Below are 71,722 nucleotides of genomic sequence, written 5' to 3'. Positions count from 1 at the left end.
TGAGACACCCCAAAAGTTATACCAGAGAACTCCTAAGCCTGATAAACAATTTCAGCAAAGTGCCTGGGTATAAAATTACCTTAACAAATCAGTAGCCTTCCTCTACACAAAAGATAAAACAAGTTGAGAAAGAAATGTGGGAAATGACACATAATAGTCTCATAATAGTCCCAAATAAAATAAAAATACCTCAGTGTGACTTTTATCCAACAAGGGAAAGATCTGTGTGACAAGAACTTCATGTTTGTGAAGAAAGAAATTGACAAAGATCTCAGAAAATGGAAAGATCTCCCATGCTCATGGCTTGGCAGGATGAAGATAGTAAAAATGGCCATTTTTCCCAAAGTGACCTACAGATTCAATGCAATCCCCATCAAAATTCCAATCCAATTATTTATAGGGTGAGACAGAACAATTTGCAAATTCATTTGGAATAACAAGTAACCCAGGATAGCTAAAACTATCCTCAACAATAAAAGAACTTCCCTGGGAATCACCATCCCTGAACTCAAGCAGTATTACAGAGCATTAGTGATAAAAACTGTATGGTATTTGTACAGAGACAGGAAGATAGACCAGTGGAATATAATTGCAGACCCAGAAATGAACCCATACACCTATGGGCACTTGATTTTTGACAAAGGAGCCAAAACCATCCAATGGAAATAAATAGCATTTTCAGCAAATGGTGCTGGCTCCACTGGAGGTCAGCATATGGAAGAGGACAAATCATCCCCTTCTTATTGCCCTGGACAAAGCTTAAGTCCAGGTGGATCAAGGACCTCTACATCAAACCAGATACACTCAAACTAATAGAAGCTTCACTCTTTCCTTTAAAGGAGAAGAAGAATCCCTATTGAAGGAATAGGGAGGCAAAGTTTAGAACAGAGCCTGGAGGAATGGCCATTCAGAGTCTACCCCATGAGTGGCCTATACATATACAGCCTTCAAACTAGATAAGGTGGATGAAGCTAAGAGGTGCAGGCTGACAGGAACTGGATATAGATGTCTCCTGAGAGGCACAGCCAGATCATGTCAAATACAGTGGAGAATGCTAGCAGCAAACCATTGAACTGAGAAGTGGACCTCAGTTGGAGGAATTACAGAAAGACTGAAAGAGTTGAAGGGACTTACAACCCCATAAGAACAACCATGTCTGCCAAGCAGATTTCCCAGAGAATAAACCACTACCCAATCACTATACAGGGACTGTGCCATGGCTCCATCTGCATGTGTATCAGAGGATGGTCTTCCTGGGCAAAATTGGAATGAGCAGCCCTTGGTCCTGCCTAGGCTGGGAAAGTGGATGGAGGTGAAGGGAATATCTTTATAGAAGAGGGAGGGCGATGGTATTCGGACTTAATTCTGGAAAAGAAGGAAGGAATAACATTTGAATTCAAAATGAAAAATATCCAATTAAAATTCAACAACAACAAAATGGTGTTTAGAGCTTCAAATCAAAAAAGCCAGATTCAGGAAACAGAGGATTGTATGCCTATGGTTTTCTTTAAATGTGCTCAGAGCCTGGGTTTGTTCTGGGCCCAGGCTGGACCAAGCAGGTTCCTGCTGCTGACTGCTCCTCTATTCCTGTTTCCAGAGGCATCATGCAGATTAATATTGGGCCAGAGATGTGGGCAGAGCTGGGCAGAAGTGTCTTTCTGTCCTGTGGTTTCAGGATTATCTGCATTCCTGGGTGTTCAGCACTCTCCACCCCGGGATATTGGTGCAGGTTTCCCGATTGCTTTAATCTCCCTTATACCATGTTTATATGTCCTGGGAGATATTACAGAAAAATTAACGTTTATCCCATTAATTTGTTCAACACTCTCATCCACAGAGTATAATTTAGAGGTAACTACATATTTGACAGCAAGCATACACAGTGGGTAATATATGCATGATGAACTTGAAATTCACAGAGTTGGGAAAACAGTGAACAGTGACTGTGTAACTGCCTTTGAATCTCAGTCTGACTGGGAAGTGATTTAATGCCCAGTCCCCATGAGAATGTAGAGATCCATCCCTCCCTGATAGCTGTGGGACTTCAGATGTTGACACTAATGATCAATAAAGAAGGTTCTTAAGAGTGAAGAGTTTGAGATTACTCCTTTATTGACCAGAATACATCCAATTTACTTGATAGTAACCAGATGCAGGTAGTCAATATATACAGTCTATACCCTTATCAAAATAGAAAACCAAATGAACAAAACAACAACACATAAATAACAAAACTTCAAATGAATAGGAGGAAAACCAAATAACCAAAATAATCAAAACTCAACCAAACTTTAAATAGAGGAATTGCGCTAAGCATTCTTTAGCTGCTCCTTTTGCAGAATAAACTTATAGCCTGTGGCTTGCCTTGGAGACATAGTAGACAAGCAGTTACTGATGGTAATAATCTTATCAAGAAGAGTGGAAGTAGGTCTGTTTTGTTGGAGTGGGGATATTAAGGAAAAAGCCATCCAATATTGAGTATAAATGATATTACAGACTTTGTCTCAAAGTCTTTCCAATATTGTGAACTGATCTCCATGAAACTCTTCTGGATGACCCATCAGGACAAGTACAAATTTAAATGTGCATAGTCTTTCTGGATGACCAGCAGCTCTTGATTGATGTGCATCAGCACTTCTCTGAGTCCCTCCAAAAGTGCACACTTGCTGGAGAGAGGCGAAGTGAAAGTACGGCCTATTCACTCCGAAGAAGTTAAACTAAAGGAGGAAAGTGGAGTCCACAATTGCTATGGACATTACAGATGAGATACAATAGTGGTGTATTTGCTGTGCACACTTTGTTCTCCTCCTGTAGCTCTTCTCACCAAGGGAGATCTTGTCCTGGTCTGTGTCATGTTCGAGTTTCTGCTGGAGAATTTCAGACCTAGCAGAGCAATGGAAAAAAGGTTTAGTGAGTGGTTGTCAATTCAGCTCTCCCTCTACCATCAGCTCTATTCAGTTGTACAAACCAGCATGACCTATCAGCTGAGGTCAGTCCCTGCATCCCCAAGTGTCATAGAGTACCTGGGCCTGGATTTATATCTCAGCTTTTAAAACTGCTAGAATTTGGTGTTGGGGATTTGGCTCAGTGGTAGAGCACTTGCTTAGGAAGCGCAAGGTCCTGGGTTAGGTCCCCAGCCCCCCCCCAAAAAAAAAGAAAAAAAAACTGCTAGAATTTGAACTGTGGACTATGCACTGTACTGGAATTTAGAGAAAAATGAGCATATTTTGTCAATGGTCCAGGTATATTATATTGAATAATAACATTGTAGCTGGGTCTGAATCTGAGTTCAAGAATGGTATGAGCAACCTAGAATACCATGTGGATTCCTTCTGGAGAATATGCCCAGAATTGGGGTGAAAGTTCTGATTATGTTAGCACTGAAGGAACCTTCCTAGGTTCAATTTGTAACCACTGAATCTGCAAATACACAGAGAAGCCATCACACTTCAAATCGATGCTCACTGCACAGATCCTGTAATCACTGAGAATGTGCTCACAGCATACACAGGGAACAGTAAAGTTTATTGTGATGGAGATACATAACAGCACCCCTGTAAGACTATGGTTATTGTAATGCAATTTGTGAGACGACAGAAGAGAAAATGTCCTCAGGTCTTATCAGAGAGTTAACAGGAAGAAAGAAGTACAAAATACAAAGAAATCCTGAGGATTATACATATTGTATCATGGACAAAATTCACATAAACTGTACCAGAACAATACTCTGGGTAGTTCTTTAGGTGACTGATGGGGAAAACCTTGTCAGTGTCAGCCATCCAAAAAGGATAGTTATATAGGGACAGGAAATCCAATTGGCTTCTGCCAGTCTGTGTTCCTACCTGATCTCAAAAATATCAGAATGCTTCTACAATGTTCCTCCCAAGCCACTTTCCTGGGTGATCGGTTCTTTCTGCTTCAGAATGTCCTGCATTCTTTCCTCTAATCCTTCCTTATCCTGGTCATCAGATGAGTGTACTGTCAATGGAAGCATGCATGCTTGTGTGCACACACAAACACACACACAAACACACAGACACACTAATACAAACTCGCAAACACACAAGCCATTTGTGTTTACACAATATAAACATAGTACATTGCAGTGTTTACTTTCCCTTTTAATGCTTAATATAATGATTTCCCAGGATACTCTGGAGGCATAAAAACAAATGTTGAGTGGGATATGTACATATTGGTTATAGCCTATAGACAGCTCAGTCAGTGATGTGCTGCCCTCCAATAAGCTGACATAGAATCAGGGTTCTTTCCCTATCACCAATCTGGCTTAGGAAGTTCCCAAGGCTGAGTAGTGCAGTCTTGTTTCCCAGCAAAGGATTATATATTGGTGGTGGACTAGACTCCTGTTCTTGTTCACTGTTTCAGATTTTCCCCATAGTGTGCAGCTTCTTCTAATAGGAGCTGTCTTTACCATAGCCTGAGTGACCTCATGCCCAAAGCTATGCCCCCAGAATCATAGGAAATCTCCATAACCAGGATCCATATGAACAATTTTTCTACCTATAATGTGATTGTGTCACAGATATTTGGAGTAAATAAATAAATGCTTACATGGATTATCTCACACTGAGTCATAATCCATTGAAGGGCTCCAACCTCTCATACAGTTTCCCTCCTTGGACCACTACAACCAAGATGTGCTCTAGTTGCTCTAGTTGGACACCTATTCTTTTCTCTGGGATCTCTGGGTCAACTAAAACTTCTGTTCCACTTAAAGAACATGGCTTCTCACAGGCCTTTCTGATCGTCCACTAACAGACCCGTCCGAATTTCATCATTTCTCCTAACTCCATTGAGGCTGAAATTAACTGAGAGAAAATTATGTTGATTAACAGCACTTGCAGAATGCTACACAGATAACATAGGGGAGGGCTTTAGATTATCTGTGCACCTAAAGGGGCTCCTGAAACTGCCCTGTTCTTGCACCACAGCATAGCTATGGGACTTTTGCTGGATGACGATACAACTCCAAGCAACTCAAAATCTCAATGAATAAAATCCAAGCCAAACTCCCAGGGGAAGCTGTAGTGTGCCAAGGTAGCTGGAAAGAAATGGTAGCAGGCCATGTGGAAAGCAACCTTGGAGAAGACACAGTGAGTGACACAATCTTCCAGTGGGCTTTCACCATTCACAAAGAACAGAGAAGGACCATAAATCGATGGATTTTATAAAGCAGCCCCCCCTTACCTCCCTGTACTCCTTTCCTTTGATGTGCTCCAAAGGATTTCGATGCAGATCAGTCATTTTTCCCTAATCACTTGAAAATCTAAGTTTACAAGTGTTTTGGGTTTTTTTGCTGTACAGAGGTAGGTGGAGATTCCAAGTGATTGGGGTGCTATATTTGATATTCATGGATGCAACGTGAACTCTTAGATTCTTTTTCTCATGAAACATGGCAATAGAGACTCACCTGGCAATTATGAACAGGGAAACACACACACACACACACACACACACACACACACACACACACACACAAACAAACAAAAGAACCCATACTAGAAAAACTTGAAAGATCTTCCAGAATCAAAATGTGAATGCTTCACTGCTTCTTTAAAAGGGGAACAAGAATACCCTTGGCAGGGAATAGAGAGGCAAAGATTAAAACAGACACAGAAGGGACAACCATTCAGAGCCTGCCCCACATGTGGCCCATACATATACAGCCACCCAATTAGACAAGATGGATGAAGCAAAGAAGTGCAGACCGACAGGAGCCGGATGTAGATCGCTCCTGAGAGACACAGCCAGAATACAGCAAATACAGAGGCGAATGCCAGCAGCAAACCACTGAACTGAGAATAGGTCCCCCATTGAAGGAATCAGAGAAAGAACTGGAAGAGCTTGAAGGAGCTCGAGACCCCTTATGAACAACAATGCCAAGCAACCAGAGCTTCCAGGGACTAAGCCACTACCTAAAGACTATACATGGATTGACCCTGGACTCTGACCTCATAGGTAGCAATGAATATCCTAGTAAGATCACCAGTGGAAGGGGAAGCCCTTGGTCCTGCTAAGACTGAAGCCCCAGTGAACGTGATTGTTGGGGGGAGGGCGGCAATGGGGGGAGGATGGAGAGGGGAACACCTATAAAGAAGGGGAGGGAGAGGGATTAGGGGGATGTTTGCCCTGAAACTGGGAAAGGGAATAACACTGGAAATGTAAATGAGAAATACTCAAGTTAATAAAAAAAAAAAAACCTTCCAGAATTAAACCCACAACATGAGCATAAATATGCTGAGCTACAGCTGGTACACACACACACACACACACACACACACACACACATATATACACACTCACTCACACACACAGAGTCACATCTACACACACTCACTAACACACACACATATACACCCACTCACACACACACACTCACACACACATACACCCACTCACACACACACACAAACACACACATACTCTATCACACACACATACAGACACACACACAAACAAGCACAGACACACACACACACACACACACACACACACACACACACACACACACACATACACTAAAAATCACAAGTCGGCAGAAAACAATGAAGATGCCATGATGCTGGAGGAACAACATAGTATAGACTATTCAAAGCAGGTATTTTAAGAGAGAATCACTACTCAGCCATTTTTCCCGAGAGGAACAAAAAGGCCTAGATAGCACTCTTCTTGATGAGAATGGGGGTAGATAACTTTGTTCTTGAAGTCTCAAATCTCTCGTGCCAATTGTCAGGATTTGAGAACCCCTTTCCACATCCCTGCTTTTCCAAGCATCTACAGAGTGTAAGGTCAAGATATGAACTCTCCAGCAACACTCGAACAAATCAGGACTGACATGCTGCTCCTCAGGCTCTGTCAGGTACCCATGATTCAAGAAGCATGAAGAGATGGTCTCGATATACAGGGAAAATGGGGGAGAAAGAACAAATCCACCAAAAATGACAATGAGAACCATTTCTTTGGCATTTCCACCAGGCTCTCCTCCTTCTAAACTACTTGTTCCTGGAGTCTCACACGACCCCTGTAATGAAAATGGGCTCTGGGCTTTTGCTTCATCCCTCAAAGCCCTGTTCTAGTCTAAAGAGGGGCTCCCACATAGCACCCTCCACACATAATGACATGTAGTGCTGTGCTGTGTGATCAACCTATCTCCCTTAATAAACTGCAGATTCTCAAAGAGCAGGAGCATTTGCTTTCCAAACATGCTGTTTCCTGAAAAAGGGCTCTCTCCACAGAAAGCCTTGTAAATCATCACATAAATGAACACTTGGATGAGACCTAGGACAGGACATGGATCAGTCAATAGACAGTTACATTGGTCTGTCTATGTTTATGGTAAGACATGAGGACAGCCTGATCCTAAGGCCTAACCCTACCTGCTGTTGCTTGGCTCTGGGGTCACATATGTTCATTCCGGTCTCTTCACAGAACCTCTTTGCCTCCACTGAGGATGCTGGCAGTTCAGTCTGCTCCACCAGCAGTTCTCTCTTCTCATTCAGCAAAATCTGTATTTTGTTCTTCAATTGAGCTTGTTCACGCAGGAGCTGGGAGTGCCTGATGCTGAACCACAAACAAAAAATGGTAAATCCCAGCCAGCTTCTATTTGCCTCTCACTCTTGCAAGTACAATCATCCCTTCAAGGGTCCTCATCCCTAGACATCCCCAGAATAGAGCCACACTATACAAGTTAGCACCAATTAGAGGAGGTCAAATCCAGAGGACACATTCCACATGAATCAAAGTACTTCTGAAAATCCTGACACTAAGACAGTTTATATAAATCAAGAAAGACGAGATGGTCCATATGGGTGCTTATATGTTCATGGCATGCTAAAACCATCTTCACGTACTGGGGAAAGCCCCTCTGAGGAGTAGTTGAAGACCCAATAGCTATACAATCGTTCCATGTGTTTCTCATGGATCATACATCTTTAAATCTCCTGTCAGAGTCCTAGAGGTTCAGAGTTGATTGATATTCCCATCATGGTGCAAACCTTTTCTATCTAGAGGATCCTTAATGGGGAGAATAACAATTGGAGGGTCTTCTACACCCTTCACATGTAGGACAACTGAGTCCAAGAGCTACAAATCCGAGACCCTTGCCAGGAGGCAGGCTTCTGAATGTTAAGAGTCCGACACTATACAACCAGAGCTCGGATTTTGGTTCAAAGTCATACAGGACAGAAGCATTCCCTGCCTAGTGCTGGGCTCTCATCTCTGTCAGCGACTCACCAGTAGGAACTGTTCACTTGTATGAGCTCCTTGTACCTCTCCATGGCATCACTTATTGAGTTGGTCATCATTTGCATAGCCATCATTCTCATCTCATGTTCGGATTGAAGTATTGGCAATTCGACATCCAGCCTGGGTTAGTTCATGGCCAAAGGAACAAATAACGTTTTGAACTCACGATTTCAGAATTAGGTGAAATGTAAATAAAAAAATACAATAAAAAATTTCATATTCAAGGAATGGTGGAAGGGAAGAATGTGGCAACCTCAAAAACCAGACCAAAACCCAACAGTGAGACTCAATCCACAGAAAATATTTCCATGTAAATAAGCAAACATTTGTTTTGAAATAAGGACTCCTTGGAATCCTGGGAGATATGGTTCTGCAAAGACTCACTATATAGGAGTGGGCAGAGCCTGAGAGCTGCCTTTTGGGAATAACAACTGTCAAGACCACAGTGACCATTTCTAGGTCACAATAAACAATCCCTGGATAGTTAAAAAAAAAAAGGTCAAAGCGGTAAAACAAATTAGATGAAGTCAGACTGTTCTCTCGATTACTTAAACTCGGTATATACCACATACTTGCTCCTTTGAAGTAGTTGTACTGATTAAACTTATTATCCTGGGCACAGGACAACAGAGTCACGCTACCAATTGGAGGGAACTGACCTTTAAGAGCTGGCCAGGTGAGCATGATGGAATTGACTAGTTCAGGAAGAAGATTCCTCCAGTCTGTGCCACAGCTTTGGGCCCAAGAGAAAGTTGTGATGACATTTCTCTTGTATTGAAAGCAGGTATACTCAATCCTTGGTTTCTATCGTTACATGAATTCTCAGAGGGCATAACTAAGTTTGACAGGGAAGAGGATTTATAGCACCTCCTCCCCTCAGGAGAGTCCTGGGTGCCACCAAGGTATACAGAAGGAGCAAAGTGCTCTGTTGATCAATGTGGGCCTCCACGTACTCATCACTATCATGACCTGCAAACTGATGATCAAACAAATCCTCAGACCCCATCAAAGGTCCCAGACGTCCTGATCCTGAGTAAAACACCAACAAATACATCCACATATATACATACCAACCCATATCCAAACACATTTAGAATGCCAACTACATGCATGGAGGTGCCATAGAATCAGTGTATAATGAACAAATTCAGAGGAAAGAGTGATGACGTGCAGGCATTTCATTCACACACACAGTTGCAGCAAGTGTGACCAGGTCCTTCCAGCTGCTGACAGAACCAATGCCTCTCCAACCACCTCAGGCTAAACTACAAAAAGGTTAACCCTAAACACACACAGCACCTAGCTTATCTCACAAGCCAATGCATGCCAAATCTCCTTAAAATCCAGGATGAGAGGTGAAACTCTCTCGTGCTATGAGGAAATCTCGGGTTAGCAGAGAGAAAGCACAAGACAGTGAACAGGTTACTGGGCATAATGACTACCTGTGGTCCCAATCATCATAGATATAAAGGTCCAGGATTTGATAAAGTTCATCCCTCTCGAATTGACACTTCTGGATTTCAAATTTGAGTTCCTCCAGTTCCTTTAGACACTCCTCTTGCTTACTGATGACAGTTTGGGATGATGCCTTCCTACCAAAACCTGTAGATAGATAAACCCAAGTGAAGTTGCATATTTGATGGCCCATGGGCAGAAAAGATCATTCTGAATCCCAAAAGGAGGTTGAGAAAGGGGAAATGGTTGAGACTGGGTGAATCCCTGAAAGAGCAGAAAAGCTTTCTTGAAGGTGGATTCTTAAGCTATGTCCCCCTTTCCAACCTCTAATGCCATACACGTGCCACACTCACTATTACAGGACCCCTCACCCTGAACAGTATAACCTGACTGATACATAAACATCTGGGACATTGTTATCTGATATCAGATGTGGTGCAGTTAATCCTGGAGTTCATAATGCTTAGCACCATCAAGCTATAATAATGTGTGTTGCAGCCCAAAGTGTCTGAGAACTCAATTCATGACTAGGGGTGCATCCTTCCTTGTTCTCGCCATCAGACACTTATGTAACCTACAGTAATCTAGAGGATGAAGTGCTTCAACTCCCAACCATGGATGGTCACATTGTTAATCTCACAGTGCCTCCTCCTGCCCTTCATTGACATTCACATTTAAAAAGCTTCAAGAAAAGACACTGAAAGCTTACCACTTTATGGCTTTCTCTCAAATTAAATATTAGGAACTCCTGACTCTTGGTTTGTCTTTGAGAAATCCCAAGGTTCCTGCTTGTAAGGCCTATTCGTAGAAGGCACATCTCAAACCTACCTCCTGAGGATACTCCTCCCTCTGCCCAGGACTCACCAAGCCTTCCCCAGAATGATTTCCTCCTTCCTGTTTCACTAGAGAGGGGGTCATCTTCCTTCTCCCTTGGTGTGGTCTCTCCTTGATCTCCACTTTCCTTGCGAAATTGCCTGAGCAGCTGGCGAAACATGCCTGCTTGTGAGCCCAAAGGGAACTGAAGGAATATCCCAAAGGCAGTTGGTGTCACCACAACACTGGTGACATCACAGAAGATTCTAGGGATCTCTTAGATACAATAGATTATCCAGTGAAGGGCTTGCTGATGATGTTACTGGAAAGTTCTATGGCCTACCTACTAACCAGCTTTCCCCACACTTATGAATTTCTGTGGGGACTCTTTCCTCCAGTCTCTCATGTGTCACTGGGAATACCATTTGGCAACCTGTATTTCAAAGCTAGATATTTCTCTCTGTTTCATTAGAAGTCAACAATGCTTTTGCTGGGGAGAGTTGCTTACAACCCTGAATTGGAGAACAGATTTTCCTTAGCACCCAAATCTCTAGGGACCAAGGAGGAGGGAGATTTTTCTTAAAAGTAAATCTACTACTCGAGACAATGCATGTGACACCATTTCGATTCCTAAGCTTTTCCCTTTTTCTGAAGGCCAATATATTTCTTCTAGACCTCTGAGTGTATAAAACCTGGAAATATTTGCTTACTGTGCAGTCCTTGACAGCCGACATTGTTTCCATTTACATATCCATGTATTTCACAAAATCAATGGTCTATAATCCTATTTTTTGCAATAAAAACTCCTTTTCCTTGGGAACATAGGGATCAACTACAGGGCATATATAAAATAATAAATTTCTGTTCCTTTTATATATTATGTAGGACATCCTCCTTTTCTCAAATATAACAAGACAATTAAATTGGACATCATTGAGCAAATGTCAACTTGGACCTTGTGTTACTACATTGTAACTACATAGCCATCACTTGTCCAATATCATTCTTCCTGAATAGCCAAGTCTAGGCATGAGAATATTGGGGGCTGCACCATGATCTTTTCCTTCCAGCAAACATAAGAATCAGGAGGAGGGAAGGGAGTGGAATGGCCTGAGTTCAGGTTGAACTTCAATTTTAATGGGTCCATAAGTTCAGGAGGGAGTCCATTTGTCAGTGTGATATATGGATTCTGTCTTCTTATCCTAGGTGTTATAATTCCACCTGAATGTGTGCTATAATGCCACCCAACCCCACAGATGTAAGAGTAAAAATCATGTATGACCTTTCTGGGAAGAACTCTGCCTTTTCCTACCATCTGGAGTTATACAACATCACTATACAAAGCTCAGAAGAGAGGGGTGCAGATGTGCACCCCTTAGAAGTTGAGGATCTTTTCTTCTGATTAAGGCACTTGTTTTTCCTATGTAATTTTTCCCTTGCTCTTTTACTAATGGTGGCTGACTTCTTTCCTGGCCTGAGGTAAACTGGAGTCCAATCTTTTGGATTACCGAACCTTCTATTTTTGAGATGACAGGCCCACCAATGGTCCTACTGCGTACAGAAGGTATGAATAAGTCTCAGGGGCTGGAGTAAGTTAAAAACGTCTGTGACAACAAAGAACTGATTAAGAAAACAAGAGACCAGCTGCTCATCAAGCTCACAGTTGTAGGATAGTAAGAAAATGTGAATAGGGCATCAGGTGAAAAGATAAATTAATTAGGAGGTCATAGGCCTAGAAGGGTTATCCTTTGCTCTGAGTGGAGCTGCCATTCTTTCTGCCATTCCTCGCCCTCTGCCACAGGACCAGAGACTTCCCCAACCAACTGGCTGGCCTTGCTCAAAGACCTGGCAGGGCTTCTCCCTGTAGAATAGGACATGTAGAGTCCATGAGGACTCACCAAGAGGTCTCCTCCACACAGGTTCCTTGCTGTCAAAGGGAAATGTTCCTGCAGAATCCTGCCATGGCAGCAGGAATTTCAACCTGGCTGCTCTTGGTTCAGCTCACTGGATGCAGGCCTGAGGCCCAAGGGTATCTGGGGAAAGAAGCAGCAGGCACTACCTCACAGCTCTCTCGCAACTGCTAGGACTGTGATGGGATTTTTGTTTCTTTGTGTGTTTATCAGAAATACCTACAAAGCTGATTAAAGTTGTAACATGCCTTCATACCCAGCATGCAGAATGTTTTTAAATCATTGTTGTTCCTGTTTTATGTTTGGATTTTGTTTTTTCATCCCCTCAGGAAATTTCCCTGTGCTTAGAATGTTAAGCACATGGTCGGGAGGGATCGATTATTCAAGTTAGGCAAAGCTTTTGTTCTCACCATCCACTCCACAGATGATGCCATTACTTACTTTGAAATAAGAAAACAGTCATAGAGAAGTAAATTAACCTGTAAGCTATCACAGAAGAAACACATCATGATTGTGGAATGGCACCCCAGTATTTTGTATTTCCTAAGTTATTTTTATTTTAAACTTTTTTATTGGATTTTTTGGGTACAGTTCATTTTTTTTTAAAATCCTTAAAGGTATATTTTATTCCTCTCATCCCATTTACAAGGTGGAATTTCACCTGTGATTGTTAGTCCAGATAGTTTGGTCAATGGCTTAGATATCACCTTGGCCTAGTTTCCTTGGCATAAGCTGTGTTAGAAGCAGGCTCAAAGGTTCAGGACTCAACAAATAATGAATTCCACTACATCTGGATACCTAGCCTCACACCCAGGAAGGGACTGTATTTCCATTCACTATTTAAAAAAAAAGATGCAGTTCATTAACATGTAAAAAATTTCTCACGTAAATTAAAGTGTTTACCATAGTCATACAGTTCTTCAAATACCTGGCATTCATCTTTTTCCAAATCCTAAAATTTCTTTCTTATTCACATTTCTTTTTTTGATTATTTCTTAGTATTATTATCATTTTTTAAAATTTTAGTTTTTTAATAGATGTATATTTTTTATTCAAACGTTATTCCCTTTCCCCGCTTTTGGTCCATAAACCACCCTGCTGTGCCCTCTCCCATATGTATGGTTCCCCAATACACGCCACTTAGAAACCCCTTCCTGGACATTCCCCTGCACTGAGGGTCCCACCTTGTTAAGAACAAGGGCTTCCCCTTCCACAGGTTCCCCAACAAGACTATTCTCTCCTACATATGCAGTTGGACCCCTGGGTCAGTCCATGTGTAGTCTTTTGCTAGTGGTTTATTTGGTTGGCATTGCTGTTCTTATGGAGTTGCAAGCCCTTCAGCTCTTTGAATCCTTCCTCTAATTCCCATAAACGGCGTCCTGTTCTCAGTTCAGTAGTTTACTGCTAGCACTGACCTCTTTATTTAACATGCCCTGGATGTGTCTCTCAGGGGAGATGTATATCTGGTCCCTTTCAGTAAGCACTTTTTAGCTTCATCAATCTTACCTAGTTTTGGTGGCTGTATATATAGGGGCCACACGTGGGGCAGGCTCTGAATGGCTGTTCCTTCAGTCTCTGCTTTAGATTTGGCCTCCATATCCCCTCCTATGGATATTTTTGTTCCCCATTTTAAGAAGGAGTGGGAGCATCTGCACTTTGGTCATCCTTCTTCTTGAGTTTCCTGAGATCTGTAGATTGCATCCTGGATAATTCGAGGTTTTGGTCAATATCCACTTATCAATGAGTGCATACTGTCAACGACGGGTGCTGAGTACCTGGAAGAGAATGGGGGACAAGAGACACGAAGAAAGACTCCAAGACAAGTGTCTGATCAAGGTGACAATTTTATTTTTCCCCAAGGCTGAATTTGTACCATAAAATGGGTAACAGAGAGAGGGGGGAAGTAGAAACATTTACCCACGCCAAGGACACAATATTCCTGTGCTCAGGGAATCGGCTGATGTTGACGGGTTGACAGAAAGGTTACAGGTTTGTCATATCTATTAGTCAGCAGGATGTTGGTTTTTCAGAAAGGTTACAGGTCATGACATTGGGTATCTTAACATCACACGTTATCATATGATTATTCATCTTGACCACCACATTTGTATTAGTCTTCTACAGCTGGCTGGGGATTTTCCATGAACCCACTGATACTTAATGCTAACCATAGTAATAACATCAATAATGGAGGGCTTCAAGGCCATCGCTCCCAACAGCATACCAAGTGTGTTTTTCTGTGATTGGATTACCTCACTGTGGATGATATTTTCTAGTTCTTTCTATTTGCCTATGAATTGAACGTAGTCATTGTTTTTGATAGCTGAGTGGTACTCCATTGTGTAGATGTACCACATTTTTCGAATCCACACCTCATACATATCTCACACACAGCACATGCACTCTCCTGTCACGCACACACACACTCTTCACACACACCTCACACATCTCACACACACCACATGCACTCTCCTGTCACGCACACACACAGTCTTCATACACACCTCACACATATCTCACACACACCACATGCACTCTCCTGTCACGCACACACACACTCTTCATACACACCTCATACATATCTCACACACACCACATGCACTCTCCTGTCACGCACACACACACTCTTCATACACACCTCATACATATCTCACACACAACACATGCACTCTCCTGTCACGCACACACACAATCTTCATACACAGCTCACACATATCTCACACACACCACATGTACTCTCCTGTCACACACACACACAGTCTTCACACACACCTCATACATATCTGACACACACCACATGCACTCTCCTGTCACGCACACACACACTCTTCATACACACCTCATACACATCTCACACACACCACATGCACTCTCCTGTCACGCACACACACAATCTTCATACACACCTCATACATATCTCACACACACCACATGCACTCTCCTGTCACGCACACACACACTCTTCATACACACCTCACACATATCTCACACACAGCACATGCACTCTCCTGTCACGCACACACACAGTCTTCACACACACCTCATACATATCTCACACACACCACATGCACTCTCCTGTCACGCACACACACACTCTTCATACACACCTCATACACATCTCACACACACCACATGCACTCTCCTGTCACACACACACACACTCTTCATACACACCTCACACATATCTCACACACAGCACATGCACTCTCCTGTCACGCACACACACAGTCTTCACACACACCTCACACATCTCACACACACCACATGCACTCTCCTGTCACGCACACACACAGTCTTCACACACACCTCATACATATCTCACACACAGCACATGCACTCTCCTGTCACGCACACACACACTCTTCATACACACCTCATACACATCTCACACACACCACATGCACTCTCCTGTCACGCACACACACACTCTTCATACACACCTCACACATATCTCACACACAGCACATGCACTCTCCTGTCACGCACACACACAGTCTTCACACACACCTCACACATCTCACACACACCACATGCACTCTCCTGTCACGCACACACACAGTCTTCACACACACCTCATACATATCTCACACACAGCACATGCACTCTCCTGTCACGCACACACACACTCTTCATACACACCTCATACATATCTCACACACACCACATGCATTCTCCTGTCACGCACACACACACTCTTCACACACACCTCACACATCTCACACACACCACATGCACTCTCCTGTCACGCACACACACAGTCTCACACACACCTCACGTTCTCTCCTCACTCATTCTCACATGCTCTCCCCATGCTCTCTCCCTGGCTCTCACGTTTGTTCTCAGACTCGCTCTCTCATTAGCTCCCTCATTCACTATCACTTTCTCTCTCCACTCACTCTTCACGTGCTCTTCTCATGCTCTCTCATTTGCTCTCACATTTGTTCTTACATTCGCTCTGTCATTTACTCTCTCATTCACTCCCTCATGCTCTCTCTCATTTACTCTTCACATGTTCTGTAGCCTTTCTCTTGCCCCAGTTCTTTATTAATAATTCAAAAGGGGGTAGAAAAAAGACATTTTCTAATCATTGCCAAATCAAATGCAAAGAATGACTACATCCCACCAAGATCTAAGACTTACCACTGTTTCCCAAAGTCTCAGGCTTTCCCTATACCTAGGCCTGTGGGCAATATAATAATAATTGTAAACTTATCATGATTTAAACTTTAACTCTTTACTTTTATACTTCAGAGTCCAAATCTCTGAGGTCAGTTACTTGCATTTTCCTGTGACACTCTAATGATAAATGACATAGGCAAAGATGCCAGGCAGTGGCCAGAAAGAATCAAGGTAACCCATAGGACAGTAATTCCACTAGCTTTCTGTTCCTTGCACACAATGACTCTCATAAGAGTTCCAGTAGTTTGACTTAGTTTACTAGTATATTATTTTATATAATCTATACTTCCTTATCCAGTAACCAGTCTGAAATATTATGTAAAACTTATTTCCTAACGTCAATAGCTTTTTCCTTTCTTAGGGTCTCAATGCTGGTTCTAATTCTTTTTCTAATAATTTCTTCAAGCTTTCTTTGCCAGTCAAACCTTAATCTGGAACTACAATTTTGCAATTATTACATTTTTTCCAAGATGAGAATACACAGTATGCACCAGGGCAGTTAGGGTTGTGCTGTGCTATTCCCCTATGCATCAATTTCCAATTTTCTAAGGATCATAGCATCAAGGAACACCTAGTTTCACAGAATTCACCAGAGCAGAAGGAGAAAGAAGTAGGAAAGTCAGACATAATAGAATAATTGTGCACACCAAGGCCAACTGATAGGCAGTCACACATAAATGAAATCTATAAAGCCGTTGTCCAGGGCTAAGGTTTGGAGAAATCAAAACAACCAGTTTTTACAAAGAGATACTGCGGGCTAGTGAGATGTCTCCATCCCGGCCTACTGCAGACAGCCTCTTATTTCAGATGGTGGGTCCCGTGGAGGGATGTGTCTCCTGATACTCAGGTTTCCAGAACCCACCCTACTTTACAAGGAGCTGCTGCAGGCTTCTGAGATGTCTCCATCCCTGCCTACTGCTGGCAGTCCCTGTCATTGTATGTTGTCCCCAGCATTAGCCAGAGCAATAAGACAACAAGAGGAGGTCAAAGGGATACAGATTAGAAAGGAAGAAGTCAAAATATCAGTATTGCCAAAGATATGATAGTATACTTGAGACACCCCGAAAGTTAAACCAAAGAACTCCTAAGCCTGATGAACAACTTCAGCAAAGTGGTTGGGTATAAAATTAACTCAAACAAATCAGTACCCTTCTACTACACAAAAGATAAACATGCTGAGAAAGAAATTAGGGAAATGACACCTTTCATAATAGTCCCAAATAATATAAAAATACCTCAGTGTGACTTTCATCAAGCAAGTGAAAGATCTGTGTGACAAGAACGTCAAGTGTCTGAAGAAAGAAATTGACGAAGATCTCAGAAAATGGAAAGATCTCCCATGCTCATGGCTTGGCAGGATGAAGGGAGTAAAAATGGCCATTCTTCCAAAAGTGACCTACAGATTCAATGCAATCCCCATCAAAGTTCCAATCCAATTCTTCATAGGGTTAGACAGAACAATTTGCAAATTCAGTTGGAATAACAAAACTAAAGCTAAACCAAAGCTAAAACTATCCTCAACAATAAAAGGACTGTCCTGGTAATCATTATCCCTGAACTCAAGCTGTATTACGGAGCATTAGTGATAAAAACTGTATGGTATTGGTACAGAGTCAGGAAGATAGACCAGTGGAATAGAATTGCAGACGCAGAAATTAACCCGAACACATATGGTCACTTGATTTTTGACAAAGGATACAAAACCATCCAGTGGAGAAAAGATAGCATTTTCACCATTTCACTGGAGGTCAGCATATGGAAGAGGACAAATCATCCCCTTCTTATTGCCCTGGACAAAGCTTAAGCACAGGTGGATCAAGGACCTCTACATCAAACCAGATACACTCAAACTAATAGAAGCAAAAGTGGGGAAGAATCTTGAACACATGGACACTGGAAAATTTTCCTGAACAAAACACTAATTGTTTATGCTCTAAGATCAAGAGTAGACGAATGGGACCTCATGAAGCTACAAAGCTCCTGTAAGGCAAAGGACACTGTGTTTAGGACAAAACAGCAACCAACACATTGTGAAAAGTCCTTTACCAATCCTACAACTTATAAAAGGCTACTATCCAAAATATACAAAGAACATGTGAAGTTGGACTGTAGGGAGTCTAATAACCCTATTAAAAATTGCGGTTCAGAGCAAAACAAAGAATTCACAGCGGAGGAACATGGAACGGCTGAGAAACACCTAAAGAAATGTTCAACATCTTTATTTATAAGGGAAATGCCAATAAAAAAAACCCCTGAGATTCTCCATCACACCGGTCTGAATGGCTAATATCAAACACTCAGGCAACAGAAGATGCTGGAGCGATGTGAGAAAGAGGAACACTCCTCCATTGTCGGTGAGATTGCAGCCTGGTACAAGCATTCTGGATGTCAGTCTGGAGGTTCCTCAGAAATTTAGACATTGCACTAGCTGAGGACACAGCTATACCTCTCTTGCACATATACCCAAAAGATGCTCCAACATACAACAAGGCACACACTCCACTATGTTCGTAGCAGCCTTATTTATAATCATCAGAAAATGAAAAGATCCCAGATGCCCTTCAACAGAGGAATAGAAACAGAAAGTATGGTACATGTACACAATGGAGTACTACAGAGATATCAAAAACAATGACTTCATGAAATTCATAGGCAAAGAGAATGAACTAGAGAATATCATCCTGAGTGAGGTAACCCAATCACAGAAACACACACATTGTATTCACTCATTGATAAGTGGATATTAGCCCAAATGCTCAAATTACCCAAGATGCACAGACAACATGAAACTCAAGAAGGATGACCAAAATGCTGATGCTTCACTCCTTCTTTCAAAGGGGAAGGAGAATACCCATAGGAGGGATAGGGAGGCAGAGTTTAGAACAAAGCCTGAAGGAATGGCCATTCAGAGTCTACCCCACGTGTGACCTATACATACACAGCCTGCAAACTAGATAAGGTGATGAAGCTAAGAAGTGCAGGCTGACAGGAACTGGATATAGATGTCTCCTGAGAGGCACAGCCAGATCATGTCAAATACAGTGGCGAATGCTAGCAGCAAACCATTGAACTGAGAACTGGACCTCAGTTGGAGGAATTACAGAAAGATTGAAAGAGCTGAAGGGACTAACAACCCCATGAGAACAACCATGCCTGCCAAGCAGAGTTCCCAGAGACTAAACCACTACCCAATCACTATACAGGGACTGTGCCATGGCTCCATCTGCATGTGTATCAGAGGATGGTCTTCTTGGGCACAAATGGAATGAGCAGCCCTTGGTCCTGCCTAGGCTGGGAAAGTGGATGGATGGTGAAGGGAATTCCTTATAGAAGAGGGGGAGGGCGATGGTATTCGGACTTATTTCTGGAAAACAAGGAAGGAATAACATTTGAATTCGAAATGAAAAATATCCAATTAAAAAACAACAACAACAAAATGGTGTTTAGAGCTTCAAATAAAAAAAAAAGCCACAATCAGGAAACAGAGAGTTGTATGCCTCTGGTTTTCTTCAAAAATCCTCAGGGCCCGGGTCAGTTCTGGGCCCAGGCTGAACCAAGCAGGTTCCTGCCGCTGACTGCTCCTCTATTCCTGTTTCCAGAGGCATCATGCAGATGAATATTGGGCCAGATATATGGGCAGAGCTGGGCAGAAGTGGCTTTCTGTCCTGTGGTCTCAGGATTATCTGCATTTCTCGGTGTTCAGCACTCTCCACCACGGGATTTGGGTGCAGGCTTCCTGATTGCTTTAAACTCCCTTATACGATGTTTATATTTCCTGGGAGATATTACAGAAAAATTAATGATTATCTCATTAATTTGTTCAACACTCTCATCCACAGACTATAATTTAGAGGTAACTATATATTTGACAGCAAGCATAGACAGTGGGTAATGTATGCATGATGAAGTTGAAATTCACAGAGTTGGGAACACAGTGAACAGTGACTGTATAACAGCCTTTGAATCTCAGTCTGAAGGGGAAGTGATTTGATGCCCAGTCCCCATGAGAATGCACAGATCCATCCCTTCCTGATAGCTGTGGGACTTCAGATGTTGACACTAATGATCAATAAAGAAGGTTCTTAAGAGTGAACAGTTTGAGATTACTGTTTTATTTAAAGGAATACATCCAATTTACTCAATAATAACCGGATGCGGGTAGTCAATATATACAGTCTATATCCTCATCAAAATAGCGAATCAACTGCAAGAATAAAACAAAAACAAATAAATACCAAACTTTCAAATGAATAGAAGAAAAACCAAAATAATCAAAATTCAAACCAAAATCTAAACAGAGGAATTATGCTAAACATTCTTTTACTACTCATTTTGCAGAACAGACTTATATCCCGTGGTTGGCCTTGGAACATAATAGACAAGCAGTTACTGATGGTAATAATCTTTTCAAGTGGAATGTAAGGAGGTCTCTTCTATTGGAGTGGGGTATGAAGGACAAGACCATCCAATACCGAGTATAAAATACATCACAGACTTTGTCTCAAAGTCTTTCCAATGTTGTGGACTGATCTCCATGAAACTCTTCTGGATGACCCATCAGGACAAGTACAAATTTACACGTGCACAGTCTTTCTGGATGACCAGCAGCTCTTGATTGATGTGCATCAGCACTTCTCTGAGTCACTCCAAAACTGTACACTTGCTGGAGAGAGGCAAGGTGAAAGTACAGCCTATTAAATCCAAAGAATTCAAACTAAAGGAGGAAAATGCAGTCCACAATTGCTATGGACATTACAGATGAGATGCAATAGTGGTGTATTTGCTGTGCACACTTAGCGCTCCTCCTGTACCACATCTCCCCAAGGGAGATCTTGTCCTGGTCTATGTCATGTTCGAGTTTCTGCTGGAGAATTTCAGACCTAGCAGTGCGAAGGAAAAAAGGTTTAGTGAGGGGTTGTCAATTCAGCTCTCCCTCTTACATCAGCTCTATTCAGTTGGACAATCCAGCATGACCTGTCTGTCAGCTGAGGTCAGTCCCTGCATCCCCAAGTGTCATAGAGTACCTGGGCTTGGATTTATATCTCAGCTTTTCAAACTGCTAGAATTTGAACTGTGGACTATGTACTGTACTGGAATTTAGAGAAAAATGAGCATATTTTCCCACTTGTCCAGGTATGTTATATTGAATAATAACATTGTAGGCTATGTCTGTATCTGACTTCAAGAGAGGTATGAGCAACCTAGAATACCATGTGGATGCCTTCTGGAGAACATGCCCAGAATTGAGGTGAAACTTCTGATTATGTTTGCAGTGAAGGAACCTGCCTAGGTTCCATTTGTCAACTACTGTATCTGCAAATACACAGAGAAGCCATCTCACTTCATATCCATGGGAATTGCATAGATCGTGTAATCACTGAGAATGTGCTCCATGCAAATCTTCCCAGCAAACACTCAGAACATTAAAGGTGATTGTGATGTAGAAACAGAACAGCACCCCTGTAAGTCTATGGGTAGTGTAAGGCAATTTGTGACAGGACAGAAGAGAAAATGTGCTCAGATCTTTCCGGAGAGATCACAGGAAGAAAGGAGTAGAAAATACCAAGAAATCCAGAGGATCATATATATTGTTTCATGGGCAAAATTCACATGAACTGTACCAGAACAATACTCTCAGTAGCTCTTTAGCTGCCTGAGGCTGAAATCCATGTGGGTGGTCATTCACCAAAAAGGGTATTTTTATAGGAAAGGATATTCAAATGGCTTCTGCCAGCCTGTGTTCCTATCTGATCTCAAAGATATCATAATGCTTGTACATTGTTTCTCACAAGTCACTTTCCTGGGTGATCAGTTCTTTCTCCTTCCGGGTGTCTTACATTCTTTCCTCTAATCCTTCCTTATTCTGGTCATTGGAAGGTTGCACTGTCAAATGAGGTATGGATGCATGTGTGCATGCACAAACATACACACACAGACACAGAGAAACACTCATACAATCTCCCAAACACACAAGACATGTGGGTTCACACAATATAAGCATAGTACATTGAAGTAAAGTGTTTACTTTCCCAGTTAATGCTTAATGTAAAGATCCCCCAGGGTACGCTAGAGGCACAAAAACAAATGTTGAGTGGGATATGTACATAGTGGTTGTAGCCTATAGACAGCTCAGTCAGTGATGTGCTGTCCTCCCATAAACCGACATAGAATCAAGGTTCTTGCCCTATTACCCAATCTGGCTTAGCAAGTTCCCAAGGCTGTGTAGAGCAGTGTTGTTTCCCAGAAAAGGATCATATGTTGGTGGTGGACTAGATGCTTTTTCTTGTTCACTGTTTCAGACTTTTCCCAAAGTGTGCAGCTTCTTCCCATAGAGCTCGAGCTCTCTTTACCACAGCCTGACTTCATGCCCAAAGTGATGATCCCAGAATCATAGGAAATCTCCATTACCAGGATCCAAATGAACAAATTTTCTCTCAGTAATGTGATTGTGTCACAGATATTTTGAGTAAGTAAGTAAAAGCTTGTGTTGATTATTTCACACTGAGTCATAATCCATGGAAGGACTCCACCATATGGTATATTTTCACTTTTTGGCTGATGGACATGTGGATAGATTCTCCTTCCAGGCTACTCTGGGACCACTACAACACTGATGCTCCCAAGTTGCAATGGCAACACCTACTCCTTGTTGTGGAATCACTGGGTTAACTAAAACTTCTGTTCCACTTTCTGAACATGGCTTCTCATAGGGCTACCTGTTCTTACACTCCCAGACCCATCTGAAGTTCATCATTTCTGCTAACTCCATTGAGGCTGAAATTAACTGAGAGAAAATGATGTTGATTAACAGCACTTGCAGAATGCTACACAGATAACATAGGGGAGGGCTTTGGATTATCTGTGCACCTAAAGGGGCTCCTGAAACTGCCCTGTTCTTGCAACACAACATAGCTATGGGACTTTTGCTGGATGATGATGCAACTCCAAGGCAACTCAAATTCTTAATGAATAAAATACAAGCCATCTCCCAGGTGAAGCTGTAGTTGCCAAGGTAGCTGGAAAGAAATGGTGGCAGGCAATGTGGAAAGCAACCTCAGAGAAGACACAGTGATTGACATAACCTTCCAATGGGCTTTCACAATTCACAAAGAACAGAGAAACAGCATAAACTCATGGATTTTATAGAGAAGCTTTGCCCTTACCTCCCTGTACTCCTTTCCTTTGATGTGCCCCAAAGGATTTCAATGCAGATCAGTAGTTTTGTCCCTAATCACTTGAAAATCTAACTTTACAGGTGTTTTTGTGTCTTTGTTTTGGGGGTGTTGCATTTCTTTTTTCTTTCTTTTTTCGGAGCTGGGGACTGAACCCAGGGCCTTGTGCTTGCTAGGCAAGCGCTGTACCACTGGGCTAAATCCCCAACCCAGGGTGTTGCATTTCTAAAGGACTTTATTGTCCTGCTTCTACACCTTAACAAAAAGGGACCTGCAAGCTCCAGGCCTGTACCATTTGTTACCCCTGTGAAACACGACTCACTTGAACATATTTCCCACTCCTCCCCCAGACCTCACAAGATAAATATGTTACAATTTTTTGAAACACAATAAATTAATAGCTTAAGTGTCCTTTTGCTGTACAGAGATAGTTGGAAATCTAAAATGATTGTTCAGCTGTATTTCATGCTTCATGGATGTAAAGTGAACTCTTAGAGTACTTTTCTCATGAAACTTGGAAATAGAGGGAAACATAGGTTCACTACTGCATAAACACACACACACACACACACACACACAAAAACAAACACACATACACACACTCTCACACACTCTCACACACTCTCATACATACAAACTCTCATACGGAAAAGATTTTAAAAATCACCCAGCATTAGAAAAACACACAGCATGAGCATAAACATGCTCAGCCACTGCTGGTAAACACACACACACACACACACACACACACACACACACACACACACTCTCTCTCTCTCTCTCTCTCTCTCTCTCTTTCACTCTCACACTCACTCTCTCTCTCTCACACACACACACTCACTCACACACACACACATACACACTCTCTCTTTCTCACACACACTCACTCACACACACACACACATACACACACACACCTTCGCATGCAAAAATGAAAACTTTGTTCTTATGCAGCACATTTCCTGTTGAGTGAGGAATTAGTGGGAACAATGCTGTGTACAAGTCTCTTAGACTCAAGCAGGATTGCTGCCCTGGCCTGTACTCATTTCCACTTCAGCAAACCTTTCTATGCAGATACTTGAGGGTCCTACAAGTAAGTTACATGTTCTGCACAGATAGCCTAAACAACACAACATCAAATTCCCAAGAGAGAGATTTCTAGGAAAAGACACCATCAAGCTCTATGCTGACTCATCATAGGCCCCTCACTAAAACTACCCTGTTTCCTTCTTAGAAGACTTTGGAAGCATCAGAGAAGACAGTGACTCATGGTCATTTACCAGGAACTTTTCATCACATTAGAGTTCATGTGATATTAAAACAACCTCAATGTCAGTCAGAAAAAGGCTAAATAAATAACATACAGTGACTTTTCTGAAATGCAGCACTGTGTACAATATTGAGAGGGAATCTATCCTGAAAGAATGTCGTGCCCATAATATAGTCAGCAAAGCAATGTCAGCAGAGGGATGCACTCTAGGATTCCATGCAAGATCATGCTGAAGCCAATAAGACAAACCAGATTCTTCCCGGGGGATACCTCTGTTCAGGTAAAGTGAAGAAATCTAATACTTATTTTGAAAATCACTGAATGGTTTAAGAACGTGTTGAGACAAATAAGAGAGGGGGCTCCACCTGGAACTGGACCGGTGATGCAAAGACTGCTGGCCAGCACAAAACAGGAAGCTTCAGGTTTGTTGAGAGACCTGGGCTTAAAGGATTAAGTTGGATAATGACTGGACAAAATTGCTTGTCATTAACTGGCCTCCCCACATGCTTTCTAAGATGCAGGTCACCACAGCAATGCACCTTTCTTGGTAAGAATTGGGGGTATATACGGATAACTTTGTTCTTGAAGTCTCAAATCTCTCATGCCAACCCTCAGCCTTTGAGAAACCTTTTCCACATCCTTGCTCTTCTAACCAGCTCAGACTGTAAGGCCCAGATGTGAACTCTCCAGGAGCACTCAAATAAGACAGGACTGACATGCTGCTCCTCAGGCTCTTTAGTTACCCAAGATCTATGAAGCATGAAGACACCATCTTCATATACAGGGAAAATAGGGGAGGAAGAACAAAAGCCACCACAAATGACAATGAGAATCATTTCTTTGGCATTTCCACCAGGCTCTCCTCCTTGCAAACTACTTACATCCTGGAGTCTCACAGGATCCCTGTAAAGAAAATGAGCTCCAGGCTTTGGCTTCATCCCTCAAACCTCTGTTCTAGTCTAAAGAGGGGCTCCCACATAGCACCCTACACACATAATGGCATGTAGTGCTGTGATGTGTGATCAATCTATCTCCCTTAATAAACTGCTGATTCTCAACGAGCAGGACCATTTGCTTTCCAAACATGTAGTTTCTTGAAAAAGGGCTATCTCCACAGAAAGTCTTGTAAACCATCACATAAATGAACACTTGGATGAGACAGAGGACAGTACATGAATCAGTCAATAGACAGTAACATTGGTAAGACATGAGGACAACCTGACCCTGAGCCCTAACCCTACCTGCTGTTGCTTGGCTCTGGGGACACAGATGTTCATTCCGGCCTCTTCACAGAGCCTCTTTGCCTCCACAGAGGATGTTGGCAGCTCAGTCTGCTCCACCAGCAGTTCTCTCTTCTCATTCAGCAAAATCTGTATTTTGTTCTTCAATTGAGCTTGTTCATGCAGGAGCTGGGAGTGCCTGATGCTGAAGCACAAACAAAAAATGGTAAATCCCAGCCAGCTTCTATTTGCCTCTCACTCTTGCAAGTACAATCATCCCTTCATGGGTCCTCATCCCTAGACATCCCCAGAATAGAGCCACACTATCCAAGTTAGCACCAATTAGAGGAGGTCAAATCCAGAATCCACATTCCACATGAATCAAAGTACTTCTGATAATCCTGACACTAAGACAGTTTATATAAATCAAGGAAGAAGAGATGGTCCATATGGGTGCTTATATGTCCATGGTATGCTACAACCATCTTCACGTAGTGCGGAAATCCCCTCTGAGGGGTAGTTGAAGACCCAATAGCTATACAATCTTTCTATGTGTTTCTCATGGATCACAGATCTTTAAATCTCCTGTCAGAGTCCTACAGGTTCAGGGTTGATTGATATTCACATAGTAGAACAAATCTTTACTATCTAGAGGATCCTCAATGGGGAAAATAACAATTGGAGTGTCTTCTACACCCTTCACATGTAGGACAACTGAATCCAAGAGCTACAAATCTAAGACCCTTGCCAGGAGGCAGGCTTCTTATTAAGAGTCAGACACTACGGAACAAGAGCCCTGAGTTTGGTTCAAAGTCATACAGGACAGAAGCATTTCCTGCCTAGTGCTGGGTTCTCATCTCTGTCAGCGACTCACCGGTAGGAACTGTTCACTTGTATGACCTCCTTGTACCTCTCCATGGCATCACTTATTGAGTTGGTCATCATTTGCATAGCCATCATTCTCCTCTCATGTTCGGATTGAAGTATTGGCAATTCGACATCCAGCCTGTGATGGGACATGGCCCAAGGAACAAATAACCATCTGAACTCATGATTTCAGAATTAGATGAATTGCAAATAAAAAAACCGAATAAAAAATTCAAATTTAAGAAATGAGGGGGAAGAATGTGGCAAACACAAAGACCAGAGCAAAAACACAACAGTGAGACTCCAACAACATTTCTTTCAAGGAAATATTTCTACGCAAATCAGCAAACATATATTTTGAAATAAGACTCTTTAAAAGGCCGTGGAGATATGGTTCTGCAAAGACCCTCTATACTGGAGTGGGTGGAGCCTGTGAAATGCCTGTTTGGGAATAACAAATGTCCAGAATTTATTACCACAATCACCATTTCTAGGTCACAATGAACGGTCTCTTGATAGGTAAAAAATAAAATAAAATAAAAAAAAGTCAAAAATAAAGTTCAAATCAGGCAAAAAAAGATTACGTTAAATCAGACTATTGACTGGATTACTTAAAGCTAGTTCATGCCACATACTTTCTCTTATGAACTGGGTCCTATTTGTGCTGATTAAACTTATCATCTTGGGCACAGGACAACAGAGCCAGGTTACCAGGTCCAAGGAGCTGACTGTAAAGAGTTGGCCAGGTAAGCATGAAGGCATTGCCTAGTTCCGTAAGAAGTTTTCTCCAGTCTGTGCCAGAGCCTTGGGTCCAACAGATAGTTGTGATGACATTTCCTTTGTTTTGAAAACAGGGATTCTCAAACCTTGTTTCCTACTGTTCCATGAATTCCCAGAGGGCATAACTACTTTGACAGGGAAGAGGATTTGTAACCCCTCCTTCCCTCAGGAGGGTCCTATCTACCACCTAAGTAAACAGAAGATGCAAAGTGCTCAGTTGATCCCTGAGGGCTTCCATACCATCATGACCTGCAAACTGTCCATCACACAAATCCTCAGATCCCAGTAAACTCCCCAGACTCCCTGACCGTGAGCATAAAACCCACAAATACTTTGACATACATACATACCAACCCATATAAAACACAAGTAGAATCCCAACTACATGCATGGAGGTGCCATAGAATCAGTGTATAATGAACAAAATCAGAGGAAAAGAGTGATGACGTGCAGGCATTTCATTCCCTCACTTAGAGGCAGCAAGTGTGACCAGGTCCTTCTAGCTGTTGACAGAACCAATGCTAATCCAAGGAGCTCATGGTCAAGTACAAAAGAGGTTGACCCTAAACACACAGCACCTAGCTTATCTCACAAGCTATTCCTGCCAAGCCTCTTTAAAATCCAGGATGAGAGGTGAAACTTGTCGGGCTGTGAGGAAATCTTGGGTTAGCAGAGAGAGAGCACAAGACAGTGAACAGGTTACTGGGCATAATGACTACCTGAGGTCCCAATCATCATAGATATAAAAGTCCAGGATTTGATAAAGTTCATCCCTCTCGAATTTACACTTCTGGATTTCAAGTTTGAGTTCCTCCAGTTCCTTTCGACACTTCTCTTGCTCACTGATGACAATTTGGGATGATGTCTTCCTACCAAATCCTGATAGATAAATAGATAGATAAACCCAAGTGAAATTTGCATATTTTATGGCCCGTGGGCAGAAAAGATCATTCTGAATCCCAAGAGGAGGTTGAGGAAGGGGAAATGGTAGAGACTGGGTGAATCCCTGAAAGAGCAGAAAAGCTTTCTTGAACTGGATTCTTAAGCTATGTCCCTCTTCCCAAGCTCTAATGCCATACAGGTGCCACACTCACTATTACAGGACCCCTGGCACTGAAAGTTATAACCTGACTGAGACATAAACATATGGGATATTGTTATCTCATATCAGCTGTGGTGCAGATAATCCTGGAGTTCATAATGCTTAGTACCATCAAGCTCTAATCATGTGTGTTCCAGCCCAAAGTGTCTGAGAACTCAATTCATTTCTCGGGGTGCATCCTTCCTTGTTCTCGCCATCAGAGGCTTATGTAACCTACAGTAATCTAGAGGATGAAGTGCTTCAACTCCCAACCATGGATGGTCACATTGTTAATCTCACAGTGCCTCCTCCTGCCATTCATTGACACTCACAATTAAAAAGCTTCCAGAAAAGAAACTGAAGGCTTACCACTTTCTGACTTTCTCTCAAATTAATGATCAGGAACTCCTGACTCTTGGTTTGCCTTTGAGAAATCCCAAGGCTCCTGCTTGTAACGCCTAGTCTTAGAAGGCACATCTCAAACCTACCTCCTTGAGGATGTTCCCCAACTCTGCCCAGGACTCACCAAGCCTTCCCCGGAATGATTTCCTCCTTCCTGTTTTACTAGAGAGGAGGTCATCTTCCTTCTGCCTTGGTGTGGTCTCTCCTTGATCTCCACTTTCCTTGCGAAATAGCCTGAGCAGCTGGCGAAACATGCCTGCTTGTGAACCCAAAGGGAACTGAAGGAATATCCCAATGGCAGTTGGTGTCACCACAACACTGGTGACATCACAGAAGATTCTAGGGATCTCTTAGATACAATAGATTGTCCAGTGAGGGGCTTACTGATGATGTCACTGGGAAGTTCTAAGGCCTACCTGCTAACTAGCTTTCCCCAAATTGATCAATTTCTGTGGGGGCCCTTTCCTCCAGTCTCTCATATGTCACTGGGAATACTGTTTGGCAACCTCTATTCCAAAGCTAGATGTTTCTCTCTGCTTCATTAGAAGTCATCAATGCTTTTGCTGGGGAGAGTTGCTTACAACCCTGAATTAGAGACAGATTTTTCTTATCACCCAAATCTCTAGGGACTAAGGATGAGGGAGTTTTTTCTTAAAAGTAAATCTACTACTGGAAACAATGCATGTGACACACATTTCGATTCCTAAGGTTTTCCCTTTTTCGGGAGGCCAATATATTTCTTCTAGACCCCTGAGTGTATAAAACCTGGGAATATTTGCTTGCTGTGCAGTCCTTGACAGCTGACATTGTTTCCATTTACACATCCATTATTTCACAAAATGAATGGTCTATAATCCTATTTTTTGCAATAAAAACTCCTTTTTCTTGGGAACATAGGGATCAACTTCAGGCCATTTATAAAATAATAAATTTCTGTACCTTTTATATATTAAGTTGGACATCCTCCCTTTCACAAATATAACAAGACAATTAAATTGGACATCACTGAACAAACATCAACCTGGACCATGTGTTACCACATTGTAACCACATAGCCATCCCTTCTCCAATATCATTCTTCCTGAATTTCCAGTTCCAATCATGAGGATATTGGGGCTACACGCTGAACTTATACTCATAGCAAACATAAAAATCAGGCGGATGGGCAGGGAGTGGAATGGCCTAAGGTTAGGCTAAGCCTCAATTTTAATGGGTCCATACGTTCAGGAGGGAGTCCATTTGGCATTGTCATCTGTGGCTTCTGTGTTCTTATCCTGGGTGTGCTGAATCTGTGATAAGATGCCACCTAACCTCACAGACGTCAGGGTGAAAATCATGTATGACTTTTCTGGGAAGAACTCTGCCTTTTCCTATCATCTGGAGTTATACAACATCACTATGCACAGCTCAGAAGAGAGGGATGGAGATTGTGGAGGCCTTAGAAGTTGAGGGTCTTTTCTGATTAAGGCACATATTTTTTCCTATGTAATTTTTCCCTTGCTCTTTCCCTAATGATGGTTGACTTCATTCCTGGCCTGAAGTAAACTGGATTCCAAGGTTTTAGATTAGGGAAGCCCCTATTTTTGAGATGCCAGGCCCAGCAAGGGATCCCACTGCATACAGGTTCCTATTCCCAAGGAAGTTGTTGCTGCAGAATCACAGCATGGGGGCAGCAGCACAGGATATGTCCCAGCTTTCTCTCCTGCACCTGCTGCAACTGTAAGAAGGCTGTTTGTTTGCTTGCTTGCTTTTTATTGGAAATACCTACAAAGCTGGTCAGAGTTGATACAGGCCTTTAATCCCAGCACCCACTAGGTGTTTTTTTAAAAATTATTTTGTAATTGTTACAATTCATGTTGTTTCCTTTGGTAATTCCCTCTACCTATTTGCTCTGTACCTAGAATGCTAAGCCCATGCTCTGCACGTTCCTATTATTCATATGACTGATTTTATTCTTACTGTGCACACCACAGATGATCACATTATTTACTTCCAAATAAGGAAAACAGACAGAAAGAATAGTGTTAACTTGTATGGTCTCAGGTAATCAACACATCCTGAGTGTAGGTTGGCTTCCCAATCTTTTGGATTCCTATAGCTCCTGGCTTTGAGATGACAGTCTCTGCAGAAGTCTCTAGTTGGGTGGCAGAGTGCCTGGAATGGCCGACAAACATGGCTGTCCCCTGAAGGTGAAGGCTGGCCCTTCAGTGCCTCTGCAGCCTGAGGCAGTGGTCTGCCAGGAACAAAAGAGTACTTGGCCAGAGCTGTTAGGGGACTGCATTTTGCCTGAGTTGTGCGACCTGGATGAGCAGAGGCCTCCAGAGTCCTGATAAAGGGAAGCAGAGCCACTCAGATGTGAGGGAACAGTGGATCTGTGATCTGCAAATTCTCCATTTCCTTTATCTTTGCTGTGTACACAGTATGTGTGAATGACAAGGGAATCCTACTTCATCACATCCAGTCTCTCTCCATGTAAAGCGTTTGCTAGTGTAAACATAGTAGAGTTAGTTCAGCAATACATTGTGTCCCATTTTGTTAAAGAGCTTTATTTTATTTTTATTTATATATATATATATATATATATATATATATATATATATATATATTTCTTATTTACTTAACATGCTGCTCACTGCCCCCTTATCCCTAATTACTCTCTCCCACAATCCTTCCTCAATTCTCCTCGCTCATTCTTCTCTGAGTGTATGAGGGCCAGCTATCTCAGTACTTCACCAAAGCCAATTTACCTTTCCTGGGGGCATTGCTGAGGATGCTGGTAATGGATGCCTTGGACTTGCCTTTCTTCATGCTCCACTTTGCTGGCTTTGGGAAGTTGGTGCAGAACTGTCTGAACTTGGAACTTCATCCAGATGGTACAGAAGAAGCAATTGTTTTGTTAATATTCTTGACAGTATATTTCCATCAAACGTATTCCTACTAATATCCTACAATGACAAAGGTAATAGGACACTACACATCTCTTCCAGGAGTTTGCAGTTCTGAGAGCAGCAGAGTGGAAGCCCTCAAAGCTGGCAAAGCTAAGTGAGGTCACAGAGAGGACCTAAGGGCACACTGCTGCTTTCCTAGAGGACCTCCTAGGGACTTATATCTATACACCCATATCTAGCTTTGGTGGATATACATACATACATACATACATACATACATACATACATATATACATACATACATACATATATATATATATACATACATACATACACACACACACACACACACACACACACACACACACACACACACACACACATATATATATGGGCCCTATGTAGGGCATGCACTGAACGTCTGTTCCTTCAGTCTCTGCTCTAAACTTTGACTCCATATCCCTTCCTATGGATATTTTTGTTCCCTCTTTTAAGAAGGTGTGGGAGCATCCTTACTTTGGTCAGCCTTCTTCTTGAGCTTCCTGAGGTCTACAGATTGCACCTTGGGTAATTCGAGCATTTGGGCTAATATCCACTTATCAATGTGTGCATACAAAGTGTGTTTTTCTGTGATTTGGTTACCTCATTCAGGATGATATTTTCTAGTTTATTCCATTTGCCTATGAATTTCATCAAGTCATCTCCATTGTGTAGATGTACCACATTTTTCAAATCCATTCCTCTGTTGAAGGGCATCTGGGTTCTTTCCAGCTTCTGGCTATTATAAATAAGGCTGCTATAAACATAGTGGAGCACGTGTCTTTTTTATATGTTGGGGCATCTTTTGGGTATATGCCCAAGAGAGGTATAGCTGGGTCCTTGGGTAGTTCAATGTCCAATTTTCTGAGGAACCTCCAGACTGATTTCCAGAATGGTTGTACCAGTCTGCAATCCCAGCAACAATGGAGGAGTGTTCCTCTTTCTCCACATCCTCACCAGCATCTGTTGTCATCTTAGCCATTCTGACTGGTGTGAGGTGGAATCTCAGGGTTGCTTTGATTTGTATTTCCCTGGTGACTAAGAATGTTGAACATTTCTTTAGGTGCCTTTCAGCCATTCAATATTCCTTAATTGAGAATGTTTTTTTTTTAGCTCTGTACCCTATTTTTAAAAGGGTTATTTGGCTCTCTGGATTCTAACTTGAGTTCTTTGTATATTTTGGATATTAGTCCTCTATCACATGTAAGATTGGTAAAGATTTTTTCCTAATCTGTTGGTTGCTGTTTTTGTCCTTACAGCAGCTTTGCAGTTTTATGAGTTCCCATCTTCTATTCTTGATCTTAGAGCATAAGCCATTGGTGTTTTGTTTAGGAAATTTTCCCCAGTGCCATGTATTTGAGACTCTTCCCCACTTTTTTTCTATTAGTTTGAGTGTTTCTGGTTTGATGTGGAGGTCCTTGATCCACTGGGACTTAAGCTTTGTACAGGGTGATAATAATGGATCGATTTGCATTCTTCTACATGCTGGCCTCCAGCTGAACCAGGACCATTTGTTGAAAATGCTGTCTTTAGGCAGTCAGGACTGAGATGAAGTCTATGGAGAGCTTGGCAGAAGAGCTGGGCTGGAAGGACAGGCTGGGTGAGAGCCACACAGGGAAGATCCAGGACCCCTGCTGATGTCACTCTCAGCTGTGAGCAGCCAACTTTCCCAGGGACAATGTGGGACTGAGTGGCCCAGCCACCCTGCTGCCACTGCTGCCCCAGATCTGCAGAACAGCCCCCCCAGTGAGAGCCAGCTGAACCACAGTGTGGACACACTCCCAGGCCACTGTGGCCCAGCCCTGCCTGAGCAGTTCAGATGCAGGGGCTGGAGGAGGAGCCAGAGCTTAGTATCACCCTCACCTTTCAGATGCTGATACATGGGAAGGAGGTGGGCAGCATCATTGGGAAGAAGGGAAAGACTGTAAAGGGAATCCAGGAGCAGAGCAATGCCCGGATCACCATCTCCGAGGGCTCCTGCCCTGAGCGAATTACCACCATCACTGGCTCCACAGCTGCCGTCTTCCATGCAGTCTCCGTGATGACCTTCAAGCTGGATGAGGACCTTTGTGTGGCTCCTGCAAATGGTGTCAGTGTCTGCAGACCTCCAGTGACCTCGCACCTTGTCATCCCTGCCAGCCAGTGTGAATCACTGCTTGGGAAGGCAGGCACCAGAATCAAGGAGATCCGAGAGACACTGGGAGCCCAGGTGCAGGTGGCAGGGTCCTGCTTCCAAATTCCACAGAGCGAGCTGTCACTGTGTCTGGGGTGCTTGACGCCATCATCATGTGTGTGTGCCAGATCTGTGCTGTTATCCTGGAGTCCCCTAGGTACCGGCCTCCTCTCCAGGAACCAGGGTTTCTCTGTCCAGGGTCAGGATGGAGCAGTGACCCTTGCAGAGGTCACCAAGCTCCAGCAGCTCTCGGGCCATGCAGTTCCCTTTGCATCATCCAGGGTGGTGCCAGGACTGGATCCAGCACACAGACCAGCTTGCAGGAGTTTCTGGTTCACAATGATCTGATTGGCTGTGTGATCTGGCTACAGGGCAGCAAGATCAGGGAGATCTGGCAGATGTCAGGGGCACACATTAAGATCAGGAACAAAGCAGAGGGTGCTAGGGAGCGGCTTGTGACCATCACTGGCTCACCGGTCTCCATTGCCCTGGCTTAGTACCGCATCACTCCATGGGCCACCGCCAGGCTTGGATGCCTACATTGCCAAGATGGCAGCGGCCAGTGGGAACAAGAAAGCTGAAAGGCAGAAATTCTCCCCCTATTGAGGCACAGCCGGGGGCAGGCAGGACCTGGCAGGGGCTGCCTCTACATCCTTCCTGCCCGAGGAGACTCCACCACAGTGTCTCAAGTAATGCCAGACACATGCATGCACACCCTACCTGCCCCATCTTTGGAGATCCTCCTCAGAGAGGGGACAGTTTCTGGCCCAGGGTTCTAGGAGTTTGGCAGCCCCAGAGCAGGGGCTCCACCCCTTCAGACCTCTGCTTGGATGCAGGGAGTGGCTGGGGCCCACCCAGTGCCCTACGTGGGAGGGGCTACTCTTGTCCTCTCCATCCCTTTGGGCTTCTTCCTGCTGCCCCAGTGGGAATTGAAGGAGAGTGAGGGGTGGCTGGGGCCAAGATTCTCTTCATCCCCTGCAGATCCTGCTGCTTCCACTGACACCCTTTTTGAATGGAATAGACATGCTTGGCTTGTGGGGGGGATTTGGTGGTGGGGGTAACCCATAGACAGGGCTCTGCCTAAAGCAGGGGTTATGGCCCGGGGGCAGGGGCCCAGTTCTCAGCAGCAGACACTCTGTACAGTTTTTTCAATTCCCGTGTTTGAATAAATATTCTCAGCGACAAAAAAAAAAAAAAAAAAAAAAAGCTATCTTTCTTTCATAGGATGGTTTTAGATCCTTTGTCAAAGATCAAGTGACCATAGGTAGGTGGGTTCAATTCTGGGTCTTCAATTCTGTTCCACTGATCTATCTGCCTTTCTCTGTACCAATACCATAGAGTTTTTCGGACTATTGCTCTGTAATACAGCTTGAGGTCAGGGATGGTGATTCTCCCAAAAGTTCTGTTATTGTTGAGTATACGTTTTGCTATCACGGGTTTTAGGTTTACCCAAATGAATTTGCAAATGGCTCTTTCTATCTCTATAAAGAATCGAGTAGGATTTCTGATGGGGATTGCATTAAATCCGTAGATTGCTTTTGGTAAAATGGATATTTTTTTTAACCATATTCATCCTGCCAATCCATGAGCATGTGAGATCTTTCCATCTCCTGAGATCTTCAATTTCTTTCTTCAGAGACTTGAAGTTCTTGTCATACAGATCTTTCACTTGCTTTCATACCATGATATTTTGTATTATTTGGGACTATTGTGAAAGGTGTCATTTCCCTATTTTCTTTCTCAGCCTGTTTATCCTTTGAGTAGAGGAAGGCTACTGATTTGTTGAAGCTAATTTTATAAGCTGAGAGTTTGCTGAAGTTGTTGATCAGGTTACATAATTCTCTGGTGAAACTTTGGGGTCATTTAAGTAAACTATCTTTTTATCTTTAATATTGATATTTTGACTTCTTCCCTTCTAATTTGTATCCATTTGACCTTTCATTGTCTGATTGCTCTGTATAGGATTTCAAGTACCATATTGAAGAGTGGGCAGCCTTGTGTAGTTCCTCATTTTAGTGGTTTTACTTCAAGTTTCTCTCCATTTAATTGATGTTAGCTATTGGTCTATTGTATATTGCTTTTAATATTTTTAGATATGGACCTTGACTACGTGATCTTTCCAGGACTTTTATCAAGAAAGGGTGTTCAGTGATGTCAAATCCTTTCTCAACATCTAATGAAATAATCATGTGTTTCTTATCTTTGTGTTTGTTTATATAGTAGATTACGTTATTGAATTCCCATATATTAAACCATCCCTGAGTCCCTGGGATGAAGCCTACCTGATCACGATGGATGATCGTTTTGATGTGTTCTTGGATTTGGTTTTCAAGAATTTTATTGAGTATTTTTGCATGAGTATTCATAAAGGAAGTTGGTCTGAAGTACTCTTTCTTTGTTGCGTCTTTGTGTGGTTTAGGTATAAGAGTAATTGTGATTTCAGAGAAGGAATTTCGTATTGCTCTGTCTGTTTCTGTTGTGTGGAATAGTTTGGACAGTATTGGTGTGACGTCTTCTATGAAGGTCTGATAGAATTCTGCACTAAACCCATCTGGTCCTAGGTCTTTTTGGATGGGAGACTTTTAATAACTGCTTCTATTTCTTTAGGAGTATGGGGTTGTTTAGATGGTTTATTTCTTCCTGATTTAACTTTGGTACCTGATATCTGTCTAGAAAATTGTCCATTTCCTCCACATTTTCCAGTTTTGATGAATATAGACATTTGAGGGAGGATCTGATGATACTTTTAATTTCCTGAGATTTTGGTATTATGTCTCACTTTTCATTCCTGATTTTGTTAGTTTGGACACTCTCTGTGACCTCTGGTTAGTCTGGCTAAGGGTTTATCTATTTTGCTGATTTTTTCAAAGAACCAGTTCCTGGTTTTGTTGAATCTTTGTATAGTCCTTTTTGTTTCTACTTAGTTGACTTCAGCCCTGAGTTTGATTATTTCCTTCCTTCTACTCTTCTTGGGTTTATTTATTTCTTTTTTTCTAAAGCTTTTTAGATGTGCTGTCAAGCTGGTGATCTATACTCTCTCCTGTTTCTTTTTGCAGGCACTCAGAGCTATGAGTTTTCCTCTTAGCGCTGCTTTTATTGTGTCCCATAAGTTTGGGTATGTTGTATCTTCATTTTCATTAAATTCTAAGAAGTCTTCAATTTCTTTCTTTATTTCTTCATTGATTGACTTGTCATCGAGTAGAGGGTTGTTCAACTTCCATGTATATGTGGGCTTTCTGTCGTTTTTGTTGTTATTGAAGACCAGCCTTTGTCTGTGGTTATCTGAAAGGACGTATGGGATTATTTCTATCTTCCTATATCTGTTGAGGCCTGTTTTGTGACCAATAAGGTCAATTTTGGAGAAGGTACCATGAGGTGCTGAGAAGAAGGTATATCCTTTGGTTTTAGAGTGGAATGTTGTATAAATATCTGTTAAATCCATTTGGCTTATAATGTCTGTCAGTTCCTCTAGGTCTCTGTTTAATTTCTGTTTCCCTGATCTGTCCATTGATGAGAGTGGGTTGTTGAAATCTCCTACTATTATTATGTGAGGTACAATGTGTGCTTTGAGCTTTAGTGAGGTTTCCTTTATGAACGTAGGTACCCTTGCATTTAGTGCATAGATATTTAGGATTGAGAGTTCATCTTGGTGGATTTTTCCTTTGATGGATATGAAGTGTCCTTCCTTGCCTTTTTAATGACTTTGGTTGAAACTCAATTTTATTTGATATTAGAATGGCAACACCAGCTTTTTTCTTTGGGCCATTTGTTTGGAAAGTTGTTTTGCAGCCATTTACTCTGAGGTAGTGTCTGTCTTTGTCTCTGAGGTTTCTTTCTTATATGTAGCAAAATGCTGGGTCCTGTTTACGTATCCAGTCGGTAAGTCTATGTCTTTTTATTGGGGAATTAAGTCCGTTGATATTGAGAAATATTATGGAATAGTGATTGTTGCTTCCTGTTATTTTCGTTGATAGAGGTGGAATTATGTTTGTGTGTCTCTCTTTTGGTTTCATTGCAAGGAGAGTATATTCTTCCTTTCTGTATGGCATACTTATTTTTCCTTGTGTTGGATTTTCCTATCTATTATCCTTTGTAGGGCTGAATTTGTAGAAAGATGTTGTGTAAATTTGGATTTGTCATGGAATATCTTGGTTTCTCCCTGTTAAGTGAGAGTTTTGCTGGATATAATAGCCTGGGCTGGCATTTGTAGTCTCTTATGGTCTGTATGACATCTGTCCAGGATCTTCTGGCTTTCATAGTCTCTGGTGAGAAACCTGGTGCAATTCTGATAGGTTTGCCTTTATGTGTCAATTGATCTTTTTCCCTTACTGCTTTTAATATTCTTCGTTTGTTTTGTGCATTTGGTGTTTTAACTATTATTTCACAGGAGGAATTTCTCTTCTGGTCCAATCTATTTGGAGTTCTATAGGCTTCTTGTATGTTTATGGGCATCACTTCCTTTAGGTTAGGGAAGTTTTCTTTTATAATTTTGTTCAATATATTTACTGACCCTTTAAGTTGGGATTCTGCACTCTCTTCTATACCTGTTATCCTAAGGTTTGATCTTCTCATTGTGTCCTGGATTTCCTGGATGTTTTGGGCTAGGAGATTTTTGCATTTTAAATTATCTTTGAAGGTTGTGTTGATGTTTTCTATGATATCTTCTGCCCCTGAGATTCTCTCTTCTATCTCTTGTATTCTATTGGTGATGCTTGAATCTATGATTCCTTGTCTCTTCCTTAGGTTTGCTTTGTCCAGGGTTCTCTCCCTTTGTGCTTTCTTTATTGTTTCTAGTTCCATTTTTTAATCCTGGGCGGTTTTGTCTAATTCCTTCACCTGTTTGATTGTGTTTTCCTATAATTCTTTCAGGCAGTTTTGTGTTTCCTCTATAATGGCTTCTACTTGTTTACTTTTGTGGTCTTACCTTTGTTTAAGGGACTTACTTATGTCCTCCATCATTATTATAAAACGTGATTTTAAATCTAAATCTTGCCTTTCTGGTGTGTTTGGATCCAGTACTATCTTTCGAGAGAGAACTGGGCTCTGATGATGCCAAGTAGGCTTGCTTTCTGTTCCTAAGTGTCCTGAGCTTGCCACTATCCATTGGATTGTCTCTGGTGTTTGCTTGTTTTGATGGTTCTTAGAGTGGCTTGACCCTGGTAGCCCTCTGTGTCTGCACTCTTCTTGAACTGTTTTCCTGTTTTCTTTCAGCCTTTTCTTAGAACACATGCTCCATCTCACGTGTTTAGGTGCTCCTGGTGACTGTAGGCACAGACAGGAATGAAAAGGGTCTTGCCCCTGATTGCTCCTGGGTCCTTAAACAAAGGGGGACAGTTGGCACTAGGCAATTCCCTCTTGGGTATGGAATGTGGGCAGAGGGTAGTTTCCTCTGATTTCTCAGGAGTGTCCACACTTCTGACAGGACTTGAGTGCAGGGAACTCTGCTTCTTTGTATTGAAACAAAGCAAAACAAAACCACAAAGATGTGGGTTTGTGCACATACAGGAAAATGCACAAAAGTATGTACCAATCACAAGAACAGCTCTAAATATAATGAATTTGAAATAACATGGTTGGCTGACATAGGACAATATAACATTGAGTCTCTCAAGCCTTTACCCTCACCACCATTTAAAAGTGGCAACTAAGAAAACCCAAAATTTAATAATTCAAATACATAGTGACTATACATAGTGTCCCCATCAATCACCTTGAGTTACTGAACCCTTTCATGATTTCTTGCCCATTAATTAATTAATTAAGTAGGGAAAAGTGTAGGAAATCATGCTGTAGCAATGTATCCCCCAGAGACGTGCAATCTGTGAAGAGTTTAATGTGCTTCAGGGGAAATCCTACTGGAATAAATAGGGTTGGTTGTTTTCCAGTAAATATGGAGTGAAAAATAATTTTTACTCCAATCTGAGGTATAATTTCAAGTTTTAGGGACACAATTCTATACATTTACAACTATAACAATCACCCAGAACATTCGCAGTAAGCCTGTGACTGTTGGCTAGATGGGGATGAGTGTCTTTCAAACTTCATCATGATTTTTGCTAAGATTTTCCCTGTAATTGGTGGCATGGCTTCCCTCAAACATGGTCCAGTTGTCTAGAATCTCCTCCTTGGTTAGCATCTCATCCTTGTTTTTGTCTGACTCATAGACCACATGCTGGGTCTCAGCCTGTGCATGGCCATAGTCCTGAGGGAGGATCCAGTGGCAAATCTCATCTTTGTCCAGCTTCCCATCCTTGTTCAGATCTCAGAAATCATTGAACTGCTCCCATTCAGACAAAACCCAGTATGGCTCAGGGCCATGGTTTTTGTTGGAAAACATGTCCACACTGTACTCATCATGGTCCACAAAACCATCCCCGTTGTTATTGATATCCTCCAGTGTTTCCAGAACTACAATCCCTTTTATATGTTCAAACTCCTCCAGGTGCAGAAAGGCAGTGAACTCCTCCCGAGTAGCTGTCAGGTCGCCATCAAGGTCTGAAGCCTTAAACCTCCATTAATCTCACGGCAGCAACTTTTTAAAGGTATCATGATCAGAGCTGTCTTGGAATTCAGCATGGTTTCCCAGGTACTAGCCATAGATGGCCGCTCGTATTCTTCCCAGGAGACCTTTTTGTCTATGTTCCAAACATAATCCTTCCTGACTTTAGCCACATTATTGTAGATGTATCTTTTCTTTACCCATTTCATCCAAACTTTCAGCTCCTCCGTAGTAATAAGGCCATCTCCATCTCTGTCAATTTGATCAACAATTTTCGCCAGCCTCTCCTTGCTCTCGTCCAGGCTTAGCTGATTGAAGATCTTGGAGTCCTCCATGCCCAGGAAGACCTCTTTATCATACTGGAAGCTATAGTTGTCCTTGGGCTGCCACTCGCTCAGCTCCTAATCGGGCTGAACCAAGCCCATAGTGCCAGCACCAGTGCCAGCAGCAGTCCCAGGGCAAGTTCGAGGTGGACTCCTCATGTCAGAGTCTTGAGCAAAGGGAGTCTACCTGGCAGTTGGGGCTCAGTGCACCATAGCTGCTGTCCTCTCCCCAGTGAGGGCTTTTGTTATATTTCAAATGTTATCCCTTTTCCTGGTTTCCCATACACAAAACTCCCTATCCCTCCACCTTCCCCTTATTCTACGAGGGTGTTCCCACACCCACCTACTGACCGACACACCCACCCACCCTACCTGTCTCCCTGTCCTTATTTTCCCCTATACAGGGTCATCAAGCCTTGGCAAGACTAAAGGCTTCTCCTTCCATTGCTGCTCAACAAGGCCATCCTCTGCTACATATGCCGCTGGGGCTGTGGTTCTGTACTTGTATACTCTTTGGACGGTGGGTTAGGCCCTGGGAGCTCTGGGTTGTTGGTATTGTTGTTCTTATGGGGTTGCAAACCCCTTCAACTACCTCAATCCTTTCTTTTACTCCTCCGCTGGGACCCTGTTCTCAGCTAAATGCTCGGCTGCAAGCATCTGCCTTGTATCTGTCATGCTCTTTAGCCCATTTTTTGAGCAGATCACCATAGAACAATGAACATGTATTGTATTGGAGTGATGTTGTATACACAAATAGATGATATATTACTTCTTATTGATGATTGTAAAAGAATTCCTAAAATTAGATTAGTAATTTTAAGCTCTTTTACAATAGGACTGCTATTATGTTCTCTCTGATAATCAAAATTGCATTGAGAACTCTGCCATGATTAAAGTGTCATGAGTTAATTGCTTCTGCAATACCAAGCAGGAATCTACAAATTGAACCCATTCTAAGAGGGTATAAACCAATTAACCAAAGTTCATAAAAAGGGAATGAGTGATTTACTATAGGTGGAAGGTCTGAACATAAAAAATTGACTGGATTTGCCTATAGGAAATTCCACTAATTCCTTTGTCACAAAAATTACAGCTTTTAACACTCTCCATGAACCTGTAGAGCCTTTCGCAGATGATGACAGGTTATTCTGATAATTACTCTTAACGGATATGCATATAAACATTCCCTGTTATCAACTTATTATTCAACTTATGATTTGAATTCGTGTGCAAACTTGTAGTGAACTTTTTATCATGTGATGATGTATTCAGAAAGATATACAAGTGCTGAGGTCAAAGAGAAAGAAAGCTTTTAAGACAGAACTGAACCAAACAGAACAGAACTCAAGAAGAACTTAGAAGTAAAGGCATAGCGTTGAGAGTAAGGCCTTGAGAGTAAGGAAATTATTGTGATATAAGAGCAAGAAGAAAGGAGATAAGAGGAAGAGAGCAAAGAGAACTTTTTAAGTGAACTTTTTGGAGGCAAACTTTTGTAGAAACTTTTTGGAGACCTGAATAACTTATAAATAAAGGTTAAAATCACTTGTCAAGGTATCCCTTCTCCTGAGCCTTCACCAAGCAACAGGGAGTTAGAGCTGCACAGTTCCTGCAGACAGAGAATAAAGGCTACTTTCCTCTGTCCCCTGCTGAGGTGTTAAAGCCAGTGACTATAGTGTCTAGCCTCAAGGAAACTCAGGCAGCTCAGCTACAGTAGTAAAGAGACTTAGGCCTGAGATGGGTGTGATGGTTTGTATATGCTTGGCCCAGGGACTGTCAGCATTAGAAGGTGTGACCCTGTTGGAGTAGGTTTGTCACTGTGTGCTTGGGTTATAAGATTCTCATTCTAGCTGCCCGGAAGCCAGTATTCTGCTAGCAGCCTTCAGATAAAGATGTGCAACTCTCAGCTTCTCCTGTACCATGCCTGCCTGTGTATCACCATGTTCCCTCCCTGATGATAATAGACTGACCCTCTGAACCTGCAAGCCAGGCCCAATTAAATGTTGTCCTTAAAAGAGTTGCCTTGGGGTCAGTCCCTGTAGACATTGCCCCCATCACTCCTCAGCCAGCAGCTAGGAGTCACCTCAGGTCTGGGTCTGCAGAGGACTCTAAGAGGCTGCTGACAGTGCATTTGGATGCAGAGGGCCAGGTGCTCCTCAGGATATGGTATTGGCTTCTCCATGGGTCCAGCCAGCAGTGTCCTTGTGCTGGGAGTGTTTCTACCACTCCGAGGAGACAACATTCAGAGCTCTTGGACACGGTGACCTTGTGAGAGCTGGCGATAATTTAATTCCATCTCTAGGTTCTCTGAGCACATTGAGAACCGTGATCAGCTTTACTAAGAAAGAGTTTGACTACTGTATCCTCGATGAAGGCTTTACTGCTAAGGACATTCTGGACCTAAGATCAATACTAACGTTTCTGCCTTTGACAATAGGCTGCTTTCTCTGTTGGGGACCTTGGAGGCATTCTAAAGAAGCATCTGGATATTGCCTCTGTATCCTCTGGAAACAGGAATACAAGAGTAGTCAGTGTTAGGAAGCTGCTGGCTTCTGCCTATGTCCAGAACTGATCTGAATCAGTCCCACAGCTCCCTGCACCCAAATCCTGTGGGGTAGAGAGCTGGACCCTCAGAAGTGCAGTCAATCCTGAGAGTCAGAGGACACAACTACTTTCTGCCCATATTCCTGACACAAGAGGAAATTGCCTAGTGCCATCTGTGCCCTCTGGGCGAAGGGACCTGGGAGCAGTCAGGGGCGGGACACTTCCAGTGCCTGGGCCCAGAGGTAAAATCCAGTCACCACGTGTGAGACAGAGTTGAGAGCAGAGGTGTGACCTCCTCTTCTGTGCCAGGAGGATTCAGGTCACACCAACTCAGGAGCACCCTATGTTCACGTATCCGGCTGAAAGAAAGCAAGTCTACAGGAGTGCTGACACACAGGCCTACAGGAGGGTCAAGCCACTGTCAGAGACAGCCAGACAGGACAACCCCAGAGCCAAGCTGATGGAGAGAGGCTAGTACAGGAACCTAAGCAACAGCAAACAAGACCACTTGGCATCATCAGAGCCCAGTTCTCTGAGCAAAGAAAATACTGGATCTCCAAATTCCCCGGAAAAGCAAGATTAAATTTAAAATCACATTTTATGATGACAGAAGACTTAGGCAACTGTAGCCTCACTGATCTCTCTGGAGGGTGAAATCGAATAGGTTCTGTGGGCCGACTGAAGTTGAATGTGGACATGAATGAGAATGAACTGGGACGGGGAGGAAAGATGGCATTGAGGGAGAGAAGGCAGAAAGAGACGGCTGGAGTCGAGCATTTGAGGAGCAGTATGGAACCTAATGCAGTGGAAAGTTCCTAAAATATACAAAGGTGATCCTACTGAAGTGTTCAAGTAATGGGGGAGACAAATCCCCAAGTGGCCCAAATGATCCTATTAGAGCTGGGATTGGGTTTCATCCAATTGATTGTTGGACAAAGGGGTCCTATGGAAATCCCCAACAACCCAGGCTGTTTCTATGGAAATTCCCAAACAACCCAGGCTGTCTCCAAGACAGCAGGTTATTCTGCACAGCAAGTCCTGATTGCTGAAAGTGACGTGTGCACAACTTGATAAACATGGAGACGGTACAGGAAGTACTCTTCTGGCTACCAAAAGGGAAACATAAACACCAACCCAGCCACAAACCTGATCTACAATTCTGTTCTGTGTGCAGAATATGCTAGGACAATGGAAGAATAAAGCCTGTGAGAGCAGCCAAGCAATACTTATTTGATCCACTGACCCACTCCATGAAGCAGAGTCCATACCCAGCAGTGCCTTGGTAACCAAGAACCAGGCCAGATATCCCAGGGACCTGGGATGAAAGCAAATAGTACTGATCTGAAAAAACTAAACCAACCAACGGTATGTTGTTTTATCACATTTTGTTGTTTAAGAAAAAGAGAGAAAAAGAAGAAGAGTCTGTGTCTTTAATGGGGTCATTGAGCTTCATTTTGTCCTAGTTCTGCTTAGTGTGAAGTTTCTCATACATGAAAGCAAACAAAAGCTCTTTTTTAAATATCTTGTTAAGGCATAATTTTTAGGTTATTCTAAAATTTTTATTTACAAACATATGCAATTTTAACTGATACAACAATATAAAATGTGAGAGTTTTTGATAGAAGTATATAAACAGAATATTGCCAGTATGCTATTTCTTTTTTTTAAATTATCAAAATAACACATTTAATAAAAGAAAAGGAAGTTGGTTTAAACATTGGTTCCCAAAGCCAACTAAATCACCAGGAAGTTTAAAAACACATAGAAAGGGCATGACAAGACAATTTCTCCCCTCTGATCCCAAATGATTCTCATCATGAAGCAGAAAGGAAACTACAGAGTCTTAAAATATTCAAAATGGAATACAACTGAATCCAGACGTTAATATTTAGGACATATGAGAGCAAACATAACAACCGATTTGGGCACGTACCCTGTTGTCACCCCAATCCCAATCCAGAGCCACTCTGGAAAGCAAATAAATCCAGCAGATAAAGCAAGCAAGCTTGCCTAAGCCAGGCCTCTAAGACACTACCTGCAAGAAGTCCAAAAAGACCTGTGCCTTTCCCCAAGGGCGAGCAAGTTTCATTATCCAGTACTGTTGCTACTGAAAACGTAAAACGGCAAGGGACCTCACATACAGTTGGCAGTGAAGACACTGCCCATTATTAGCTATCCAAACGGAAGCTCACCTACCCGGAGACTGCAATGTCCTGTCTTTTTCTTATCATCCCCTTATTTCTCTACTAAGACAAAGGTGCACAGCTCTGCTTCCTGGTGTTGACCTATCTTGGAATGAATGCATCACAAGGCCAGGAAGCCATACTCAAACGGCTTCCCTTTAACAAAAACTTGGCATGTGTGTTCTTGTCTGGTGTTCTTACCTAAAGAAATGGTTAATCTAACTCCAGAGTTCCAAAACTCACACTCATGGGTGAAAGCTACAGAAATGCTATAAAGCATAGCACTGTCGGCCCTACTCCTAATTTAAAACCTGTAAACACCCTGCTTCATTAAATAAAACCAAGCCAATTTGGTGGAATATGCCTAATTCCGGAACCTGAAGGGCTGAGGCAAGAAGATTCCAAGTTTGCAGACAGTCTAGGCTAGTTACCAAAACCCAACTCGCGCACGCTCAGCCGTTTTCTCTCTGACACACAGGCACTCACACACCATCTCCCCCCCCCAACCCCCTGCACCCCCACAGCCCCTCAAGCACGTGCATGCGCACACAGAGGAAAACTCAGTACCAATTTCTTCCAGGAATTCAGACATTCTCTAATACATGAATACCAATCACATACAAAAATGCCTGCTGTCCTGCTAGTCAAAAACTACTGGCGGTCACATAAAACCAATCCAGTGAAGAAAATAACATAAATTACATCGTGAACACGCCATAGCAGAGGTATGGAAACTTAACACAGACAGCCTTCAAGTTGCACATTTTAATTTACAATGTTTACCAGTAAAAAGGATTAGTTACAAAAAGGAAAGCTGTCTGTACAAAATAAGGGGTTTTTTTTCACATTCATAAAGAGAACCCACTGTAAATTCTTACCTTGTGAAGTCAACACTCAAACAGCTCACTTTGGTAAAACTATCTTGGAAGGACTAGTAATCCAGGCATGGTAATAAAATTATCAGCTTCCAAATCCTGTCCAGGAGGAAGAATCTTATGACCATTTTCCCTGTACAGAAAAGCTCTCTGTGCTTGCAGATCCTTAGAAAAGCCAGTGCTCTCAGGAGCCAGCCTGGTACCAGGACGAAGCACAATCTCCTGCTCACTCAAATGGCAGTCCTTCCTGAATCTGACAGACACACCTTTATCACAGCCTCAGGTCAGCAGGAGAACCAGGTGGTTCAGGATCAGCCTCTCTCCACTCAATAGTTCATCATATAAATTAAATATGGAGAGGGTCACATGAGAAAGGGGAGCTCTTTTTCAAACTCCCACTTCCTAAAATAATACACATCACAGTTTTAGTGAGCAGAGAAGGGTAAGTCACCCTGTTTGGGCACATTTCCTCAAGGGAAAAACCAAAGTATCAAAAGCCTTCAGAGCATACTGGCCCCATCCCACTGCAGCCAGCAGCCTGATTCCAGAATGAAAACATAAAGTAACTGTATAAAGCCCTGGAGCCTTCAGAACACTTTATTTAGTGATAAGCTGAGCTCTGCTGGTAAAAGCCCACCTCTAAAAAGTGAGCAGGTCTGATTCACAAAGTGTATACATGCATGACCCAAGGTAATGAAGACCTTCAAATGCAAATGATCCTAAAGCTATTGGAACCTCTAATTATGAGTGACCTGTTCAGATGTGCCTCCATTAGCCTTAAAAACTGACTGACACCCATCTGAAGAGGCACTTCACTTAGCATTATCATAAACACTTGACCAGAAAAGGCATGGTCCAAAAAACAATTAATTAAAAATTTAGAGTCTGAACCTCTCTCCTCCACCAACTGAGTGAACACACATCCGCAATGAGGACCAAATGGAATCAGTGCCTCCAGGGACGTGTGTCTGTCTGGCCATGTGATCAGGAACCTCCTAACACAGCACAGCACAGTACAGCTGCTCTGGGCACACAAGGCCAGTTCACCCCATGAAGAAACACAAGGGACCACGTTTAAACTCATCCCCTGTGTCAGGAGCAACTCCACTATGGTTTTGATCGCTCAGCTCAGAGGGATAGGAGGGCAGAGCAACAAGTCCTAACCCTCGTTACTCCCAGTCCGGGTCCTCACTGACTCAGAGGTCCTTTGTGTATAAATACGTGAAAGGCAGCAATGGCGGCACTGCTGACAGGCTGATGAGGCCCCACAGCGGAGAAAGTTCTTCCTCTGCTGATCCAGTCTTCTCCCTACCGTCACAGTCCTGCAGTGATGGCCAAGGACCATGTGTGAGCCAGCTCTTTGTGACCAAGCTTTGGCAAGTCAGTAAGTTTGTCAAAGGCAAAATCCTTCTGTGGACAATGCTAGCTGCAGCTCCGGGGACGTGAGAGAGGAGAGGGCCCTCTGACAGGATTTGGCTCATCAGCCCCGCTTGCCCACTTCATTATGCATATGGAAGGGGAGAGGAGAAGGCACCACAACATGAGTCAGTTCTGAACTCTGCACAGCTGACATTTGTTCTTCACAGCAGAAAGGACTTGAATGAGAATCATGAAACTTGAGGAACACTTGTATTTTCCTTCGGGATTTAAAAATGTGTCTTGTACCAAAAGACTACATTCAGCGTGGGTCAGGTCCACGAGCGGCAGCAAGAGCTCGGCCATTAAGCGTCCCCAGCACTGGGAGGAGACTGTCATCTGCTTAGCATGGCTAGTGAGCAGGCCAGGGCTGCTCCTCACCGCTCTCCAAGTCGGAAGCCCTGGCCCCAGTTGTGTCTCCTGCCTCCGCCATTCTGATCAGCAGCTCGCCTCATGCTTGCAGGGCGCACACCAAACCCTGACACCCCTCCTCTCCTGCTGGGTAGCCAGCGGTACAAAAACTGAGGTGTGGACAGGAAATTCCTTCCTCTCAAATCCATTGGGTATCTGAACATCAGGAAGAAATGAAGATGTCCGACAAGGTTTCCAATGAGCTCATTGATGACCGAGCCTCCAATGATATAGTTGAATCCGAGGATAACCCAAGGTAAGTAACAGGCCTTAAATCGTGTTCCAAACCAAAATGATAGAATCAGGTCTCTGTTCAGTTGGGCCCAGATGTAAAGTACTGACATGATTTGAGGAATCATCAGCAACTGCATATCCATGGCTAAGCCAGTAATAGTAATGCAAATCCAGTTGAAGAGAAGCATGAATAAATAGTCTGCTGGCCTCCTGTCAAAAGCTCCTGCCTCAAGCCATGTAGAATACTTATATAAGAAATTTAAATTGACCAAATAAAGAAATCCAGTTCCAGGCCCCACGGGGAAATAAAAGGCGGCAGTGAACGGCCTCCATATCTGAAAGCGATAGAGGAAGGCTTCCGGCCAGAGGAAGAAGTAGGCCGGGCTGATAATAGCGAGCTTGCCGATCAAGGGGACCGAGACTGTGGCAGCAAACCAGTAGTGCGTGATGGCGAGGATGCTCCTGAACCCGTCGCTGATGTCCGACATGGTCGCCGGTCAGGTGGACGGCTGAGCAGCCCTGCATGTCCTCCTGTGCCCACCCCGAGCTTCGCGGCCGGCTGCCAGTGTGCTATTTCTTGTCACCTGTTACTGGATTCCTTCGCACTGAGTGGGATGAGTACAGATTGAATCTAGGGACTGGGACGTGCAAGCAAAGTGATCTCATGCTGGAGCCAGCCCTCTTTTAACGGCAATAAAGAAGGTTTGTACAGCCTGAGTTTAATTAAGATAGAAGTAAGAAAGAGATCAGACTCCTCAGCAGAGGACAGATGCAAATCCAGAAGGCATCTTTCCTGAGGGAGGCTTTTTCCCCACTGGTGTGAAGACTTGGGAAGAGACAAGAGTGCCCTGTAGGTCCTCCTGACTTGTTTGGATGTGGATGGGCTGGTTGGTATACAGCCTGTGACATAAAACCCATGCCTAGGACACACCTGCCCTCAGAGTCCTTTGTAGAAAGAGCACGCACTTGTGAATCTCGGTGAGGAAGAAATCAAGAAGTGGACACCATTTCTGACCATTTTAGGACATGCCTGTGAGAATAAATCCACCCAGGGCTCTCTTTTCCTCACTATCTACCTACCAAGAGGACTAATATTTATCACCGCTAAGTTGCCCTTTGAACTCACTCCACAGCCTATGCAGGCCTTGAACCTGGGATCCTCGTGTGTAGGGTTATGGGCTTATGGCACCAGGCTAGACTCGTTCAAAGCTTCTATTCAAGTGTGTCACTCATTCTATAAGTCTTCAACATTACTGCACAGAGAATCAGGGGAAATAGTAGCTCAGACGTCAGCAGCCTGTTGACTTGACCACCCTTGGAACCTCACAAGCTGTTGCTTAGATGGCTCTCTGAACAGACTGAGGATCACTGTAGAACAGGCAGCCAGGAGAACCCTCAATACACAACAGTAAACACGGCTGCATAAGGAGTCCATGGCTTTCTACAAAAGAGAGTCTGAGATCCAGTCTCTACACTGGAGATTTAAAGCTAGGGCAACAGAGTCGGTGGAATGAGATAACTCTGATCAAGACAAGGGTTCCAGTGGACCATGTTCAAAAGCTCTCACATATTTCACTGAGGGGGCTACCATGGCTTGGCCACCAGAAGCCGTATAAGACCCATGAGTTTGTGGAGCTTGATGGGTCTGTGGAAGATCATCTCCCCATGAGAGCATCAGACATGTGTCATATAATCATGGCCAGCATGGTCTGGTTTGTTTAGACCAGTGAAGTGTGTGTCATTCCTGAGCGATGAGAATACAGATATAGCTTGTGCTTTCCTTGCTCTCCCTCGAGCAAGCAATGTCCCTGCTAGTGGCTGCTCAGTGTGTGGAAGTCAGCTCCACAAAGGCATAAAGCAAAGAAAGAAACGAGCACGGTTTCCTATAACCCAATTCCACTTTGGGGTTGTTGTCTGGAACACAGTCTGGCTGCTGATCTTACTTGGAACTGGAAGAGATCGCAATATGACACTAACCTCAGAAGAGACTTTTGTGCTTTGGGTCCCTTACCTCACAAACTCAGTTCCACAGAAGGCTAAGGTTTAGCCAGGGGCTGATAGTATTTAGCAGGAGAAAACAAGGCGACTCCTCAATTTCTTAAGTACCAAACATACACACGCACGCACACAGGCACGCATGCACGCATGCACGCACAAACCCAAATCCCATGGTTGCTATTCGTTTCATCGGATAATCTATCCCCAAGTAGCCTGATGTTCCCAAGAACATTCTGTGCTACAACATCTCAACAGGTGTTTTCTGTAATCTTTTACCTTCTACTCCAAAGTTCTGCTCAGTTTGAGAAAGTTCTGTGGACCGCTGCTAAGAGACTTTCTTCTTCAATGTTTGAATCACCATTAAAACAGCAAGAAGCAGCAAGTGGAATTGAATTCAGTAATGTCATTTACTTAAACCAATTGATCCTAAACATTAGTTCAACATGGAGCCATAAAACTATTTCGGTATTTATTTCTTCTGTTGTGCTAAATACTTGGAATATGAGACATATTTATTCTTCCAGCATAGCTCACTCTGAAGTAGCCACATTGCAAGTACTGGGCAGCCACAGGGCTGGTGGCCATGGTGTTGCTAGTGAGCCCCAGAGTTTATGGTTCAGTAATGTGGTTCATTATACTACCACAAGTGTTAGATCTCCTTGAAAAGGTTGTTTTAATTTTTAAAGATTTCGTGTATAATTTAGTGTAAAATGTTTTTGCTTCAATTCTTACTGTATTATTTGCTTCTGTAGAAAGTTAGTTATTACTGTATTACTTATTTGGAAAAGGAATGATGTTAGCCCCATGGCTCTGATTCTTGCTAGTATATTATCTTGATCGCAAGAAGAACTGAGCCAGGGCCTGGAAATTTCTGTTTAAACTTGAGGAGAGAAGATGAGTTAGAAACCTATAAGTCATGTGTATTTGTTGAGCTCCCTTTCCAGAAATGAGGCTCTCTCCAATTTACCTTTGAAAACTCTGAGTTCTAAGACTCCTGTTAGGATGAGCTTTCCTTTGGGAGGGTTGGGCTGAATTTTATTATTGTTGATTTTTATATGTGTGTGGGGGTGTAGTGAGCACACAGGCACACATTTGTTTGCACATGCATGTGCCAGAGCACACAATGTAGATGTTACAAGAATGTTGAAGAAGTCATTCTCACCTTCTGCCATACAGAATCTGGGAATGGAACTCCGGCTGTCAGTGATGATGACAAGTGCCTTTACTTCCTGAGCCATCTCACTAGCCCCACCAGTGAGATATGCTAAGAAAACGTGGCCTTTTGTGTTGTTGCCTGTCAAGTAATCTGCCAAGTATTTGGACCCACTATTTCCAAGGCAGAGAATAGCTCTTCTCTGTCCCACACCCTGCCCCCATGGCTGGCCATCTAAACTCCCTGTGTTATTTTTGCCAACTTGATACAAACTAAGGTCGTCTGGAAGCAGGAACATCAGTTGAGGAAATGTTTCAATCTTCCTGGCCTGTAGGTATAAGACTCTCAGAGAGAATCCTCCCTCAGGAGGGAGATCCTCAAGCCCCAATGACCAGTCCGAGTCCACAGGCTGCAATCTGCAAGAGGATTTTTATTGATCAGGAAGCACAGGTATCTGTGGGCGTCCCAGTCAATTCGGAAGACTGGCGCGCCTAGCAGAACCAGGGACTGGTTTTTATAGTGTATTGGAGAGCAGAAGCAGGCTTACAGAAGCAGATGCATGGTTACAGGGGTGTGATTGGTGGAGTAAATGAGGCATACGTGTATGTTACCTATTTTGGCTATAATCATAACAGTGAGTTAGCAAAAAGTACATGGTGGTCAGGGCTTCCGGGGGGTCAGGGACTGTTTCTTTTTCCTGCCAGGTGGCCCATGGAGCAGTGCCCATAATTTAGTCTGGTTTCTGCATTTTGTTTTCTTTTCTGGTCTGTTTCGTCTAAATGATGGGTCAGTTTGTCCCACATATCTAAAAACTTACTTTTTACTTCTACAGTTGAGGGCCTTGGGCTTGTACAATTCCCTTTCTGGGAGGGGGTCTTTCATAGGAATGTCTCGGTAAATTGTCTTGATTGTTGACTGGTGTGGGAGGCCCCTGTCCGCTCTGGGCAGTGAAGTACCTGGGCGTGTGGTTCTGGGAGGTATAAGGAAGGCAGCTGAATGTGATCCTGGAGAGAAGCCAGCAAGCAGCACTCCTCAACAGTCCCCACCTCTGCTCCTGCCTGAGTGCCTGCTTGGCTTCCCTCAATGATCAGACCTGTGCGTCAAATAAATCCCTCCTCCCAGAGTTTACATGGTTTTTAACATAGCACTACAAAGCAAACTAGGCCCGCCATCATGATTGAACAGCAACTAGCAGAAGATGTTCCCTGGTTGAGCTGCTCAGTGGACTCTAAGACACCCACGGCATGTGTGCTAATAAAGGGTTGCCTGAGTTTTAGAGATCCAAACTCAAGAAGTTGTTAGCCATGGCTGTCTGTGAAGAGGATTCTGAGAGATTTCCTCTTTGCCATTCATGTTGGAATCTCACTGTTTCCCTCACAGCAGGAATAAAGTCTAGAGCTCACCACCTGTGAGTGAGTGGTAGGGTTCTTCAGAGTCCAGAGTAATTATCTGAACACGAGAAGGGGAGGGGAGGGGAGAGGAAATGTCTTGCTTTTATCCAGTGCTCAGTCAAGTCAGCCCTGGACAAATGTATATATAAAAAGCACTAAGTGAGATCAGCAGGTTGGGTATGTGTGTGTCTGGGTGTGTGCTCACGTGCATGTGTGAATTCTGGGAAGTCATTTTTGAGGTGTTTTTTTTCTTATTTCATTTTAATGTAGCTATTTTGTGTGGGGGAGGGGAGCACATAGGCACAAGGAGGACAGAAGATAACTTGTTAGAATCAGCTCTGGTCTCCTACCATGTGGATCTTAGGGAATTAAACTCAAGTTGTCATATGCCTGTGGCCAACACTAGCCTTCACCTACTAAATCATTTTAGGAGTCTTGTTTTTGAGATAAGTATTAAGTGAGAGGATTTCGAAGGTTCCTAAATATAATGAAAACCAAACAAACACTTAAAATAATTGATACAATTACTTAATTTGAATTCACTTGCATCTCTTTTCATACTTAAAGCCATAAATTATGGAGTCTCTCTGAGTTTATCTCCCACCTGGAAGCAGGGCCCCAACACCCGTAGCACAGTGAAGGACAGAGGTTGCCTGTTCTGCCTCTGTGAGAAGCAAGAGAGGGCTGTACTTCCTTGCTGTCTTCTCTGGCGTCTCCTAGAAGTGACTTATGAGGCTTTCTATATTGAAATGCACCATGTGCCACCATGATGTCTGAAGTACCTAACCCTACAGGGTAACCCTGTGATGGATGAAGAAACAGACTCAGTTGAAGCAAAGTTTCTGGAAACCATGGGTTCTAAAGCAGGAGAACTTTTATTGTTAACCAGCATTATGTTTCCCTTTGCCGCCCTCTCTGACCATCAGATATCTCCAAGCACTTAGGGTCACTCAAGTATTTTGTCAGTCGCTCTCTTGTCTGAGTCCGTGCCTTTGTTGATTGGGCTGGAGAATATGCTTCAGTGCCCAGATTCCAAGTGGAAAGAGCCAAGCTGCTGTAGCATGGGGACCTCTGGAAACAACTTTGAGCTCTGTGGTTGGGTGAGCCATGTGCTAAGCCTTGCTGCTTTGTTGAAGGTGAATAGAATTCTGGGAAGAGCAGTATTGGAATATTTCTGATGTTGTGCTGGAAGACCAGGTTTTCAAAAAAAAAAAAAAAACTTTACAAATGGAAGCAGGGTTTGTGGGGCACTGCCTCCGGAGTTGAGAGTACTTGCTGATTTTACAGAGGACCTGAGTTCAGTTCCTAGCACACAAATCAGATGGCTCAAAACCATTCCATTTCCAGAAGACCCAGTACCATCTTCTGTCCTGTGTGGGCACCTGCATATATGTGATATATGCTCAAACAGGAGCACTTGAACCAGTGCACATGTATGCACAGGTGCACATGTTTGAGTGTAAGCACACGAACACACACACACAGACACACAGACACACAGACACACATGTACATACATACACACAAACATGTACACACACATATACACAGAGAGCTTGATAAAGAGTATAGCATGTGGTTTGTATACTTTATATAATTATTTTAAGGACCAAATTAAAGTGTTTGAAAATATATCAGCACTTCTTACAATAGACTCTCTTTTAAATAGATGTTATGGTGTTTTCTGCCCACCTCACTCTCTCCTGGGGAGAGCCACTCTCAAATTTCCTTCCTGGGAGTGGTATTTGTATAAAAGTCCCTAGCAACAGAGCCTGTGTTTTTCTCACACAGAATTTCATGAGTTAGCAAAGGTCTTCTGGTTTTAAGGAACAGAATAACCTCAGATTGTTTAAAATTTTATTTGTTTGCCTGTTTAGTTAATGAGTGCTCTGCTGCATGTACACGGGGATGCCAGAAGAGGGCACCAGATCCCCTCACAGACAGATGTTCCTGAGCCACCAAGTGCTTGCTGAGAGTTGAACTCAGGACCTCTGGAAGAGCAGCCAGTGCTCTCAACCATCTCTCCAGCCCCCAGAGAATATTATTATCCTAGAAAAACGAACCTGGCAGAAATTGAAGCTTTGCCCACTTACTTACCTATTTAGTGTAATTTGAAATTTTAAAACTTCTTTATGATCGCCCAGGAGGGCCTGAGCACTTTTGTTCAATCCTTTGTAGGAAGCAAGGAAGCAATTATAGTTGTTTTCTTGGCTATTTTTAGTTCAAGGAGTTTATGCCTCCAGCAGAGCACAGGGAAAGCCACCATGCTTGGACCAAACCAGCTGCCAGGTTCCTCTCTTCTTCCTGCAGAGGAGAAAGTTCAACCTCAGAATGTACTATTTTGCTGCTGAATTTATGTGGTTTGAAGGTTGAGATCCTAGACAGCTGAGTAAAAGTAGGGTATTAGCTCTTAGAAGTTTATCTCCATGTAAAACACCTGCAATCTTTTGTTTCTGCTACACCCACCGCTCGGTCTGTGAGGGCATTTTCAGAGGATTTGCTGACACAGGACAGTCCACCTGAGTGTGAGCGGCACCATCCCATAGGCTGGGGTCTCATCAGAGTAAGGGGGAGCAAGGACAGCAAGCCTAATCCCCTTTTTATTCTGTTCCTGTGTGCTGACATGGGCTGAGCTGTTGAAAAAATGCCTGCAGCTAGATCCTTCCCAGTGTCACCAATAGGAGTCGGTTGCATGGCCAGCTCTGTGACAAAGGCGTTTCCTCCAGCAGTGAATACTTTCACTATGACATCAGAAGCAGGAATAGCCATCGAGTCAACTGCCACAAGGCTCCAACTTAGCCTGGAGTTCTTGTCTATGCCTCAGTTTATATGGAGTCTCTGCCTGACTCTGAACTTTCAGATCTGGTAATTCTTCATAGAGAGGACTGCCCTGTGAGCTGTGGGCTGTGTTTATCAATCTGGCCTAAGCACTCGCCATGCATTAGAGCCTTCTAGAGACCCTCAGTGCAGAAGACATGAAGGAGCTCAGTGCAGTAGAGCAAGCCTGCGGATTGGGTGGGAGGTTTGGGGGCCGGGGGAAGATAATGGGGCTTGGATCTTTTTGAACATTTATTTCATTTCTGGTTATGTCTGCATGTCTATGTGGATCCATGCCTGTTAGTGCAGGTTCCTGGAAGGTAGAGGCATCCAATCACCTGCAGTCGGAGTTACAGACAGTTGAGAGCCACCTGACCTTAGTGCTAAGAATCAAACCTGGGTCACCTGAAAGAGTCACAAACGCTCTTAACTGCTGAGCCATCTCCCCATCACCCAAGACTCCAGCTTTTACACTAAGGCAAATGACATTACAAGGAACACTCTCTCACTGACATCTTACAGGAGCTACTTTGGCTGTTGTAATCCACTACTATGGAGTAACACAAGGAGCAGGGAGACTACTCAGGAAGCCATCGCAGCTGAGGTCAGCTATGAGGACCTGGTGGGGCTGAGCAAGAGCAGAGAGGGTGAAAAGTGGACGGAGGCTCAGGACACTTGGATCACACACACTGTGGACCGTGGTGCACTGCCTGGGACATGAGAGGAAGAAGGAGTGGGGAGTCAGGTAAGACTTTGACCTGGTAAACAGGAGGCTGGACTTGCCATGGACTCAGAAGTAGAAGACTGGGTCCATCAAGGTTCAGGAATGGCTCTGGCTAGTTTGGGACAAGCTAAGTTTTGAGAGATCTACCAGACACTGGAGTTCCCAGGGGAAATGAACAACTGGCTATGCGTCTGGGGACAGTGCCTTTGGATCACACAGGTCAGCATGCCAGCAGGCAGCTAGAGCCATGAAAATGCATGGGAAGGGAGAAGAGAGGAGATGACGAACAAGGGTCTGTGTGGTTCCTCACTCCAGGGGAGAACAGTGGGGAGACTGTGGAGTCCTCAGCAAAGCAGGGTTCCTGAAGACCAAATGGAGAGCAGATACAAGACAATGGAGCGGCCACTATGAAAACAGACATCAGGACTAACAGCCACTGGATTTAGGGATGTAGCAGTCACTGCTAATTTGAACAAAAGCAGTTGGTTACACAGTGAGTCAACTGAGAATGCAAAAGGGGGATAGGACACAGAAAGGGATCTTCCAGGGAGTTCTGCTCTAAAAGATTGGAGAAGGTGGGGTATTAGCTGTGGCAGTGGGGTTGACAGAGGTGTTTGTTTGTATAAGAAGATAGGTAGCACATAATGTTTAAAATGGGAATTGTGATAACTGCTCTTGCTTGCGGAATTGATTCTATTAAGCACCTAGGAGATTAGTGAAGATGCCTCTGAGTGGCTGGGATGCTGTCTTAGAGAGGATTAGCTCACCATGCATGTGGGTGGCACTCAACAGGCTGTGGGTTCCAAGTGAAATAAAGGATGTTGGGAGATAGGTCAAGATTACACTCTGGTTCCTGGCCCCCATGTCAATTGGCTGTTCCTCTACTGAAGCTTTCCTCCCAACCTAGCTTCCTCTCCACAGGAACCAGCTGACCTGGACTGAAACCACAAGCAAGGAAACAAAAGCAAAAGATGTCCCTCCCTTATGTAATTTCTAACAGATAGTTTGTCCCACCAGCAAGTCTGACAAACACAAGACTAACCCTGGCACTCATGGGCTGGGAGTTTAACAGAAGAGAAAGAAATGGCTTCAGATAAAGGCAGCACCGTTCACAGATTGGGACACAGGGTCCTTGGGACACTTGCCCGAGGGAGTTTCCAAAGCTTCTTTTCTGACCATTTCTGTTTTCTCTGAAAAACACGCCAATGGCTGAAGGCACAGATAGGGAAAGAGAGTGAGGAAGATGGAGAGTAGCCACTGTCATGTAGGAAAGTTTAGGACAGAGTCAGAATGTCTAGACTAGGGAACAACACATATACACTCGAAGGACAACTTAAAGGTCGTAGGTATTGGTAAGTTTCCTCTGGCCATTTCTCCAGTAGCACGTGTGCAGGTTTAGAGAACACTCAGGGAGTCACCTTTGAAAAAGGATTTCTTATGCATGTGTTAGTTCAGGGAGTAACCAGGTCAAGGACATGGCCCTGAGGCTTGGGTACAGTAGTCACCTACATTGTTGGAAGAACACATCTTTCAGAACTGTGGTAACAGAGCACTGTTTACATTTCCCATTCCGCATGCTTTTCAAATTATTGTGGAAATGAAATGCAAGATAGAAACAAGGATGGACTCTGCTCTTCATTAATGTGGAATTAGGAGGTGCTGGGCTCCCCCACTGGCAGAGGAGAGCCCGATGGGGTGGGCTGGATTCCTTGTTGCTATGAACTACAGTGATGACTTAGTATGTTCACAGTTTTAGCAAGAGCTGAGTGAAATGAAGGCTATGGATATCCTCTGTGCCCCCTTCACAGAACCATAATGAGGGGGTGGCATGTGGGTGGGAGTGTTTGTGCTGCACAATTAGAGTCTCCAATGCCCCTGCTCACACTTCCTTTTATTAAGAAGCTCAATAATTTAATGAATGACTTGGAAGTCAACTTTGCTTTGTGATGTGAATCCACCTAGTCTTTTGTGTGTGTACAGCATTGATGTGTACAAGAAGCAGTGCTGGCAAGAGATGCTCTTAAATGATCTTTCATCTAGTTTAAGAATATCTGGGATCTTGGTGTGGGAAGGGAAGTGATATGGCACAAGCGGCCTGTCCCTGGGACCACATAAATTTTTAGTGTCTTGGGTCTGCAGTTGGGAAGTAGTGCTCTTGGAACCTCAGTTTCTGCATCTGGGAAATAGGGTGATGACAATTTTGGGGGCTGTGCCCATAAGACTGATGATGACTATGCTTGCAGAGGAGCATGGGTATTATTTATTGTCCTTGCTGTGGCTGGCAGTGAAGAGAGGAAGAGTTGGGGATCTGCCCCGCCTTGCTCCAGAAGACTGACCATCTTAGATTAATTAAAAACTTTATGTTTGCTGAAAATTTTATTCTTAACCAGTCATTTCTTCTGCAAACCCTTCCCATATTCAAGATATGAGGTGATTTAATTGGTCTCCTTGCACGTAACTAAGAAGGAGATTGTCGACCAGTTTGGTAAGAAAACAGCTTATATACAGTATTTAAGGATGGAGCTGCTCTCTCCCATACATAAGCCATTAGCCATGCGGCCATTTAAATGCAAACCTGTCACAGTGAAATAATATAAAAAATTTGCCTTCTCACTTGCACGTGCTACATTGGAGTATTTGAGTATTTGGTCACCACACATTGCCGGGTGGCTGCAGCACTCAACAATGATTACAAAGAACATTTCTGTCACTTTTCTGTTGCCCTCAGGCTAATGCCCTAAATAAAGTTTCTTAAACATACAGGAGAAAACCATAGAGATCAGGGCACCTTGTCAAAAAAGGTGCCTCAGTAAACAGTGACGTCATAAATTTGCAAAGAATCATATTGCACTTTGCTGTAATGATGCCACGAAATTGAATAAAATTGCCCATAAGTTTTTTTATGGAAGGTGTGAGAAGAAAATAAATATTTTAAACTATTTTAGAAGCTTTGACAGTATACATCATTTTTCATAGCAGAAATTCATGCAGTCAATAAATATTTATCAGGTTCATATCATGTGCTATCCTCTAAGTGAGGGAAGGGGTGTGGTATATGAGAGGGGAGTGTTCAGGGACATGTGGAGGGAAGTAGACTGGATAACACTGGGAATATAGAGAAGGAAGTAGATTTGGGAGAGCAGGATTAAGCTGGTCCCCCTTAGATAGGAGATTCGAGCAAGCCTTGATGAGTGGTCGTGGTGGGGCTCTCTGAGGAAGAGTGTCTTCAGAGGATATTGTGTCCCTGAAACTGGAGTTAAGGTGTTTGGAAGTCACCATGTGAGTGCTGGGTAACAAACCTGTGTTATTATAAAAAATAAAAATGTTTTTTTTATTCCCCACTAGTATCAACACACATGGCATCTGTGGGATATTTTCATCTCAGTCAGCAAATATCTCACCTGCTAAGCTCCCTCCCATCTCACACTGCTGATGGCTACTCTCTGAGACCGGCAGCAATCTATCTACCCATCAAGTCCCCAAGGCAGGTTGTTTCCACACCAGGCACACACATCCCAATTCCGAGCCAGGCATGGTGCTTCCTGCCATCACACCTTCTCTTGAACTCAATTAAGTCACCACATGAAAGAACACATCACATAATAACCTCTGATCCAATTGATAACATAATTTGCCCATCTAGACATCACAAAGTCCTGTACATACCCATCCCTCGGAAATATTCACTATAACCTGTATCTATGCACAGAAATGAATCTTAACATCTGTGCCATGTTCTCCCAAGTCCTTTCCCTCCCTCTGACACCTTCTTTCCTGCTTCTCCTTCACTTCTAAAGAGAGTTCCCACTTCCCTTCCTTCTCGTCCAATGACAGGCCTTGTTCTTCCTTGCCTGCCTTCACCTGCATAATACCATCAACCTACAGACCTGCATCCTCTGTAATTGTACCAAGCATTCTTAACCACTTAGCCAACTCTCCAGTCCCGACTTGTGCAGTTTTGTGCTCAGTCTTAAGGAAGAGTGGGCTGTCATGGAGAAATAGCATTGGAGGTCAACCTTTAGAGTTGTGAGCTAAATTACCTAATCTGTTGTTCATAAATTACATAATCTATGGCTTTTTTAGTACAAGGAAGAGATTAAGATTAAAAGAGTAGAGTGCTCTTTTCACCTGAGTACAGGAAAGTCGCCTCTTAAATGAGGGTCATATTATCTGCTATGGGGAAGGAAAATGGGAAATCTAGGAAAATTTTCCTAGATGTTATAGTTTGTGAAGGGAAGAAGGGAAGGTGAGAATTACGTTTCTTATGCTGCTGTTTTTACTAAAGCTAAGGGGTCCTGTGTTGGATAGTGTGTTCTAAACCAACCCAAGAAGACTGGTGTGAGACAAAAACAGACATTTAAAGTTCAAAAACTTACAAGAGCTTTTCAAGGTAAAACTATCAAGACTGGGAGTGATGGCATCCACCTACAATCCCAGCACATGAGAGGCTTAGATAGGGAGTTCAAGGTCAGCCTGGGCTATGGAAGGATGTAAAAGCAGAGCAAGTCTTTCTTGGATATATATATATATATATATATATATATATATATATATATATATATATATATATATATATATATAGGCTTCTTTATATGGGGTGCACCTTTGCCTGGAGTTGTATAGATGATTGGATACAAATGTATAGAGATCACTTCAAAAATAAGACATTTAAAATAGAATAACATAAAAACTAGCAGACTATGGGTTGGGGATTTAGCTCAGTGGTAGAGCACTTGCCTAGGAAGCGCAAGGCCCTGGGTTCGGTCCCCAGCTCCGAAAAAAAGAACCAAAAAAAAAAAAAAAAAAAACTAGCAGACTAGCCAGGCCTGGTGCCACATGCATGCCATGTTATACTAAAAGCACATTATAATACTTGCAAGCACGCAGAAGTTGGGCAGAATTAGAAGTAGAAAGATCAGGAGTTCAAGGTCAGTCATGGATACTCCAGGTCTTGTCTTAGAAAAATTAAAAGAAAAACAAATAATATGAAAGATTAGTAATTAGTATTTATATAAACCCTACAGACAGATAAATCACCCACTAAATTCTAAACACTGCTTTCAAACATGGGAATAATTCAAATCAGGCTGCAAATTATCACCACCCTGGTAGCATCAGATGTTCTAAGGAAAGACATCCTGATGCCTTTTGTCCCTGGGAATAGAGGTTCCAAGGAATTACATTTTTCCAAGGAGTCTCCTTGGGGAAAAAAGAAGAAGAAGAAAAGGAAGGAACTTGTTCCCTGGAAAGAGATTTCACAAAAAGAGAGTGCCACTGAGACAGTGCCAGGATCAACAATGGGTGGGATGGACCACATCCTGACCACTTTGTATTCAAGCCTAATCCTGTGCAGGAGCCTGAAGATGGACTTGGCTGGATGAGTCAGTGGGTCTCATTATTTGGTTTGCTCCTAATGTGGCTAGTTGTATATGTACACACACACACACACACACACACACACACACACAAAAACACACAAGCACAGACACACACACACACACCACACACACACACACACACACACACACACACACACACACACATGCACAGACACACACACATTTGGTGGTCATTGATCCAAACTTGTTAGAGCTCCCAGGGCCCAGACATTGACTTAAGGACTTGGGTTAACAGAGGACACTTTTCTCAAGGTGTTTGCTATTTACTTGAGAGAAAGCTGAAGAAATGTGGAATTACCCGTCATGCTTCTAGAAGCCCTGGATCTTATTGTTAAGAGCTGAGTAAAGCAATGTGTTGGGACTCAGAAAACACAAATACTTCAAAGTGAAGCCTGGTGGTTTTGTTTTGTTTTTTTGTTTTTTTGTTTTTTTTTTTTTTGTTTTTTTTTCCTTTTTTAATTAACAAGCCGGCTTCAGGAGCCCTGGCTTGCAGTCCTCCTTTGAACCTGAAATAAAAGCTAAGAATCATTCCTGAAGCTCCTTTATCTGTGTAAAGGTCCTAAGGATGAACTCCCTGAAGGGTAACAAGCAGGAGACAAGAGGAGAGCTCACGCCCATAGATCCCAGGCAGACTGTGTTCCCAGATGCTGTCACTTCTATGTGCCTGGCCCATGTCCCCTATAAATCATTGACTTCTCCTCTGAAATTGGTGTGGCCTCACTTCTGTCCTCCTCATAAAGAACCCTTAAGCCATAATCGTCAGGGCTCATCTCTGAGTTTCATGCTCAGCGTGACAGCTGTCTACTTGCACATTAGTAATTCTGTTCCTTTATTTCTGCCAATCGTTGATTTGTTTCTGCAAACTCAATTAAAAGCCCCAAAGAGTGGATGGGAGGAAGGTCAGTCTCTAGACATGCACACCTGCAAGGACCTTAATCGGCATCTTTCTCTGCTCTGTCTCAGCACCACAGGGGCCACTGTAGAGCCCTTGGTGTCTTCTACGTGAACTGCAGTTCTCAGCAGAAGCCATATCTGTGTTAAAGATCACAGTCTGATTAGAACTTGGAAATTGTAAAGAGACGAAATGTTCTAGATCTTGTCCTATATTTAGTTCCCTTCATAGCTATTTGTTATCAATACCTATATGTTCCCTGATATCACTGTTGAGAAAGATAGGCTGATTCCATGACAGGCTTCAACTTGGCAGTTAAGGAGACTAGGCCTAAATATCTGTTTCCACGAACTGGGCAATTCCAAGCAAGTCCAGGCCTCAGAAGTTAGCCTGAGGCAAGGCCAATGGGTCAGCAGCAGTTTCCAGACCTCCCTGAGAAGTGTCCAGCCCTGACACTCTCATACAGATGAGATGGACCTGACACATTAACATAGAGGTCACTCTCTTAGTCAGGTTCCTACTCCTGCACAAACACCACGACCAAGAAGCAAGCTGGGGAGGAAAGGGTTTATTCAGCTTACACTTCCACATTGCTGTTCATCACCAAAGGAAGCCAGGACCGGAACTCAAGCAGGTCAGGAAACAGGAGCTGGTGCAGAGGTCATGGAGGGATGGTACTTACTGCCTTGCTTCCCCTGGCTTGCTCAGCTTGCTCTCTTATAGAACCCAGGAACTCCAGCCCAGGGACAGCACCACACACAATGGGCTGGATCCTCCCCCCTTGATCACTAGCTGAGATCACTCCCTTGCATATTTGTCTCATGGAGACATTTCCTCAACTGATTCTCCTTTCTCTGTGATAACTTCAGCTTGTGTCAAGTTGACAGGCAAACCAGCCAGTACAGTCACCTACCCCAGAATTCCCTAATGTTCTTTAAATCAGGCCTGCAAGATCATTGGTGGTCTCTGACTTGCTAATGGGGGACTCCAACATGCTGGACTTCTGCAGAATAAAACACTCAATGTCTTTTCATACTATTTGAGTCCGGGTATCATTCTTTGGTAAGCCCTGGGCCCTCATACTTGTGACTATTAGGTAAAATGTTTGAGATGTTCTAACTTAGATCACAACAACCCTAAAGGTGCAAATGTCATCTGACAGCATCTGAAACCTGTACCAGAGATTTCCCTTCTGGGGTATTAGCCAATTTAACCTAATTTCCCTAATAATTCACTTAGTAAATTGATTCAAGACTGTCTTTCGTTTTATCATTATAAAAGAACTACTCCCCTGGTGTCAGGTCTGAAGGAAACTCCAGTTCCCTGAATCCCAAGGGGCAGTCCAATGAGCTCAGCCTGTGGCAGTTAGGTAAGAGTCTGCATTCCTCTGGAACTTGTGAAACAGCTTCTGTTCCCCTTACCCAGCAGAAGGCACACATGGCTACCTGTGGTTCTCATTACCATGTGGGAGCTCCACGCTTCTTCAGTGTTACAGGTACCCAGTACTAGTGCATGCCAGCACCCCAGCCTCCTGAGTTCACAGGCTCCCTGCCCCCAGCCAGTCAAATTCCTTACAACCCTGCTATTCTCCCTGTTTTCTCTGTTCTCTATGCTCCTGCAGAGAGTCTGGCCCTGTCCAGTCTGTTGGCCACGTTCAGTTTACAGCTTTCTTTTTCTACTCTGGACTCTTCTAGATGCCTCTGGCTGCTCTCTCTCTCTCTCTCTCTCTCTCTCTCTCTCTCTCTCTCTCTCTCTCTCTCTCCCTCTCTTTCATCTTATATCCAGCAAGTTGAATCCACGTTTCTGGTCACATTTATTTCACTCTTAGCCCCTTGGAAGCAAGAGCTTTGTTTTGTGCCAACACATGTAAAATGCATATCAGAATACAGAGTTTAATACGAAATACATCAGTGTTAATGACATCATTGGTAACATCTTTATACTGATTATATGTTAAATGATAATGTATTGACTAGAACCATGATGCATTCCTCAAATTTCACTCATTTCTTTTGACCTATTATTTTTAAAATATATGACTATTAGAAAACTTGAAATCACAAATGTGATTTGTATTTTATTTCCATTAGGCAGGCTGGTCTAATTTTTTCTTTTAGTTAACCTTTAAAAAAATGCCTTTTCATAGAAGAAAGTTATGTTTCTCGCCAGTGTCTTTCCGTTGTGGAGGAAAGGGATCCATGAAGCGCTGGTGACATGGTTCCTTCCTCCAGTAGGTTTCTCTGCTTTATCAAGTGGCTCCCAAGCTTGTCCTGTTGCAGAGCACACTCTTAAGGCTTTTGACAGGAGACTTACTCTAGGGCCACCAGCTAGCTAGCACACTGAATTCCTGTCTCCATCTCCTGGCTCAGTGTTGGTGATGCCTGCCATATCTGGTGACTCTGGAGAGCAGAGCCTCCTGCTGGGCTCCCTGAAGGGACAGTGAAGGTGGAGGCAGAGCCATCCCAACCCTCCCTCAACTCCAACTGAAGAATGAAAAGAAAGAAATGTTCTAAGGAGCCCCTGGGAAGTGTGGGGACCCTGCTGTTCTGTAAAAGGCAGTTTAAGGAAAAGCCTTCACAGAAAACCAGTCATTACCTCTTAAGACCTTTCCTTTACCCTATATCACACTGTTCTTTCTTTTTTCTTAGAGAGGAACAAAGCAGTGTGTGATAAATTGTAAATTCTTCCTGTGGTGCCCTTGGACACAGCCCAGTGAGTCCATGCAGTCTCAGAGAGCATGATTAGCACTGAAATCCTTCCAGGGCAGAGTGGTATGGGTTCAGGAAAATGGAAAGGAATGTGAAGGAAGGGCAGCTGAACCCACACACAAGAATCCTGTCAGCTTACAAAGCTCCTGAAAGAGTTTCCTAGGCCCTTTCTGATTCCTCCTAGCTTCAGGCTTCTTTCTGTTTACTAGGGGAATCAAGACCCAGCTTTCCTGTGGACAGTCCAGGTCTGCTAGTTCCTGGTTTTAGCCATTTTGTGCTGTCTGCCTCTTCCCATATTCCTTATCTTTGAGTGGAAAGTTTTATACACAGTGGTTAATTTTATCCCAGAAGTCTGTGTGGATGAGAACATGGATTCTGGAAGCACACAAAGTCTGAGGTAACAGCAAAGGCTGTACTGACCTAAACTGTTTAGGTCAGGGTTACCACTGCCTTGCTGAAACCACAAGGAGAGCAATCTGGGGAGGAAAGGGATTTCACCTCATAGTATCACTGAAGGAAGCCAGGACAGGAACTCAACAGGGCAGGAACCTGGAGGAAGGAGCTGCTGCAGAGGCCACAGAAGGGTGCTGCTTACTGACTTGCTCCTCATGGCTTGCTCAGCCTGCTTCCTTTTGGCTCCCAGGACCATCAGCTCTGGGATGGCCCCACCCACAGTGGGCTGGGCCCTCCCATATCAGACATTGAGAAAATACCTTACAGTCTGATGTTATGGAGGCATTTTCTCAACTGAGTTTCCCTCCTTTCAGATAACTCTAGCTTGTATTAAGTTGACACAGAACTGGCTGGCCAAGTCTCACTTCCTCTGTAAGCAGGAGGGCTGACCCCATTCCCTATGCAGAGACTGTTGTTGTGAGTGGGACTGTTATGGTTTCAGTAATAGAAGTGGGCAAGGCATGGCTCAGAATTCAAGACACTAAAGCTAGCTTCTGGTAAGGGAATTAGCATCAGGGTCGGCAGAATCCCAAAGTCTCCACAGGACTGCAGTTTTACTCAGTCAATTATTCTCTGCAGAAACAGCTTCTTCTCTGGAGAAGCAAACACCCAAGAGCCACCAAAACTGACCATATGGCTAATGCTCACACAACCAGTTGTTCCTCTCCCTTGGGGAGACTGTTCCCACACCTAGGTACATTTTGCTCTCCTTTAGAAACCCCCATTTGTACTCTCCTGTGTATCTTACTTTCTTCTGAGTGTGTCTCATGATTAAGTCCATAATAAAATATGTTTAATAAAAGTCTCCAACTCTTCTTTATAAACTGTATAATCCCAAAATTCTTTTTATTATTGAAGCTGTGAATCCTGGTTTGTCCTTCGTCAAGGTTCCTACAATTTCCAGGGAACTTACCAAGTTGCCAAGGTCAGCAGCATGGAGTTGTGTCTCTGTCCCCTCACTGCTGAGGTGTGCTGGCATTAGAGAAGCGGCTATCATTGAGAAGTTAGTTCCCTTAGTATACCTCGGGTAAAGGACCCACCTCATCCTGGCAAACACAGGGACACAGAGGAGAAAACTATTTACTAAATTTGATACAATCCTTTCTAAATTCCCGTTTAAATCCCACTCACTCCTTTATCTTCTGCTCTAAGCTGACGTCATGCCTGTCCACTCTTTATCACAACCATGTCAACAAAACAAAACAAACAAAACAACAACCAAAACAACAGCAACAACAACAACAACCATTTGCTGCCCCCTTGTGTCTTCATTTCTTTATGATCATTCCTGGGAAATTCAGGCTGCCTTTCTGAGCTCTTCATCTCATAGATATAAAAACTTAACAAACTCAAGAGGAGGCTGAAGGCCCATTTTATGGGGTTTGAGAGGACAATATCAACATGGCAGGCACCATAGATCTTCCTCAACTGCCAGGAGAGAAATGGGCAAAAGAGGAAAGAAACCCATGCTTTCAGGGTTAGATGTAAAGAAAGCAAGCAGGTTCAACATGGAGACCTGCAGAATAACATTCAGGGGCATGGGAGATGAGGGGGTGGGTGGGTGATGGGTAGGTAGTGGTGGGTGGTGACTGGTGGCTGGGGAGGACATGTCTTCCAAGTTAGAGACCACGAAAGCAGGCAGGTTCAATATGGAAGCTTGCAAAATCAGATGCATTGGTGTGTGTAGGGTGGTGGTGGTGGTGGTGTCTTTAGAGAGAGTGGGAATGCTCCCAATATTATGGCCAACAGATTTAGGAATCTCATCAGTAGTTATAAGGCGTGGTGTGTATGTGTGTGTGGGGGTCAGGATGATAAAAATTACAGTTTTTGAGTTAGAACTTGTGAAGATGTCAGACTTAGTGAAGGTGAATTTTTCTCAGGATTTCTGTTGCTATGATAAACACAAGGACCAAAGCTAGGTGGGAAGGGAGAGGTTTATTTCATTTTAAATCTTGTCCTTCATTATCCATGGAAGACTGACAGAGCAGTAACTCAAGGCAGGAACCTGGAGACAGGGCCGGAAGCAGAGGCTGGGAAGAAAAAGAAAGCTTATTGGCTTCTTGCTCATGGCTTGCTTCCTTATACCAGACAATAACCCCTATCTAGGTGGCCTCACCCACAGTGGGCTGGGCCCTCCTGCATTAGTCCTTAATCAAGAAAATTCCTGCACACATTTCTGTATAGGCACATTTCAGGAGAGAATTTTTCAACAGAAGTTCCTTCTTTTCTGACAATCCTGGTTTTTGCCAAGGTGACCAAAAAGAAAAAAATAAATCTAACCAGGACAATCTGTAAGGAGCTGCATCAAGGGAGGGGCTCCTGGAATGTATAAGTACATCAATTCATCGAAGGGATAGTTATCTCTTGTATCCTTTTAAGGTCTTTAGATGACTTATGTTTCAAGGTTATAGTTTTTGAAGTTTGTTTTCTGTCCATGTGATTGACAAATCCATCTGAATTAATTTGATGGGAGGAGCCAATGCTATGTATCTATGTTATAGGCCTTGAATAATTCAGACTGTCATGTTTCCACTCAGAGAGAGAAATATAATTCATATCTTATTCTTTTGACCAAAAATCATGTAAGGGCTGGAGCGATAGCTCAGTGGTTAAGAGGACCAGCTGCTCCTCCACAGCACCCAAGTTCAAGTCTCAGCACCCACTTCGTGACTCATAACCATTTGCAGGGTATAAAAACACCTAAATGAAATGTAAAAAACACCTAAATGAAATGTAAAAAACAATGTTAGTGATCTTGGTGACACACATACCTTAATCGCAGCATTTAGAAGGCAGAAGCCCAGAGATCTCTGTGAGTTTTAGGTCAGCCTAGTCTACAGAGCAAGTCCCTGGATAGCCAAAGAGGCACACTAAAACCTTGTTCCAAATATATGCCTTTAAGAAGCAATGATATTGAAGCTGTATCAAAAACAATTGTCCAAATTCTCCAACAAGGATAAGATGGGACAGATGCACTGTTGAATTATACCAGATATTTTAAGACTTTACCTGTGTGTGTGTGTGTGTGTGTGTGTGTGTGTGTGTGTGTGTGTGTGTCTGTGTGTGTGTGTGTGTGTCTGTGTGTGTGTGTGTCTGTGTGTGTGATACACTTGTTATGGAGAGAGTCTGTTTATACATTGGGGAGAGTGAGCTCATGTGTGTGCATGTGTGTAGAGCAGCATTTTGCAATTTGTGGATTGCAGCCCCTTTGTTATGTTATAGTTAGGGGTCACCACAACACAAGGACTCTATTAAAGGGCTGCAGCTTTAGGAAGGTTGAGAACCACTGATATAGAGGCTAGAGATCAATATTGAATGTCTTTCTTTTATTGTTAAGACTCTAGTGAATAGCCAGAGGAATCGTGCTCAAAACCACAAATGTTCCCAGTACCACATCACCTAATTTCAAAATTAGACAGAGTTGGGATAACAAAAGACAGGATTTTATAGAAATGCATACATTATGTGTCAATGGAATAGAAGAGAGGAGTGAGAAATAAGCCATGTAGTCACAGCCATTTGATTCTTACTTAATAAAGGTGTGCTGGAGAAAAGTTGGAGAAAATGTATTCTTAAACAGGTGATGTCAGGCAAATTGAGTAGCTACACATTGAAGAGCAACACTAGATCCCCGTCTCTCCTGCTCTATGAAAATCAACTCAAAATGGATCAAATACTGTAACTAAAGCCCCAAAGTATTCTTGGGAGGATATCTTTGCTCAATCATTCATCTAACCCAGAATAAATCTCCATCCTATAAAGAAGTAAAGTAGGGAAGGACAGTGTGGCACATTCTAATCCCAACTCGTGTCTGGATAAACAGGCAAACTCTGTGAAGTCTAGGCCATCCTCTTTACATAGCTTGTTTTAGACCGTCTAGGGCTTTACAGTAAGATCTTATCTCAAAACCAAACCAAAATAAAACAATAGCTAAAAAGCAATATAGTTAGGAGAAGAGCAAATGATCTGAACAGAAATTTCTGTCTGTCTGTCTGTCTGTCTGTCTGTCTGTCAGATTCTGTCTCTCTGTGTCTTTGTGACTTTGTGTCTCATGTGTAAACATCTGTGTGTTTCTCTCTCTCTCTCTCTCTCTCTCTGTCTCTCTCTCTCTGTGTGTGATAGTGTGTGTGATTGTGTGTGTGTGTGTGTGTGTGTGTGTGTGTGTGTGTGTGTGTGTGTGTGTATGACTCGGGCCTGCAGCCAGAACTGGATGCTGGGTAAATATTCTACCACTAAGTCACACTTCCAGCCCTCAACTGCTAAACAGATGTACAAATAACCAATAAATATGATTTTAGCCACCAAGGAAATACAAATAGAAACTCCACTGAAATTCCATGTCATCCCAGGCAAAATGATGATTCAGTATGTAAAGAAACATAGATCCTGGCCTGATTACCAGGTTTAATTCTTAGAACTAATGTAAAGGTGGGAGAAGGAACCGATTCCATACAGACTCTCTCTAACCCTCAGCTCTGCCCTGTGGTACACATATCCCCTGACATATATATCAGTCACACATCCAAATAGTATTTGTGCTTTTGGTTTTTAATACAGAAATAAATGACTATAGGTTTACATTGCTGGTAGGAATGTGAATTATCATAAAGCCTGTAGAGACTAATGTGGAGGCTACTGAAGGAACTAAAAACAGAACCACTATCATAATCCACATGTACCACTCCTGGTGGGTACTCAAGGGAACATGTGGAGTCAGCCTCAGAGTTTATCAGCACATGAACCGATGAAAAATTATTTTTTCTGCAGAAATGCCTGATGTCTAGAGTGTGCCTGTGACTGAGTCTCCAGCTTATGTGGGACTTAGTCTTGGATCCAGACTTCCAATTCCTGCAGGACCAGAGAGTACCTTGCAACCACATTTCCAGACCAGGTCAGTACAGGGTCTGAGGTGTGGTTCCAGTTTGCTAAGGGTTCCCTCGAAATACTGCAACTTTGCTTCCAGTGGTATCTGACATCAATGTGGGTATGAAATCCTGAAGTCTGAGGTGCCAAAGGTTACTGCCAGGCCTCAAGTCTCCCTTTCTATGGTTCTAGAGGTTACTTTGGGCCTGTAGCACTGTGTTCAGTCCCATGATTGTAGACAGGCTATCTAGTCTGAAATTGGGTATCCAGTCTCCAACAGGTTTGTAGAATCTGGGGGTGACCAAACTTTTGACTCCATCTGGTCACC

General features: G+C 43.2%; 3 protein-coding genes and 2 pseudogenes across 6 annotated transcripts; 1 reads left to right on the top strand and 4 right to left on the bottom strand.

Moving 5' to 3' along the window:
- Positions 1–1,844: 1,844 nt before the first annotated feature.
- LOC134480310 (uncharacterized) lies at positions 1,845–11,448 on the bottom strand. 3 transcript variants are annotated; one of them, XM_063267825.1, is made up of 5 exons: positions 10,585–11,148; positions 9,708–9,867; positions 8,254–8,385; positions 7,398–7,581; positions 1,845–2,883 (listed from the first exon to the last, which is right to left on the bottom strand). In XM_063267825.1, exons 1-5 carry the CDS (start codon positions 10,712–10,714, stop codon positions 2,878–2,880), a joined length of 612 nt encoding a protein of 203 aa, XP_063123895.1. In that variant the 5' UTR covers positions 10,715–11,148; the 3' UTR covers positions 1,845–2,877. The 3 variants fall into 3 exon arrangements, with proteins under 3 accessions (XP_063123895.1, XP_063123894.1, XP_063123896.1); XM_063267824.1 differs by having other exon boundaries at positions 10,549–11,146; XM_063267826.1 differs by lacking the exons at positions 7,398–7,581; positions 8,254–8,385 and having other exon boundaries at positions 10,549–11,448.
- Positions 11,449–19,803: 8,355 nt separating this feature from the next.
- Spetex2el2 (Spetex-2E protein like 2) lies at positions 19,804–30,251 on the bottom strand. Of its 2 annotated transcripts, none has more exons than XM_039084382.2 (5): positions 29,539–30,251; positions 28,651–28,810; positions 27,159–27,290; positions 26,306–26,489; positions 19,804–20,397 (listed from the first exon to the last, which is right to left on the bottom strand). In XM_039084382.2, the coding sequence occupies exons 1-5, from the start codon at positions 29,666–29,668 to the stop codon at positions 20,389–20,391; spliced, it is 615 nt and encodes a 204-aa protein (XP_038940310.1). In that variant the 5' UTR covers positions 29,669–30,251; the 3' UTR covers positions 19,804–20,388. The 2 variants fall into 2 exon arrangements, with proteins under 2 accessions (XP_038940310.1, XP_038940311.1); XM_039084383.2 differs by lacking the exon at positions 19,804–20,397 and adding an exon at positions 20,424–21,502 and having other exon boundaries at positions 29,539–30,249.
- A 3,909-nt stretch (positions 30,252–34,160) lies between these two features.
- Positions 34,161–35,103, top strand: LOC134480442 (poly(rC)-binding protein 4-like; annotated as a pseudogene).
- Positions 35,104–40,548: 5,445 nt separating this feature from the next.
- Rcn1-ps14 (reticulocalbin 1, pseudogene 14) lies at positions 40,549–48,657 on the bottom strand (annotated as a pseudogene).
- On the bottom strand, positions 48,548–49,497 carry LOC120094610 (derlin-1-like). The gene has a single exon (XM_063267817.1). It carries the CDS (start codon positions 49,482–49,484, stop codon positions 48,729–48,731), a length of 756 nt encoding a protein of 251 aa, XP_063123887.1. The 5' UTR covers positions 49,485–49,497; the 3' UTR covers positions 48,548–48,728.
- Positions 49,498–71,722: the final 22,225 nt, after the last annotated feature.

This window comes from Rattus norvegicus, chromosome 9 (genome assembly GCF_036323735.1).
Source record: "Rattus norvegicus strain BN/NHsdMcwi chromosome 9, GRCr8, whole genome shotgun sequence".
NCBI lineage: Eukaryota > Metazoa > Chordata > Mammalia > Rodentia > Muridae > Rattus > Rattus norvegicus.
This window is presented reverse-complemented; position numbering and strand designations above follow the sequence as displayed.

Excerpts from the sequence above, each read along its gene's own strand:
- LOC120094610 (XM_063267817.1), bottom strand. The coding sequence starts at position 49,484 with ATGTCGGACATCAGCGACGGGTTCAGGAGCATCCTCGCCATCACGCAC.
- Spetex2el2 (XM_039084382.2), bottom strand. The coding sequence starts at position 29,668 with ATGTTTCGCCAGCTGCTCAGGCTATTTCGCAAGGAAAGTGGAGATCAA. Across the intron at positions 28,811-29,538 it reads ATCATTCCGGGGAAGGCTTG|GATTTGGTAGGAAGACATCA; the intron begins GTGAGTCCTGGG and ends TTTATCTATCAG. Across the intron at positions 26,490-27,158 it reads CAAGTGAACAGTTCCTACCG|CATCAGGCACTCCCAGCTCC; the intron begins GTGAGTCGCTGA and ends TTTGTGCTTCAG.
- LOC134480310 (XM_063267824.1), bottom strand. The coding sequence starts at position 10,714 with ATGTTTCGCCAGCTGCTCAGGCAATTTCGCAAGGAAAGTGGAGATCAA. Across the intron at positions 8,386-9,707 it reads TATGATGATTGGGACCACAG|GCTGGATGTCGAATTGCCAA; the intron begins GTAGTCATTATG and ends GAACTAACCCAG. Across the intron at positions 7,582-8,253 it reads CAAGTGAACAGTTCCTACTG|CATCAGGCACTCCCAGCTCC; the intron begins GTGAGTCGCTGA and ends TTTGTGGTTCAG.